Here is a 72,089-nt window from a genome sequence, read left to right as displayed (position 1 = left end):
GCAAGGGAAATTAAAAAAGAAAAAGGAAGGATCTCAGGATCCAAAAGCTTGGAAAACATGCCATGGTATTTTTTTGTTTGTTTGTTTTTGTTTTTGTTTGTGTGTGTGTGTGTGTGCGCGTGTGTGTTTGTATTGGGGGGGGGGGGATAGAAGGGGAGTTGGAGATTCTTAGACACATCAAGAATCTGAAAAGTTCTGAGAAAAAAATCCAGTTTATCTTTGATTAACATGGACTCTACACTTTTTGAGAAGTCTGGAATGGAACTGGGGTAAACCCTAGGAGAGTGGAAATTCGGCTGGCCTTTAGAGGACAACATCTGACTCAGCTACATGCAGCCATGGAACCTGGTGGACCCACAGCCTCGGTTTTCTTCTTTGAATGCCAATGTCACGGGGTCAGCAGCCATAGTTACACACTTCGCTTAGTGCTTTCATCCACGTACAATCTCTCATACCTGGGATGTTGATAATGACCAATCTTACATGAAAAAAAAAAAAGTAACTGATTTTTGTGAAAGCATTTTGAAAAGGGAAATATTCTATAGACTTATTTACTACTTGATTTTTCTAATTTATTGTTGCTGTGTAAGGAAGTTAAGAGACTTTCTATTTATGGACAATACACATTTTAAAAACCAATCCTCACCTCCATTCCAGTTCAGTGTAAACATGGTGTCATTCATTAGGGCACCATTCTTGCCATGCACGTGATGCTTACAGATGTAGGGATGCTTGCAATGTTCTTCTTTGTTGCCATGCATCCTCCAAAGCATAGAAGGAGGGACGTATTTCCATTGTGCCTCTTTTCACCTCCCTCCACATTTCTTTTGTACTTTGTACTTCATCAAGGGCCATCTATTTAGTTAGATTAGAAATAATGGCTACATATCTACATGTGAAATTTATTAGTGACACTATTAATTTACTGGAAAAAATGAGGAAATAAACATATATGAATAAGATATTAGAACTATTTGTTTTTCTATCAGACCCTGTAGTAAAAGTACTCCTTAAATACCAACAGCCTACCATTGGTCTATGAAAAGAGATACTTCATCACCTCTTCAACTGAGTATTATCTTATTTTTTTTATTTTATTTTTAATATATTGATTTTTTTTTTTAACAGAGAGGAAGAGAGAGGGAGAGTTAGAAATATCGGTGAGAGAGAATCATCAATCAGCTGCCTCTTACACACCCTCTACTGGGAAATTCGTCCTCTAAGGGCCTGCCGAATTTCCATTCTCCTAGGATTTACCCCAGAATATTTTAAATACAGAATGTCATCCAATGTGCCCGCAACCAAGGTACATGCCCTTGACTGGAATCAAACCTGGGACCTTTCAGTTCTCAGGTCGACACTCTAGCTATTGAGCCAAACTGGTTTCAACCTGAGTGTTATTTTTTTTTTTAAACTATCTTATTCATGAAATATCTGACATAACAAGTGGACTATAATTAAAAGAGGGAATATTGCTAAAGATTTGACACACCAACCAAGTTTCAGAGATTAAACACACACAAAAAGACACACCACCAGGCATTTGCATCTATAACCAACTGATTTAAGAGATGTATAATTTTGTTTGTTGAAGAGATTTTTTTCCCCATCAAGTATAAGTCTCCACTTCTTTTGAAAATATGGAGCTACTTATTAAACCTCACACACACTACACGCATATATTTAAAAAGTCTAAACAATGTGATTCCAAAGAAAAGATTTTTCCATTTCAAAGGCAGGATCAATGGCCTACACAATTCAGATTTTCCAGTTAATTTTTTTTTTTAATTCTGCGGTTTCCTTTGTTCATTTGGAAGTGACTTTTTAACTAAAAAATGTTCTGAATATTTACTGTAGTTCTACACAGATTCAACTGACATGCACACACATCAGAACAACAGTATCCAGTTTCTAATGGTCTTTTTCATAATGTATGCAAGGGAATGACTTATTACTTGTCACTTAAAAAAAACACACACTTCCTCTAATGTTGGGCATTTCATAAAACTGTCTCTCTCACACACTGCATGTCCATATGTAGGCAATGTGTAAAATAGACTTTGGCTATTTTGCCATGGTTTGCAGTATATGTGTTGGCGGTCCGCGCCAACTTTCCATTCTCTTGACCGAAGACGTTGTCTAAATTGTTAATGCAGAATATTTTAAACACAGAATGTCATCCAAACCGATTTTTCCCCTCATATACTTTTTAAAGGGGAAAAGGTCAGAATATTCCAACCGATGGGCGGCGCTCGATCTAACGTGAGCCCAGCGGGGTTCAACACTGTGCGTCATTGGACTGTTTTCCATATGTTTCTAGTGAGATTAGCAAGAGGATTCTGGCTGCATTTAGAATCCAAATTGGAGGAAAGAGAGAAAATATAATAGATAATGGAAGAACCGGAAGCCATTGTAGTGTTTTGTTGGTTAAGGAGCAACTTGGGTCAAACTGGAGAGACTCTCAAAGGAAACAGAGTCCAATTGTTAGCCCTTCCGTCTCCGAAGATTCAGCAGGAACCTGAGATTGGTTCACCCACGACTGCAGGAGCACTCTAAGGAAGAGGGACTACTTTTTGAGGACATGGCCACGATAGGCTACTGGCCTTGCTGAAACAATGGGCAGAGGCTGAAAATGGATTTTCACCACTTGCTGCCATTCCAAGGGAGAGGCTGTGTTTCCAAAGAGTCTTCCATGGAAAGAAAAAGTAAGTTAGTGGAAACGAGAATTTCCATGTGCTTATGAAAGGACTGCATGTTCTTGCCAGTAGAACTGCAAAAACGCCCCCTCCTCACCCAAAATAAAAAAGGAACAACAACAACAACCATTTTTTAAATGGATGAAAAGTGAAGGAGAAAGAAAGAAAAAGAAGGCAAGGAAAACAACCAACACTGTAAACCCCATTGGAAATCAGAACCTCAGGCTCAGTTCTGTCTGAAAATCTAAATAAATCCAGGCCCTTTTCAGATGCATTTAAGGTTCTGTGTTTGTTTTTCTGGGTTTTTGTTTTGTGGCTGTTGCCTACAATAAGAGAAACAATGACAAACTTCGAAAACAACCAATTCTTTCTACATAAATGGAGTATGCCGTAATTTTTAAATCTTGTAAGAGTGTTTGTGCTGCCCCGTTTAAAAAACCCAAGGTTTAGCCCTAACTGGTTTGACTCAGTGGATAGAGCATCAGCTTGCGGACTCAAGGGTCCCAGGTTCGATTCCAGTCCAGGACATGGTTGCAGGCACATACTCAGGAGGGAATGTGCAGGAGGTAGCTGATCGATGTTCTCTCTCATCGATGTTTCTAACTCTATCCCTCTCCCTTCCTCTCTGTAAAAAGTCAATAAAATATATTTTAAAAAAAATAAAAACCCAAGGTTTAGTCTTTAGTTCCTCAAAGGAACATGGATTCAAATCATCCCACCTCTGCCATGTATGACTGTTGGTCATCTATCACTGTGAATACGGGAAGAACATATAGACATTCATAGAAAGACGTAATTCCACCTTCTCTTACTCCATCACCTTTAAATAGTCCGGTTGCTTCTACTAGATACTTGGGAAACCTTGGCAGAGGCAGTGTTCCTAAAGATTCCGTATCTGCCCACATATGTAAGTCACTGGGTGGGACTAATTGGTCTCCACCTAGTTGGCTTCCCTCCAGTTTTAGTTTCTGATCTAAGACATCCTCTGGGAGACAGGAATAAATTCTGTAAAGACACAATAGTTAAGTTCTCCCTTCTTGATACCGCGGCTACTCAGTTCTACTTCCAGAACTGTGTGCCTTTAAGATTGCAGGTTCCACAGAGCTAGGCCCCAGAGAAGTGACATAGATAAGAGAATCGGGTAAGAAATCACATGACTAAGGCTTGGATTCTGGTTTTTGCTACTTTTAGCTCTGTCTCCATTTTCTCATGGTAAAATGGAGAGTGTCCACTTCTTAGTAACATTAGGGTTAGGAATAATGTGTTCACATTTGCAGGGTCCATTCAGGAAGTGCCTGGTGAGAAATAAGTGTGATCATAAGTTCTCTGTTATAGTCATTCTCTCTTTGCAACAGAACTCAAGAAAGATCCTGATGATAAAAATTTAACACTGTCCCTTAAAGTGCTTATCAATTTATTGGAACTTAACCTTTCATCAAAGATTAAAGGATGAAAGAATGGTGATACAATTATCATAATTTGCAGAAGAGTTGACTATTTTGAAAACACAATAGATTGAAGTGTTGAGCTCTTTCAAACATGAACACAATTGGAAAAGCAATAACTATCCTGCAAACATTAAAACGAGAAGTCCATAAATACTTCTATAAATTCAACATTTAAAAAATAGCATATGTAATGGAGCATTAAATGAAAATGTTATTACATCAAGACCAATAGGGTTCAAATTTTTGAGCTTATGATCTCAAACTAGAACAAAAAATTGAATTTTAAGCATGATAAAGACCTTAATAAAAAGTTTACTAACGAAACATTTAAAATATTTTAATTTTAATATGTAACAAAACAAGAATGTACATTTTTATTTAACATTCTAGTTGGGGTTCTAACAAAGCCACTAATGAAAATAAAAATATAAATGGTATAAACATGGAAAGAATGAAATAAATCTGCCACATATATAGCTGCTGCCTTTGACTATAAAGAAAATAAAATGTAGGGAAATTATGAGAAGAGACATGAGCAATTTTATTAAATATAGAAGCAAACAGAGAAATCAATTGTACTTCCATAACCAGAGATAAGCAGATAGGAAAATAACAAAAGATACAATTTGGCAAAGCAATGGATGTGAAAGCACAGATTTTACACACACAAAAAACCCACACCTTTATAGAGAAATTTGTAAAATTTATTAACAGATATAGACATGGACCTAAATAAGAAGAAGCAAACTTCACTGATGGGAAGAATCATGATTCTAATAATGTTCACTCGACTTGGATTGATCTATAGATTCAATGTAATTCCAATATCCCTATCAGCAGAATATTGGGTTTTGTGGTATGTTGAGGAGATTAACATATATATGTTTGAGTGTCAGAGAAAATAAACCTGTGAATCATTCTTTTGATGTTGCACTGTTATAAGAAAGACATCAGGATTCTGGAACATAAATAACAGGTGGCTGTCCCTTTAAAAAAGGTGAAGGGGATTAAGAGGTACCAACATCCAGTTATAAAATAGTCACGGGATGTAATGCACAGTGTAGGGAAGAGAGTCCATAATACCATAGTGATATGCATGGTGACAGATGGTCACTAGACTCAGTGTGGTGGCCACTTCATAGGGTGCATACATGTGTGATCACTTTGCTGTACTCCTAAACTAATATAATGTTGTATGTCAACTATGATTTTTAATTTAACCATCGTTTTCTTTACCTAAAAACTAACATACTCTCATAGGTCAACTATATCTCAACACTACACCACAGTAAAAAATAATGCTATAAAATGACCAGTTTTGAAAATGACTGTAACACTGAAAAGCAAGTGTTCATAGATTTAGAAGTTATGTAAGTTCTCTGAGGCTCATAGCTAAGTGCCAGACAAGTGGCTTCAATGACAGAAATGTTTTCTCTATTATTCTGGAGCCAGAGTCCAGGATTAAGGAGTTATCAGGGTGGCTTCTCTTTGGTCCTCTCTCCTTGGCTTGGAGACGGCTGTTTCTCCCCATATCTTCCTATCATCTTTCCTCTGTATGAGCCTTTATCATCTGTGGACACCAGTCATATGGGATTAGACCATTTATAGGACCGCGCTTCACCTACATCATCTCTTTGAAAGCCCTATTTCCAAATACAGTCACCTTCTGGGTACAGGGAGCTAGGACTTCGACATGTCACTTTGGGTTGTGGAGTTGGTGATAGTTTAGCCCATACTAAAAATCAAATTTAAAGATTGTCACAATCAACTCATAAGTGTTTTGGAAGAATTTGGTGAATCGATTATGAACAGAAAATTTTTTAATGGTTATTCTCTGATAATTGAAGATGTGGTGACAGCATAAATAAGAATTCTGAATCATGTACAAATCGTGAAGGCACTGTCAGTTTGTTATAAAACCTTACCAGGTGACAGGTGAGCAGAGGAACTATGACATGGTCATTGTATAAATTCACTTGAAAATTAAATTGGAGCTGACAGGAGAGGGATGGTTTGCTCAGCCTATTACATACTCCTAAGAGCACCAGTTGTATCAGTGAAACGATCCTTCCCCCAGATTCACATTTTTCAAGAAAGATTTGCACACTTGCGTTTCTCTAGGACTGTAGTCAGCAAACTGCAGCTCATGAGCTCCATACGGCTCTTCCACAAAATACCGTGGCATGGGTGAGTCTGTTTTGAAGAAGTTTCCTTAGAAGAAGTTTAAGTTTAAAAAATGTGGCTCTCAAAAGTAATTTCAATCGTTGTACTGTTGATATTTGCTCTGTTGACTAATGAGTTTGCTGACCACTGGTTTAAGGCAAGTGATGCTACTTTCAATTGGACCCATTGAAAATGGAGCCGCAAAAGGACACAGCTGAATAAGCTAGTAAATACATCTGCAGAAGGGTGAGCCAGGCCTCACCTTTTTGTACTCAAGGTATCACACTACTAAAACACTATCATTTATAGAAAATGATGACATCAAAATATAAATTTTATGGAATTCATCAGTTGATGTTATTTATCTATCACCATTATCCCTACTTTGTTTTATAAGAAGACATACATTTTAAAGGGTAAAGCTTTATATTTTAGTACCATCAATGAGACTTTCAGAGCTTTTTCAAAAGGCACCCCGTGCTTGCATTTTGTTCTGGGTCAAGTGCATTATGTAGCTAGTCCTCCCTGGCAGACTTGGGGATCTCTCTTTAAGGACCCTTGGGAGGCAGGTAAATTAACATGACAAGGAGATTTAGACTTCCACAGAATAGAAAGGGGCAGAGATATTTCAGTCACAACAGCTCCATGGGCAGTAAGGCTAACCTGATTTAAAATATTGAGATATGAAAAAATACAGCCATCAAAAAAAAAAAAGGGATCTGAACCATGAAAACACTGAAGAAATCGAATCCTATGAATACACCTGGGCAGGGATCATCCCCAGCCATTTCATTCTGGAGAGAAGTCAAAGGACTTTGTGCTCATTGTGGTTTTATTCAACAGGCCGAGCAGCTCTCTCATTGCCCACGGAGTTACACGCTGGGACACAATCTGTCAAGCGTACTTTAAAGAATATTCTCTTTCATTGTTTCTTTTACAAGAAACAAAAAGAGAGCCAAGACTGGTGTGACGAGTTGAATAACATCGTGGCCTTAACGACATACATTTTAAACTCACTTCTACCCCCGACATTATGTAAAGCAAAGAATGGATATCAAATGATGAGACCAACCAGGAGGAGAATTGTAACTAAGATAACGTGTGTCCACACTAATCCTCTCCTTGACCTGAATGTAGGAAGGAATCTCAGCGGGGAGGCATGGGTTTTGGTCGCTGAGTTTCATATATCCATCTTTTTAAAAAGCACAAGATAGGTGCACGCTTGGTGTGAAAGAATCTAAAATCACTTGCGAATCTAGTTATGGGTTGATTCCCCTCATGCCCTCAATCTCTTCTCAGCAGTCAGCCTCTTATATTCTGAGGGGGTTAGAAAAATGAGTGTCCAAACGACAGACGAAAAGAGAATGCATTGCCTCCTCTATCTTTATGGTTGTCAGGATGATGATTCTCCTCCAATATGGATCGCCTGTGATTTGAGACTACTGTTTACACATGATAAACAAATTTATCGTGCCCATTTTCTCCTAACTCCCCGTGGCACAAAGTAGCACATCATCTCGTCTTATAAATCGGGTGTCTTTAGCTAGTCCTGTAATAAACTTCCTGGATCACAGTGCTAACATGACTCATGCCAGACAGAGTGTTTTATGGATGTGTTGGGAAATCTGAGAGCTAGAAAAATCAATGATTGCTGGAAGGAGGAGACCCGTTGATAAAAACTGGGGCACGGTGTGTGGTTGCTTTGACGAGGCTCAGGCAGTAGCAGATCACAAATGGAAGTGTATAAAATGCCATTCTAGCTTTCCAAATCTAAAAGGAGGGAACCCTCATATGGTTTTGGAAGTAGTTCTGAACACTAGATGGAAATAAACACATTTTCTTTCCTGGGACATTTTTTACGGTCATCTCAGACAGACAATGTCAGCCGGACTCCTCTCAGGCCAGCATGTAAAATGACATCTTTTAGGATTCTCCAGGGTTTTAATGGAATGGACTAAAATGGAAATAGCTGGGTTAGACATAAAAATCAAAGTTTGGTTCATGTTGGTTTAGAATTTTTTCCCTCCACTTTAAGCAGCCTTCCCATGTTAGTTGCTTAAGATTATAGAGAAAGAGTATTTAGCAGAATGTTTTGTCTCTGCAGTAAATGAAAAGGTAATAACATAAAATATCACTATTATATAAAATTCCCACCATGGGTTTCTACCTCAAGGAGTTTAAATGAGCCCTGGCTGGGCCTCTCGATGGTTAGAGCATCGGCTCATGGTCTGAAGGGTTGTGGGTTTGACTTCAGATCAAGGGCACATACTGGGTTGCAGGTTTGATCCCTGGCCCAGGTGAGGTATGTGCAGGAGGCAACCAATCAATGTGTCCTTCTCACATCAATGTTTCTCTCTCTCTTCCCTTCCCTCCCTTCCACTCTCTCTAAATATCAATGGAAAATATATCCTCAGGTGAGAGTTAAAATACACATACATTCACACATAAAAAAAAAAAGGAAAGAAAAATGAAGCTTAAATGAGTGTGCATTGGTCTGCATTTCCCTCATTCTTCTACATGAGGTGGGTGTGGAAGAGGTGTATTTGGGACAATGGCCAGGGACAGAGCGCCCTTGCCCTTCCCTCTGCATTAGTGCATCTACTTCTTTCTCGTAGGATTCTGTCCACATCCGAAATTTCCAGTCCCCCTGTGAGCTGTCACATCCTAGACTTTCTCCAGCCCTCACCCCCACTCAGAGTGTCTTCCTTTCTTCAAAGAAAGAAGCCCCAGTTAGAGGTGACCTTTCAGCTCATCCTCTGTGCTTATTTTCATTTTATTTAGGTAAAAATAAAGTCCAGTGCCTTGGTGGACAGAAGAAAAGGGCAGACCTTGGTGTTCAAAATCAGGCCTGACCTTTAGAAATAAACCAGGACACGCCTGGGCCCGGTGGGCAGGCTGAGGGATCGCCACGTGGCGGCAGGGCCAGAAGCAGAGCATCTACCAGGAGAGTTATTTTAAAGGACTTTCGTCTTGAGAGCAGGTTTAACTTCACAGAAAGCCTAAGAGGAAGGTATTTTCCATTTACTGCCCTGTCTCCACACATGGACCGTCTTTCCCCCCTAAACAATATGCCCTCCAGGTGGTACATTTGTTACAACTGCCAGCACTATCTTGAGTTAAAGCATGTTTTTATACCCTGTATTTTTGTTTTGTTTTGTTTTTAAATTTAATTAATTAATTTATTTTTACATATTTTATTGATTTTCCCCCTCCCTCCCTCCCACATATCCCCTCCCTCCCCAGAGCTTTATGTCCATTGGTTGTACTTATATGCATGTATACAAGTCCTTCAGTTGATCTATTATCTCCCCCAGTTCCTCCTCCCCTCCCTGCTGAAATTTGACAATCTGCTTGTTGCTTTACTGTCTCTGTATCTATCTTTTGGTTCATCAGTCTATAATGATCTTTATTATCCACAAATGAGTGAGGTCATGTTATACCCTGGTTTTTAAAGTTAAAAGGGATCTATTTAAGGTGTATAGCATGGTGTTTTGATAATACACATAATGAAATGACTTAGCATATCTATCAGCTCTCATAGTTATCTGTGGGTGGTGGGGTGCAGGGGGAGGGGTGAAAGCATCTGAAATTCACTCTCAGCGAATTTCTAGTATTCAGTCCAATGTTATTAATTACAGTCATCATGCCATATGTTAGATCCTAGTGTACTTATCTCTTTTGGGCTTCTCTCACTGAGCTTTATGTCCTACAGCTTCGTCCATGATGTCTCAAGTGGCAGTTTCCTTTCTTAAGACTGAATAATATTTCATTTTCTATATATATATATATATATCACATATATTCCACACATAGGGGGCCCAAAAAGTATCTATCTAAACACTTTGAATAATTATAAAGGCAATGTTTATTAAAATACATTTCATTTTCAAAATTGAGCTGTCAGCTGTTAAAGTATGCATACATTTTGGGGTAATATATACACTGAGTGGCCAGATTATTATGATCTCTGAATGCATAATAATCTGGCCACTCTGTGTGTGTGTGTGTGTGTGTATTAGAGGTCTAGTGCATGAATTCCAGTGCATGAATTTGTGCATGGGTGGGGGGATCCAGCCAGCCTGGCCAGGGGGAGAGGACATGGGTGGTTGGCTGGCTGGCCTAACTCCTGATTGAGGAGACAATTTGCATATTAGCCTTTTATTATATAGGATATACACTGAGTTGCCAGATTATTATGCATTCAGCGATCATAATAATCTGGCCACTCAGTGTATATATGTGTGTGTGTGTGTGTGTGTGTGTGTGTGTGTGTGTGTATATATATATATATATATATATATATATATATATGAACATAGGGGTGCAGATATCTCCAAGATACTAATTTCATTTCCCTTGACTTATGTAGTTTTTTATTTATTTGTGTTTAAGAAAAGTGCCATTTTTTTTCTTAGAATAAATCCCTTCTTGTATACAAATCACTGTGTCTAAATGAACATTAAGCAAGTCAATGCATTTGAGGCTTTAAGGCAGGTGTTTCTGTGAATCCCTAATACAATCAGTTTGCTTTGGCTTACAACTCTGTGGCTATGTGCATCTAATGCTGAGGGTAGGGCTATGACTGCAAAATTCTGGCCTTGTGCATACAGTAATGTGTTGCTTTTATTATAGGCTTACTAACATCTTATGACATTTCCTCTAACATGAAACTTTCATGTACTTAGGCATGCATTTCTTTGGTGATTATTTATTGCAACCTTAACATAATGGCATCGTTGCTTACTATTAAAAATTTTACAAAACCCAATAACAGAAACCCCTATTAAAAGCCAAAGAGCATATCTATGGATCATCCAGTCACCTTAGGTGACACCTTTGCCAAAGCACAAAGGTGAAAAGTGACAGTAAAGGCAAGATTGTCTCCTGGGGACTCCCCGTTCTTATCCTTATCTACATCCCACTCCGCTCTCCTAAACACTCACAACCCCTAGGCTTTTGTTCATCCGAACACTTTTTAAAAATATATATTTTTTTTTGATTTTTTTACAGAGAGAAAGGGAGAGGGATAGAGAGTTAGAAACATCATTGAGAGAGAAACATTGATCAGCTGCCTCCTGCACATTCCCCACTGGGGATGTGCCCACAACCAAGGTACATGCCCTTGACCAGAATCGAACCTGGGACCCTTCAGTCCATAGGCCAATGCTCTACTCACTGAGCTAAACCGGTTAGGGTCATCCAGACACTTCTGACATCATGTCTTGAAGATGATCATTGGTGATTCTCTTTCCAGGTGACTGAAAAGTTGGCTTACCCGGTCAGAGCAGATGTCTTACTGTTTTCTGTTTCCTTGACAGCAATTTATTTTTTGTTCTAATAATAAGAGTAGGACAAAAACATGTTAACTCTATTATGCTAATATTTATTTTAAACAGAAGTGTTGTTTTGGGACAATCGTATTAGGACAGCCGCTCTCCCCCAAACTCTGTGTACACTCGTCTTCATGGGGAACAAGGGACCTCAAAGGCGTAGTTAGAGCCAGACAATTGTGTGGCTCTGCTTTTGTCTGACTCCATCCCAACCTGTTGACTTTTAACATTGAATGAGAAGCATTGTTTCCTGATAGGAAAGGGGAGCATGAAAGGCTGGGCGTACAAAACGGGACATCAGCATTACTCACCTGGGATCACACAACCGCCAGGTGCTCGCTGCCTGGTTGTTCTTGCCATAATACCCAGTCCAGCTGCCGGTAACCCTGATTCCTAACACTAATGTCAGATGAAGCTGAGAGGAGGAAAAACTGAAAGAGGGGAGAGCAGTGGATTAGGGAAGGGAAATAAATAGAAAGGTGCATGAAAATTGACAGAAAACAAATAAGGCAAGTTTACATTAAAAATAGAGACTTATAAGGCACCCTTAAAAAAATGATACCCATGTAAAACACTTAGGCTAAAAGTTGTTGTGGATGATGATCATTCAGACTTCACAGGGCCATTGGTTTAGGACCGTGGTCAGCAAACTGTAGCTTGAGAGCCACATGCTGCTCTCTGGCCCCTTGAGTGTGGCTCTTCCACAAAATACCTGGGCGAGTCTGTTTTGAAGAAGTGGCATTAGGAGAAGTTTAAGTTTAAAAAATTTGGCTCTCAAAAGAAATTTCAATCGTTGTACTGTTGACATTTGGCTCTGTTGACTAGTGAGTTTGCCGACCACTGCTTTAGGGGATGTAGGGCTTTGGCATTTCGTTAACCATGCAGATTCTGTTGTGAGTAGCATTTGGGAAAACAAATCGAAAATTTGCTAAACTTCCTCACTAGCCCCTCGTGTGAAGCAGGTGATGGGCAACTTCAGAACAAGCTGTCAACCCCTGAATAGGTTTTGGGGGGACCTCCTGGCCTGTACTCCCTTAGTTACTCTGCCCCGGACAACATCAAGGAGCTGTAACTACAGTTCCATGTCTGCCTGTTCTTGCTGCTGTCAGTGCTAATGTGAGAAGACTGATTTTCTATAGCAGCCGCTCTGTCCAATAGTCCACAGCTTCTCACTCCACTGCAGTCACTCCGTGCTTCCAAAGTACCGAGTACCTAAGGCTAACACACCTCATGCGTGGTCCACGGGGCTGTATCCCCCAATGCCATCACTGTGGATTGAATATTATACTTATGGACATACAATACATCCCTTCAAGGTAGGAATGGAATCCTAAGATAAGGTAAAGGAAATATTGAGATCCAGATGGTTTAAGTTTTTCTTTTAAAGCTTCTGTCACTCACACTAGCCATCTAGGCAGTTGCCTAGAGAACAGAGAGGGTCAAAGAGGTAAAAGCAGAATTTCTGCAGTTAATATTCTTGGATGGAAGCTTGCTTCACAATATACTGGCTGAGAGATTTCACAAGTGACTTTATCTATAAAATGGAAATAATAATTGTAACTGCCTCAAGGGATTGCTTTGAGTCCATCATTGGAATAATGCAGATATGTAGTGATGGCAATGGGCAGACCAGACCAAGCACAGCAGGCAGGGTGCTGGGAGGGAACAGATAAAACACAATTAACTCAAAGGATTAATTGACGAGAACTCGAGGAGGCATTTGCTGATACAAAGGAAGGATTAACAGGGATGGCCAAGTGCCCAGATGAGAGGCTCCCACCAGTAGGGAGGGCAGCTCTAAACACTCCACACCTGGAGAGGAGAGAGTTGAAAGCTGTGTCACAGAGCCCAGGAAGAGGAGGGCACATGGGAGGGGGCCAGCCCAGCAGGCAAGTGGCACAGGGCAATGTCACCCCAGAGCCAGAGGGCAGGATCTGAGAGGCCTGGCCATCCCGAGAGTGCAAGTCCTCCAGAGGAAATCAATTGGGCAGAGAAGGGATCTGAGAGAGCAAGCAGAGAACACTGGGGCTCAGGCACCCAGAGTTTGGATGATTCTCTGTAAGCCCTTGCCAGTGTCAGTAAAGCAGGGTTTGACGCGTGTTATTTAAGGAGCCTCTGGAGTTGCTCTGTGGGGCCCTGGAACTTTGTAGATGGCAGCTTGGATCTTTGACTTTCAGCTCTGCCTGGGGACTGACGTTTCAGACTCCTGGGGACTTAAGGGCTTAAGCTTTGCTTTTGAATAATAAAAAGCCCCGTTTCCTGTTCAACAGAACATCACTAATCCACATGGAATTCCTAACTATATCTTTATGGATATTTGACAAGTGTTTTTAATCGACTTTGGCTGCTTGGACTTCCATGTTGGCATCCGATGGTGGCATTAATTTTGGACGAATGCTGACTAGTATTTAGGATTTGCATTTGAATACACTGCGGACCAGTAGTTTTTTTGCTAGCTTCACACAGTGGCCAGATAAGTTTCTATTGAATGAGAACAAAAAATGTTTTACGTAAATGTTAAAGGCACGCTTGAAAATTAAATACCCATGGCATTTTGAAATTATTACATGTTCTTACAAGCTAACACATTTTTAAAGAATTCTCGTGATTGGCCACAAGCCTGAGAACAGAAAACACGAGAATTCTCGTGATCTCTCTGCAATGTGTTGTGGCCTCTATCATTTTAAATCACTGCAAATTGACATTTAAAAAGATTCAAGTTAGTATATTCGTGATACTGAACAATTCATTGACAAGATTCCAATATATTGGAACATTTTTTTTTCCTAAAAACTGAATTTGAAATTTCTTGGAATGAAGCACTATTCCTCAGTGACAAAGCAAGAGTAGAGAGGAGTCTTTAGCTAGGGCAGGTTTTGAACACAAATACAAGAAACTAGAGGCCCGTGGCACAAATTCACACAGGACACAGACCCCGTGCACCACTGGACCCAGCGTCAAGTCCCTGTCCACCCGCACATGCGCAGCTCACGCAGCCCCGCCCACTTTGAAGACTGTTGTGGGCGGGGATAAGAATAGTTTCCTGCCTTCACCTTTCCTTCTCAGGAGCTCTTACATTGACCTTCATTGGGAGATAAGAATTGAATAGGGCAACACTTACTTGTTCCCATGAAGAAATCATATGATGTTCAGGAGGGGCCTTTTGACATTTGGTCGTGACCCTGTGATGATGTCACAGCCATGAGATTTTTATGATATAGATAATTGTCCACTCAACAGACTTTAGGGTTGATACAGAGTGCAAATAATATTAATACTGGTTTCTCTTAATAGCTCTAATACATTAGAAGTAATGTTCTCTACTGCAACCTGCAGGAAAAAAAAAAAAAAGCAAAGGAACAAAACATGATTAAACTGATGTGTAAAATATTCCAAATAGCCTGTCAACATCCGAAAATGTCTTTCATTTCACACACTCGGACCTAATGATGTTCCACTGAAAAACAAAGAAATAACCAGTTCAAAGAGAAGATCGGGAAGCACTTGGTATAATGATTGGGCCTCAATGAAATATTTATGGTCCTCTCTCATTCAGGAAACTGCTTGAAGCCATCATGAAGTGAATTAAGTAAAAAGCAGGAGACAGAGCGTCGACATCAACATGTATTGTGTTCATGAAATGAGTACTGAGAGAGTGTTTAGAGAATCCGATGACAATGAAACAAGTGCACATTACATTTGAACTATCACACTAGGAATATTTGACAGTTTTATATTACATTGATGCATTAATATATATATATATATATATATATATATATATATATATATATATATACACACACACACACAAACATATATACACACATATAAACATATGTATATACACACAAACATATATACACACACATATAAATATATTCTAGTAGGTATACATATATATGTAGCTGATATTAGGAAATCATGGTTTTATTGGAAAAGTATTCCATTTAAAATTTTGTATTTATTGACTTGTGTGTGAGAAAGAGAGGAGAAAAATATTGACTTGTTGTTCTACCTATTCATGCATTGCTTGGTTGGTTTTCGTATGTGCCCTGACCGGAGGTCAAACCCACAACCCTAATGCAGTTGGACTGATGTTCCAACCAGCTGAGCTACCTGGCCAGGCCTGGGAAAGTATTCATAAATGCTATTGCTCAATAAAAATAAAAAAAAAGCCATATATTCCAAGTTCTCTAACCACCCCACCCACAGTTTAGAATTGTCTCTCCTAGAAACACCGATTTTAGCCAATGTTATTAGATGTCCTGTTTCATTTGTCTACTTATGGTTGAGTGATGGAGGCCAATACCACTATCAACATTACCAGGAGGAACAGTGCAAAGGTGCTAGTGCTCAGAGGAAACGTTGCCTCCTTTGTTTTTGAGCTAGCAGGGGCAAAAAAGGAATAAGTTGATGAATTAAAAATTTAAAAACCGTGAAAGAGAACAGAAAATCTGGCATTCTGTGACTCTAGGTAGATACTAGCGAGATCCAGACTTTCTCATTTAATTCTACTCGGTGTACTGATTCCCACGGGGCTTCCTGGGAACCAGCGGTGGTTATCTCGGCCTGCAGCTGTCGGGAGCCCGGGCTGTTGCCACCCTCCCGTTTCCTGCTTTCGGGGCCTGGATGAAACAGCAGCAACCCCCAAAGAGGGGAGGGCTGGAAAGCCATTTTCTCTTGTTGACCTTTCATAGCAAGATGCAGCATGTACTTCAATTGATACAAACTTTTACGTGAGAATCAAAATGGTTTCCAAACTCTTCTGAATTTCCCTGGACTGTGATGGAAGAAGCAATAGTCTCCAAGACCAGGGCTCTCTTCCTTGGCTGCAACATACAGAAGAAAGAAAAAAAAAATGTCTTGTAAGAAACAAGCAAAATGCTCACGCCTGATGTCTGAATCCCACCATTGGAAATGTGTGCTTTTGGATTACTTAAATACAACAGTTGTATAGCTTCCCCGCCCCCCTCCCCCCTTCCCCCCCATAAATCTGCCTTTTGGAAAAAGTTTCTACAGAATCTTGATAAGAAAAAGAGAAGAAGAGCTGGGCAAAATTCAGAGCCGGGCAGACTAGAAAGACACCCTCGGGCAAATTGACCATCACTTCGCGACACCTACCAGCATACACCCTCCCCAGCCATCCTTCCAGTGGTCACCCAGACAGTGTTTTGTGTCCTCCCCCAAGTTCATTGTCGTCTTCTTGGGCAGGTTTTGTCAGTAAACAAGTTTTTCTCATTCTAACCTAAATTCTCTCTTCCTATCTACCACTTCTCCCCAGCCTGACCTAGTTTTAATCATTGGGAGATAGGGGGAACAGGCCTAATCCTTCTCCTACGTGACAACTCGAGCAGCAAAAGACGAGGGCCGGAAGCTGGGGAAGCCTGAAGGACACTTCACACATTTCACAAGGTGGCCGCAGCCCAGGGCTGGCCCTACACGGTGGGTAGAAGCAAACAGTGACAGTAAGAGGAAGGACTTGGCCATGGGGGAAGTGTAGTGGGAATGTATGCTTATCAGTAATATGAAAGGAAACCTGCATCCCCCGTTGGGCAATCTTATAAAATCACAGTGAAGTAACCCATGGAAGGTATTGAGAAATGCCAGGCCCAGTGGGCAGCTAACGGCAGCTCCGGGGAAGAGCGATTGAGAAATCCAGTCTGAAGAGGACTTAACACCCTCTTGGTGGTTTCCAAGTGGACAGCCTCTGTTACAAGAATTATTTTTAGAAATGTTGCCTTACATTTTCTATGCTTATATTAGTTAGTCTTTTTCTAATTTTACACCTGACTGTCCTGAGTAGGGGTGTGTGAGTGCCTGAGGGGGTGGGGGTTAAAGCAGGAAGTGGTAGTCTGAAAACACAAAGGAATACAGATTTCAGAGGCTCAAGCAGCAAAAGGCCAACACTCTCTCTTCCCACTGAATCATGCCGCGGCCATTCAATGGACTTGATGCAACTCCAGCCACAAACGGAAAAGCACTCACCAAACTGCAAACTGTTATGGAAGTGTTAGTTAAAAGTGAAGGAATATTACATTTATAAGGAAATAAAGGGAGGGGAGGTGCATTGATCATGCCTGATAAGAATCCAGAAGTGTGGGAGACAGAGAAGAAAGCCATAAGAATGCCATGCCCTTACCCACAGCCTTGATCCTCATAGATGGCTCGCCACCCCACAAGCCAACTGAATCCTGTCATCTTGGGAATGCTCTTAGAGTAAGACATTTGATGAAGAACACATATATTTTATTAGTTCGTGTAAGGGGTGCAACTGAAGGTATATTGAATAAACGCTGTTTTTCTCTTCTCCAAAAGTCTCTTGCAGAAAAAAACACATGCACACACAGGATACACATGATCAAACCTGCAAGTGCAAACGGTTAAGTCACAAATGCTGCTGGAAGGCAGAGGGATCAGAACAACATCAAGGTCACCGGGAGGGACACTGCAGGAGCAGTCAGGCTGCAAATGCAGAATGTACCCATTTCCCAAGGATGACGAATCTTAACGAAAAAAAAAAAAATGTTTTCTCTGAGAGAGGCTGAAGCCCAGCAGAAACATGAACAAAAAGTCTAATATGCTTTGGAGACAAATATTATAATAATAACCGCAACCACTACCTTAATATTGGTTAAGCTCTTTCTAATTTCTAGGAATAGTGCTGAGAATTTGATGTCCTTTAAGTAAATTAATTTAATCAACCAACCATTCTAATTTGTCAGAGATTATAATGGTTATTAGAAAAAGACCTGGACTTGAATAGGTTTGCTTATTTCTACCATTCAAGCTTTTAATATAGCAGTCTCCAAATCGGCTGCCACATCTCTCTAGGTATAGAAAATGACCTATTGGGGTGTGAAAAAAATATATATGAAAGAGGTTTGTTTCTATTTTTGTGCTTTTTTTCTTTAATAATGTTTTTTGGTCTAGCCAGTGTAGCTCAATGGTTGAGCATTGACATATGGACCAGGAGATCAAGGTGTCGGCTCGATCACCAGTGTAGGGCATGCAGGAAGCAGTTGATCACTTATTTTCTCTCTCTTTCTCCCTTCCTCTCTGAAATCAATTAAAAATATTTTTTAAAATAAAAATATTTGTGTATATGATACACAAACATATGATACACGATATAATATAGAACATTATATCAAAAATACAAAAATCTCTCTATATAAAAGCCTAAGCAACTATTCAACTGGTAGCTATGATGCACATTGACCACCAGAAGTCAGATGCTCAACACACAGGAAACATGGAATAGCTTGAGGAATCTCGGAGGGGAAGGGAGAGGAGGGAAGGCAAGATTAACCAAAGATCTTCTATGTATACTAGAGGCCCAGTGCATGCATTTGTGCACTGGTGGGGTCCCTTGGCCTGACCTGCAGGGGATCAGGCTGAAACCAGCAGTCTGACATCCCCTGAGGGGTCCTGGATTGTGAGAGGGATTCAAGTTTACATATAAAAGTTTACATATACTGTGGGTTGTGCTTAAAATATGTAATGCTAAGAAAAAGCTATCTAAAATGCATGGAAAAGAATGTTTAAACTATTTAAGCCACAGGGCCTCAAAATCAGACCAACCAAAAAAGCCATTTTCTGAATGACCTATGATGGTTAAATACCATCCGCACATTTTCATTGCTTTTATTGAAATATCCACCTGCTGGCCCTGGCTGGTGTAGCTCAGTTGGTTAGAGGGCAACCCAATACATCAAGGTTGTGGGTTCAATCCCTGACCAAGACATGTACGAGAATCAACCAATGAATGCATAAATAAGTGGAACAACAAATTGATGTGTTTCTTGCTCCCTCCCTCTCATCCTCTCTTTAAAATCAATCAATAAATAAAAGACTTAAGGAAAAAAAGAAATACCTGATAGGTAAGATGTCAGACCTCATGAATTGACTGGAGAAAAAGATAGTGGACTTAGGAAAGTTTTGTGATAGAAATTCATATGTCTATGAAAACTTTTTGACCCGTAAGTGCCGATAATCAGCTTGAACAAAAAGGGAGGTTTATTACAATATCTAACTAAAATATTTATTCCAATTATTCAATCCCTCTGGTTTATTTATAGGGAAAATACAACTGTTGGTTTGTCAACTTGGGGAGTTTAAAAAGCTCAATAAAAATATGATATATTAAGAAAAAAACAAAAAAGGAAACTTTTGGAGTTATATTTATTACTTGCCTCCTCAGGAAGAAAAATTGTTTAAAACAGTGAATTTTGACATAAACCAACCCAGGAGTCATCTCAGAACTATTTCCTTGGAAACTGTCTGGAAATAGAAGTTTTATCACTTGTTTTTTTAAAATGTCACCCAACTAGGAAGAACACTGTAGTCTATAGTTCAGAATCCTTACAACATAATTCGTTGTCCATTTTTTCAACCCAATTTGTAAGCTGTCAGAAAGTGAGGATGTTAACTTACTTGTATATCTATAAATGTGTGCTGTGCCAGGGACCTCAAACAGTCATCATTTTTGTAGATCCTGAAACAAGAGTTGCGAATTAAAATGTGTGATATCCTTTCTTTTTAAAAAATAATTTTTAGAGTAGTTTTAGGTTCATAACAAAATTGAGAGGGAGGCACAGAGATTTCCCATATGCCCCTTGCCCACACATGGTCATAGTTTACCCCATCATGCACATCATTTACCAAAATGGTACCTACACTGAGACATAACCATCCAAAGTGCATGTATTAGCTTAGGGCTGACTCTTGGTGGTTTACAAAAGTATAATGACTTGTATTCATCACTACAATATCATACAAGTATTTTCATTGTCCTAAATTCCTTTGTGTCCCACTATTCTGCTACCTACCCTACCCTCACTGCTGACAATCACTGATCTTTTTACTGGCTCCATAGTTTTGCCTCTTCCAGAATGTCATCTAATTAGAATCCTGTTGTACATAGCCTTTTCAAATTAACTTCTTTCACTTGTAATATGCATATAAATTTCCCTCATGTCTTTTCATGGCTTCACAGCTCATTTCTTCTGAGCACTAAATAATACTGTACATTCAATGTCAGAGTTTATCTATTCATGCACCAACTCAAGGACATCTTGGTTGATCCCAAGTTTTGGCAATCATGAACAAAGCTGTTGTACACACCCATACGCAGGGTTTTGTGTGCACATAAGTATGTGGCTCTTTCGGGTAAATGTCAAGTACATACATGACTGCTGGAACATACAGTAAAAGCATGATCATTTTGTAATAAATCAATAAACTGTTTCTAAAGTGGCTGAATCATTTTGCATTCCCCACCAGCAATGTTGCTCCACCTCTTCAGGAACATGGATGTTATCAGCATGCCAAATTTTGACCATTCTAATAGGTATGCAGTGGTATGTCATTGTTATTAGCATTTCCCTAACAGCTTATGACATAAAACATCTTTTCATATGCTTAATACCATCTGAATATCTTCTTTGGTGAGGTGTCTGTTGTTCATATCCTTTGCCTAATTTTTAAATTAAGTTTTTATTGTTGAATTTTAAGGGATCTTTGCATATTTTTGAATAACAATCTTGTATCAGATGTGACTTGTCTTCTAATTGTTTTGACAGTGTCCTTTGCAGAGCAGTTTTCAGTTTTGAGTCCAAGTTATCAATTATTTCTTTCATGTATTGTGTCTTTAGTGTATCTAAAATGACATCGTCATACTCAAAGTTATCTAGATTCTCTCCTATGATATTTTCTAGGAGTTTTACAGTGTTGTGTTTTGCAATAAGATCTATGACATGCTTTGAGGGGATTTTTGTAAAGGGTGTCAGGTCTGTGTCAAAATTCATTTTTTTGTGTGGAATCAGTATGCCCACTTTTTCACCTCCACCTTCACTTCTCCTTAAAAAGTACCCTGGACTCTAAGTTGGCTATTTTGTCCCAATGGGCACCCCAAGTTCTGAAGAAAACACTGCTTGGCTCAACCCTGCCTCTTCTCTATTTTTCTTTCCTGGATGAAGATCCCATCCTGGCATAATAATTGGGGTTACTACAGCTACCTGCTAGGCTAAGGTAGAAATTATTTCTTACAATTTTTTTTTTTTTTTTTTTTTTTTTTTTTTTTTTTTTACCAATTTCCAATTCCAGACGTAGAGAACTCATGACTTCTATTTTCCTAGAGGACATGAAGTCCACCTCAGCCAATCACTCTGGACCATATCCCTCTCCATTTATTTCAGCGAAGTTAGAGTTCCATGGAACTTTAGGGCCTCCTGTTAAGTTCCTATTATAGCCATATTCATCAAAAGAACACATCAACAATGAAAAGAAATCCTTTATCACTTTTTAATATCTAATGTCCTATGAGTCCCAGAATTTTTGGAAGACTAGGATTTCATGCCTAGGAGACACCTCATGGTCCTCTCTACCAAAGAATGCTTGCAAGATCATTTCTTTCTGCTACACAATTATTTTTAATGTTCGCACTGTTCAGCCCTAGAAAACATCTATTCCCTTTCCGAGCTGACATGTGTACAGGCAGTTATAGACTGTTTCCTATTCAGCTCAAGAAAACACACACTGCATTTGTGAGCTAAATGACAGCCATTACTAATTGTTTATTTTCACTTATTTTTATCTTCCTCTCGTGGGTTGAGTTGCTGCCAATGTATTTAGCTCAATAAATGTTCCTCATCTTCTCCTCCCAGCTTCCTAATCGGCTTGTAGCTTCGAGTTGCATCTCAAGTAAATATTGGCAAAGTAATTCAAATCCTTAAAATGGCTCAGTGGATTGATACAGTCTGAGCTAGAGAAAAACATAAAGACAGAATTCTCAACATGCATCATGGTTGTCAGCCTCTATCATTGGTTTCCCTGACTACTGGATTCAAGGAGTCCAATAACCTTCCCCATGTTTCAATGAGACTATGACATCTTAGGCTAATAAAAGGGATGTGTAATACCTTACAAGTACATTTGTCTTTGATGGCAGTTTCCTGTGAAAGGTAAGGGAATTGGGGATAAATGAGCTTATGTATTGGATCTGATAGAACACTGGATGGTAAGTGGGAAAGAAGCTGGGTGGCAAACATAGCTGCTGAACTGGCACATTGCCATGGTCAAGAAGGTGTTCTGGGAATTATACTCAAGAAGAAAAAAGAATGTCAAGTTAATGAACTACTCCCAACCTGGGTTTCCATCTTTTGAGGAAATATAGTACATATAGTTACTATTAAGGAAAACAGTACATATAGTTACTATTAAGATTCTTTTGAGGACTTGACTGTCCATGTCATCTGTTGACATCCAACCCAAGAACCTCTTTTACTTTTGTCCTTATGAGGGTCTTCATTTCCTGAACAAAGTCAGATAAGTCATCTTGCTTTGTCATGAAGTAAGGTCAGAAAGAATTAAAGCTAGAATGCTAGGGTTTGGGCTAAACTGGAGCATGTATTGCCTCACCATCATGGTAGCTGTGTAGATACATACAGTTAAGATTCCTGTTGACTTGCCTCCACTTCCCCCCACCTCCCCGCACCCCTTGGTTGGCTGAAGTTCTTTCCAAATACAGCTTCTCGGGGACAATAAAGGATGTTCATTTAGAGACCAAAGACACAGCTGTCTCTCCTGTTTCCTGCCCATCTTGTGCTTCTTTCTTTCCTAAGCTCTACTTTCTATGTCTGCCTCTCAATCTGAAATGCAATTGCCTTCAAGTCCATAGAAAAGCGTCAGATGCCCAGTCCCTGTTTCAGTTACGTGAGAGGATAATGAGGAAGTTGCTTGTGTCTGGTAGTGGGGGCGTCAAACACTATACAAGGCTGCTGTGTGTTGCCAGGTCAGGATACTCTCCCTGGTAACTTGGCAGTTGGAGAATCTAACCAATCTCTTTTCGGGGGTTATAACATCCCAGCAGTTTATATGTATTGTGTTGGAAAGTCATAAAAATTAAAATATTTCAACATTTCTTAATAAAACTCTCCTTAGATCAGGGAAAGGGGAGGCTACAGACCATAATTTCTGCTGATCAAAATGGCAGGTAGAAGGCAATGTGTCAAGTTACCTACTTTCATTTTCTCAGCGGAGAAATAAAATCTCTTAATTGAGATGACTCGAGGTTGACATTTCACTTTGCCTTTCTTGGTGGTAAAAAGCTAGGATGTCTTTCTGGGAAATATGATGCATTGAGAAAAGAATCTAAGCACCTTTTGTGAATTGAAGAAATCAAATACAGACAATATTCCTTCAGGACACAAGCATGACTTCAAAGTTTGCAAACATTTGGGTTCAATTCTATTTCTGATTTTAGTGAGCAAATATGTCAAGCTAGATTAATCCATGTATGGGCATGACATCTGAATTACTTGATACTGAGAATGATGGACTTGCACTTCAGATAAGAAGGAGGAGGAGGAGGAGAACGAGAAGGAGAAAGTGAAAGAGAGAAGAGATATTTGTCTTTAAATGTCTTTATTTCTCAGAGCTTCCTGATCTTGGCAGGATGAGCAAGACAGAGGATTGCAGTAACTATTCTTATCACACATGTGGGAGTTCTCCCTGTGCACTTCCTCTACCAGTAGCTCCAACCACATCTTGAGAAATTTTTTACAAAATGTGTTCGATCTGACACATTGCCTGGCAAATGCACAGGAGAATCTGGGGTTGAGCTCAGAAACACCATCACCCTTTTCCTTCACCTCAGAACACTTCTTTGAAGACACTGAAGTCTCTGAAAAGAGGAGGTGAGAACAGTTTACTTGAAGAATTTGTGTGAGATTATGGTCCATGCGGTCATTTGTATAATACTGGGCACAGTGTTTCATTGGTTAAAAAACAAACAAACAGCTTTAGGAACTTGTCCTGAATTTATGTTCTTGGTAATTCTTTTTCTCCATTTGGACGCCCAGAATGAGCACAAATGGATGCCTGATTTATGGAGATATATGCAAAAGCTCCGCCAACAGGTACAAGTAGGCGAATCAAAGTCTGCTGTCTCCATGCATCCCTCTCCCCTCCATCTCCACCTCCACTTCTCCTTTTCAAGTATCTTGTGCTCCGAGTTGCTGCTTTTCTACTATGTGGCTCACTTTGCTTTTGTCCCTCCGTCCATATTATCACCCCCTTTGAAGTGCCTGTCCCTTACTTCTCCTTGTAACCAAAGCAAGTGTCAATAAGTTCCAGATGAAGTCCATGGGCTACCAGAAGCTTTTTTTTTTTTTTTCGGTCTGGACACATTATATTGATATAATCTCATCCCTGGAGCATTTAGGATACCTGTTACAATTTATATGTGTTGTGTGTGTGTGTGTCTTCATTGCACTAATTTTTCTCATTACAAGTATCTCAAGCTTCTTGAACAAAAAGTGAGTACTATTGAAATACGGTCCTATCAACTGAGTGCTCACTACATGAAAGTAGCAAAAAGTGTTAAAGCAAACATTGAAAAGTGATGCAAGAATTAAACGGAACTTTCTTATCTGGCAATTTCTGTGCGTGTGTATGTTGAATTGACATCTAGCCCATTCCCGTGCCTAATGCTACCTGTTGTGGTAGCGGAAAATGCTCGGTTCCATGGTATTGTCTTTGCTTCATTTATACCTAGAGAATCACTTCCTTGTAGCTCCATGTGGTATTATAATTAGTTCTGACTAAGGAGATGTAAGCAGGAGAGCTATGTGCAATTCCTGTGCTATGTCTTTAAAGGAAGCAGGCAAGGTGATCATTCTTTCCAATGTAAACACGATGGCTGGTGCACAAGCAACCATTTTGGGCCAGGAAGGTGCCTGGGGACCTACTATGATGTATCCACATTATCAGCCAAGGACAGCAATATGTAAGGGTGGGTATATGAAAAATTAGAGAAAAGCAGACAAATTTTTCTTCCATTTTTTAAGGTGCTGTAAGGTCTGTTTCTAGCATTCACATGTAAACCTCGGAGGACCACTCTCTTAGTCTACCCTGGGCAGTCCTGGGTTACCACATGCCTCAGTGTAATTTTTCTACTACTACCCGTCATTCTCAAAAGTACCTGGCTTAGGTGATGTGTTATACGAAGGTGCTACATAATCCTTTAGGTTCCACATGTTTCTAGCTGCAGGAACATTTATGGAAATGACATTTTCCCTAGGAGTTTAAATGTAAAACAGCTAAAAATGGAATTATTCTGGTTTAAAGAGGGTTGGAATGGCTACAGTTTTGCCTCATAACTGCAAATTACAGAGATTACAGAGCAGGCCTGACAGGGTGTACTAGTATGTGTGTGTTGGGGGAAGTATTCATACATCTACTTGTGTGTGTTGTTTTTTTCTTCATTATTGATGGGAATTTCTATCAACTAAAATATAATATTGTCCTTAGAGACAAATGTAATGATAAATAAAAGGAGAAAATAAGGAAGATGCACTGGACATTGTGTTTTTCGGAGTTCAGGCAATTTATTGAATTTACCTAATCCTTCACACTCAGGGATATGGACTTGGTTATCCCAATTTTACAAGAGAAAAAAACTGAAGTTGAAAGTGACTCAGTGAGTTTTTATGGTCACATAAACATCTAGCTAAATGGCTGAAACAAAATCCAAATTTACTCAAGCTCCTCTAAGACTGATTAAGACTGGGGTTTTCCCTCTTTTTCTACGAAGCATTCTTTTTGTTTTGGCTCTTGTCCATATTCCCTCCTATTTACCCAATGACTACTGTGCTTCAGTTATTGCATCCTCCTTCCAGAGAAAAGAAAAGAGGAAGTGAGAGGAAATGAAAAGTCATGTTAAATGAGTCTATCCCTTTCATGAGAAAAACAAAAGCATTCCAGAAGCAGCAGTGTCTAGTGGCTATCATCAGTTAATCCTCAGCAAAGGTGAGGTTATGGTGACCTGTCATTGCCAACTCTAACAGCTGCCCATCAGAGAATCCTGCTTTTTTTCTCCCCCATGGTCTAGTATGCTTGCTAAGGGGGCATTGCCTAGATAAGGACCACCTTCCCAAACCTCTCTTGGGTCCAGGTGAAGCCACATGATTAGATCCTGACAACAGAATGTGCCTGTTAGTGATCTTGTCTCCTCCATGAGGAAGTGGAAGGACTGCATTCCTAGACCCCTCCTCCTCCTCCTTCTTCTCCTCCTCCTTCTCTCTTTCTCTCTCTCTCTGTGTGTGTGTGTGTGTGTGTGTGTGTGTGTGTGTGTGTGTGTGTGTGTATATACACGTGCGTACGTACCTGGGACCTAGGTACTCAAAGATCAAGATGACAGAATGCAAGACATCTATGAATTACCAAATAGAATGTTGCCTGTGTGAATGAGGAATTAATTTTCCTTGGTTAATTCATGAAGGGTTGGAGTCTGACTGCTATGGAAGCTACTCTTATCCTAATGGTTACATTGGTTTAGGCCGATCATAACTCATCCTGTGAGTGACCAGCATTTGGGACTCTTATGTTTGAGTCCTAGATGTCTCGCTGCTCTTGACCAATTAATTGAGCTCTAGTTCTCGGGGAAGAATGCAGGTATAGATGCTGTAACAGCAATCAGAGGTGTCTGCCACACCAAACCACCACAACTTGTGGATGTTTATGGGAAATGCCAAGCCCTGAAACCCGCGGAGGCTCTAGAGAGAGAGGAGGTCTGATGAAGGGACTGTGCTCAGCATGGAAGGGCACCTCGGGGAGACGCAGAGAAGCTGCATTGCATAACCACGCATTTCCACCTTGCTCTTGGCTTGGGGTGATTGCTTTAGTGCCTGGGATCCTACTTTCAGCACTTTGAAATGCAATGTCTTCCGCCCTCTGCTGGTTACAATTCTGCTTTTCAATTTTAAGTCAGAAAATGGAAGGAGGAATTCACAGAATGCCCCACACAGGAATAACTGGATCAAAAGTCTCACCCTCCGGAGCGGCATTCACGATGCCCCGCTTAGTTGAGAGAGTCAGCTCCGCCAGGAAGAAAAGCCTCCCCGGGCTTTGCGGCTGGGAAGCCTGCAGCCCCCAGCTCCGCCAGCTCTCTCCGGGAATGCCCCACCGAGCTTCTGTCCACAGAGGTCTTCAGCGAGTCCTCAAAGGCTAGCTTTGCTCGGGATGGCTCTGAAGTCCTGGTGGTCTCCATATATATATATATTTTTTTTTATAGAAAAGCCTTTGTTCCTTGAAGGGAAATGTCTAAAAGAATCTTCCAACCACACAATGACTTTGAAAGGCCAGTCATCATTTAAATGCTGCCTGGCCAGGACTTCATCAGCTGTCTCTTTCCCTCTCTGGTGTATCTGGGAGAGAGCGAGAGCCTGCTCATTATCACAGGAAACTGTTATTAAGTTATGTCAAGTGCAATAGCTGTGACCGACACTTGCTAATAAAGAATGGGTGTCCAGGAATAAAATGGCGCTTCAGTTATGATTAGATGTTCACTTAGATTTTTAAGGATCTAGATGCCATAGAATTGGAATTCCATCTATATGCTATTAAAACTCCAGTGTGTGTGTGTGTGTGTGTGTGTGTGTGTGTGTGTATGTGTGAGAGAGAGAGAGAGTATGCATGGGACAACACCCACCAACTGAGCCACACCAGCCAGGGCGTGTGTACATTTTTTTGTTTTGTTTTTTAATTTTAGTCTGAGCTGTCATCCATCGTGTGAATATACTTCACCTGTTGATAGATATTTAGGTAATTTCCAGCATTGGGTTATTGTGAATAAAACGGCTATAAATATTTTTTGCACAAGTGTTTTGGTTTCTCTAGGAGAAATATCTGAGAGTGGAATTGCTGGCCACAGACATAATACATTTCTCAAATAAAATGTTGTATGTTAAAGCAACAAGAATCTACAAAAGAATTCTCCCTGAATTCCCTGCGTGCTGTCTGTTTTTCTCTTGGCCGGAGACTTGCCTGACTTATGGGAATTTGGAATCGCCCTTGGCATTGCATGTGGCAGCACAACTGTATAGAAGCTTCTGTGAAAGTTTTTGTTTCCATGAACGTTGGGAACTGTCAGGAGTAAGAATTATGTATCCGGTGTGAACTTTCACATAGCTGAAGCTGCTGTCAGCAGGTGACGAGCCCAGGGCTTAACCAAATAAGTCAAGACAAGAATTCGTGTGTTTTTTTGTTTTTTGGATTTTTCCAAAAAGTATCCAAGGCCCTCCCTGCAAAATCACCTGGGTACCCAATTATACACACTAATAAAAATAGCTTGGGCACCCTTTTATCAAGTAGCTTGGGGATCCTTATGACCAGAGATATTTAAGAATCGCTAGATCGCTCTGGCTGGTTTGGTTAGTGGGTAGAGAATCGGTGTGCAAACTAAATGGTCCCAGGTTCGATTCCGGTCAAGGGCACATGCCAAGGTTGTGGGCTCGATCCCCAATAGGGGGTGTGCAGAAGGCAGTCGATCAATGATTCTCTCTCATCATTGATATTTCTCTCTCTCTTGCTCCTCCTCCCTTCCTCTCTGAAACCAACAAAAAGGTGTTTTTTTTTTAAATCGCTGGGTGGATCTGGACTCAACGATTCTCAACTGTGACTGCACAATACAGTTACTTAAGAGGGTTTTCAGAACTTCCATGCCTACAACACACCAAAGACCAAGACAGTCAAACTCTCCAGGCATGGACATCAGGCGTCCATAGGTGGCAGTGAGTGGCCAAGGATGAGAAGGACTTGTCTGCCCTGTGCCATGGCTAGCGATGGTGAGGGCCCCACCAGCCGCGTCTCTGACATTCTGTTGTCCATCCATAACTCCTGACAGTATTGGAAAGGACTGGGGAAAGGACTTCTTAATGTCCTTTGCGCCAAGATGCCTGGACTCTCAGTAAGCAGAACTCTCCGCAGGGGCATTGTCATAATGGGTTGCCTAAGTCTTGTGGAAAGCCACACATCTTTTGGACATTAACCTGTGCTCTGAATGGCAGAATTAAGTCATGAAAATTGCCTTTACCTAACAAAGTAATATTTCACATAAAATCATATAGTAGGCCCCTCACTTAGCAGTTTTGACCATGCATGTTATTGGTGGTGGTGTTGTACCAAAGAAATAGTCTGAAGACAGTGCCCCGGGCAGGCCTGGTTAGTTTTCTGCAGCTTCAGTGCAGGTGGCCAGGCTCCTGGGGTCATGACTGTGCCTTTTACATTATGAACTCTCCTAATGCCCATTGGGCAATGGCTGGATCGATGAAAAGTTATTAAGTAGCTCAATTCTTAGGAACACATATATTTCAGAAATGAAATTCTCTTTTGGGGGGTGAACTTGCTTGAATACTCCATTAGAATTTACTTGATAAAAATTCCTTGATTGACTGCATTTCTGTGATACATGATTGGATGTCTACTTCAGTGCCAACCTTGCATTTCCCCCCCCAATTTGCTAACATTGGCCTTGTACTAATTCACCTAAAAAGCAACTCAGAGAATTTTCCTATTTTCTATTTGCAAATGCAACATTCTCTACTGGTATTTCGCATTCCACCCTACAACTGCCTCCCAAGTTAAGTGGATTTTATTTTGTAATGAAATATAATTGCTGGATACAGTAACCTAAGTAATTACATGAGTCCTTTTAAACTCCCTAATCCCAGCATGCCAGCTGAAGGGGAGAAGAACTTCGTCACCCCCAAATAGGCCTCTTTGGCATAAGCATTACTTTAGGCTGATTGTTTCTAAAATATGATTTTTACTCTAGAGCAGTGGTCAGCAAACTGTGACTCTCGAGCCGCATGCAGCTCTTTGGCCCCTTGAGTGTGGCTCTTCCACAAAATACCACCTGTGGGCGCACATGTCTAGTGTGATTGAAACTTCGTGGCCCATGCACAAAAGTCAATTTTCAGCTCTCAAAAGAAATTTCAATTGTTGTACTGTTGATATTTGGCTCTGTTGTCTAATGAGTTTGCCGACCACTGCTCTAGAGGAGCTCTGAAAATCAAGTGGACGTCTTCCTCCTATGAGAGCAATCTACATCTGTAAGGGAAATGACTCAATCTGTAGGAACTCTTATCAAGGGCAAAGACACAGACTTGTGTGTGCATGACAACCATCTTGTTTTCTGTGCTTTACCTGACAACCTGGCTCTCTCCCACCCAACACACTTTGTCTTTAGCTGGAGGTGGTGTTTCAGGTGATGGCTTGGGCCTTTTTGAGGAGTAACTCCAATTCCACGATGCATGGAGGCTTTGAAGTAGAAATGAAAAGAACAGTTTGGTTGGCACAGAGAACAAGCAATCTTTGTGGGAGCCTGGTCATACTCTCGATCTGTGTCACCATGCCAATTGTGTCACTTTGGAATTTCACAGGCCCCAGCCTTCACTCAGTGCCCTTTAAGCAACCTCTGTCCATCCACCAACCCTTTGGCCTCCAGCCATCCTTCTTAGCCCGCTTCAACTGTAATTTGCATCTGCCTGGCTGGGAGGCAGTTGATTTTCTTACTACCTTTCCAGTTGCCTTAGCCATTCCCTGTCTTGAGTGTTGACAATGGGAGAGGGCAGTTCTGATATGTCACCCCGAGTCTGCTGGATGAATATTTTCCTTTAGGAAAGAGTGAAAGTGAAATCCCATCCTGACCCACCCTCTTTCCAAAACAATAAACATTTCCTGGCTGTCAAGATTCCCCACATTGCTGAGGGCGGAGCAGTTGTTGAGGAATAGGCAGCTGAGCTTTATACTTGTCTGGACCATCTGTTCTCATAGTTAGTTTTAAAGAAAACTACTAAAGTGATTGCGATTCATTGCAAAGAATCATGGAAAATGTTAGGAGTCTGTGGCACAGAAAAACTTAGGCCTACTGGACATCCATGCAAGAAGTAAGGCGTTTCCTAAATTAGTTACTACAAACTGGTGTTCACACAACAAACTATATTTCCCAACCTCACTTGCAGATGGAGGTGATTGTGTGATTAAGCTTTAGCCAGTGTTGTGTAAACAGAAGTCCCTTCAATGGGGACTCCTAGGAAGCTCTGGAGGGGGCTAAATCCAGATGACAATTCTGTGTTTCCTCCTCTCTTTTTGAGGATATAAAAGCCAATTGGAAAGGGCAAGCAATGGTGCAGTGGGAACTAGGAGATTGACTTTTTAACAGCACGTGTGCTGGCTGCTCTGGCCCTGGGCAGCCTTCTGCTTGACGTCTTTTACACAAGATAAAAACAAGCTTCTACTCCATGGAAGCCACTATTTTTCAGTATCTGCTTCCATCAGATGAAGGTGATCTCTGATAAAGTGCACAAAACTTCTATCGAAGTTTTTGTTATTTTCCTGTGTGTGAGGAGAGGATCATTTACATTTGCTTTGTCTACAAGCTGTTCTTTCTGTGTTAGGGAGAGAACTTCTCTCTTTTTTAATTTTAAGTGTTGATTTCAGAGAGGAAGGAAGAGGGAGAGAGGGATAGAAATATCCATGATGAGAGAGAATCATGGACTGGCTGTATCCTACACGCCTCTTATTTGGGATTGAGCCGGCAACTGGAGCATGTGCCCTGATGATAATAATTTAGTGACCGCTTACTGCTTAGTGAGGGCTTGACATATGCTATAGTAAGTATATGCATCACCCATTTGACAACAGACAGGAATGATACCACTGTATCCTGTGCCTGTCAGTCACAAGCCAGTGACTAATATGCATTAGGAGGTGGTCATTTTAAAAGTCCAAAGAGCCTACTTCGCAGGGAAGAAGGACTGGTATGAGGAGAGGTCAGAAATAATGACACGTTAGGTCATGTGAATGGGAGGAGTGCCTTCAGAACGTTCACAATTAGTGTATCCAGATCAGAACCCAAAGCCACTTAATCCAATAAGAGCAGCTGATCTTTAAGTAACCACAGACCCCATCAACTTCAAATATCTCTGGGACGTGCAAATCTCTGTGGTCATTTTATTTTGGAAAGTGTTACCTTGACACTGGCCCAACTGACCATAGTGATTTTCTAAAAATTGCACCAATAGCTCTCTATAAGTAGTTCCAGGCAAAATATATAACATAAACTTTTCAAAACAGACCATAGAAGATCCCCTTAGACTTTCTGGCTTGGGCTGGGACTAGGAATGATTGAGTTAAAAAAAAAAAAAAAGCATATTGACTTTTTTGATTCATTGGAAAAATTGCTCCCCATGAATATAGTTACAAGGATTCAGATTAAGACCATTTGTCTTGGTTCCACCTGTTGACATTGATCAATAAGCTGTTGAACATTGGACTACATAAAAGATTTACACTTTTCTTTCCATTGGAAAACATTCTTTGAAATCCACAAGGTCATTTTAGGGTCTGCTATAAAGACTCGTGTGAGTATGTGTGCCATTTATAGAAACATAAACCCAAGCATTGCATATTTTAGGCATGAAATAACAATAGGAGAAAAATTATTTTAACCCAGCCATTAACACTTATAATTGTTCAGTCAGTTGGATTAGTAACCGATAGCACAGACTGTTTTCCGAATCTCAGAATTCATCTGTAAATAATAACAGCTCTGATAGCCTGACAAACATATAGATTAAATTTCAAAGTTTTAGCAAGAAGAGACTTCATAATAGTTTAGTCAAGAATATTATTTAGTTCTTACTACATATGTAAGTACATCTACTGTGCATATGTTTGTCAATAGATATGCAATCAATTTAATTGTGGGGAATAATTTAGTTCCATATGGAGGTCACATAGCCAAGGTTGATGAGTAAGTAGAGTATGGAGTTAAGTTGTATCATTTTGGCAAAAGAGCAAAACAGAAAAGTCTATAGAATAATAATACCTATAAACTAGGATTCTTTGCTAAAATGGCTCTAGAGACTAATAAAAAAAAGAATTACAAATAAAAGGTAGAGCTAAAGTATATTTACAGTTGTAAGTATGCAAGACACAGCACTTATTCTTGTGTTGTTATCTATGAATTACTGCATTGTTTTCCATACAACAATTATAAACCTACTTTCACCCTAGCTAGTATTGTTTGAATAAGAGATCCATTGGGTGAGTGGGAACATTCAGAAGACCTCAATTTAAGACCCTATTATTCTGAATAAGAGCAAGTCACCTTAGTTTCCTGAGACTTATTATTCCCATTAGTAACATAATGGTGTAAGCATGTCTAATTTAATCAATATGCTTTTGAGATGTCTTCAGGTAATTGACCTACAATCATTTAGAGACATATTCTGAGTGTTAGACTAGTAAATATTGTACTGAGAATCATTCCAAGTCCTAGCCCAAGCCAGAAATATAACGTTACTTTTTGTGTTGGAATAATTCTCACAGCACTGTGCATGCATGTGCATGCATGTGCTTATATGTGTTAACGTGAGCCTTGTCAAAAGATGACCACAACTACCTTCCTCCATTTCAACTCCCTGCTAGGAAATACTCGCATGTTAAACAATCAGAGGAAGGTGGATTTCAAAGCTGTGGGTGCCTCACTATGGTTAAGATATCTAGTCCAGTGGTCGGCAAACTCACTAGTCAACAGAGCCAAATATCAACAGACAACCATTGAAATTTCTTTTGAGAGCCAAATTTTTTAAACTTAAATGTCTTCTAAATCCACTTCTTCAAAATAGATTTGCCCAAGCCATGGTAGTTTGTGGAAGAGCCACACTCAAGGGGCCAAAGAGCCACATGTGGCTCTCGAGTTGCAGTTTGCCGACCATGGATCTAGTCTATTAAAGTAGAAAACATGTTTAAAAGGCTTGCAATGGAAGGGAAAGGAACAGAAAAATCACCAATTCCTAGCTCATTCATCACCACTAAGCCCATCTTTGCAGTCTATGTTTTCCAAGGATGTTTATTTATCATCTTTGTCTGCTTAGTGTACAGGATTGAATGGTACAAAAGAGAGAGATTGATCCATATTATTAGTCATACTTTGGGGAGGGAATATTTTCCAGAGCAGCAACTCAGACACTGCAGTAAACAACATAAATCAAAGACATCAGGATGCTCACAGCTGTACTTAAGCCCTGTTGATAGGTTAACCCTGGTTGGGTGGATTAATTTCTTCCACCCCCCTTCTGTGTTCAAATAGACTCTCTCATGTAGCTCAAACAGGAGCAGGGAAAATACACTGCAGACTTGCTCGGTCCATGAAAAGGTTGAAAATAATATAGCAGAGTTTCCTTTTTAGTGATACAATTTTATTGGACTGCCATGAGCACCCAATGAGATGAACGCTTGTTTGATGAAATAAATATCAAACTTCTGGAAAGTTGTCTTTCAATTAACATAATTTAATGTAGCTGATATTTTAAAGATGAGGAGTTTATCTAGTTTGTGGAAAAATAGACACTTGATTAAACCATCAAATTAATAGCATTTTACTAAGTGGCATTATCAAGATAATTTTATACGAAAGATAGGAACTATTCATTTCATTAAGCAAATATTACTTTTTCTATTTCAAATAGGTATTTGTTTACTGAGTTACTCATCTTCTCTGACATTATTTTAGTTTTAATAATTTTTGAGCCCTACCATTTCTATTTCATGGCTCAGAATGACAGCAAGTTTGCCCTTCAGTGATAAATTATTAACACAGTTAATATTTCAGGTTTAATTTACAAGCAGAGTAGGAAACAGAACATTTTGATATTTTTTTCTAATTGATTTCCTAAGGTGGAATATTTAGATTTCTTTTAAGTGGCATGATTGGGAAAAAGACAGTTTTTGAGTTTGTGTGTTTATTTATCATCTTTAATTTTAGTAGTGGACCTTGATCCGGATAACAAATGCATCCAAAGATTTAATGCCAATTTGGATAGACATGTACACATCGCTGGCCTGTTACTGACAATTCACCTGCTCTCATAAATACCTAAGGAAAGAATACCAATTGTCATTTTCTTTCATACTTTGAAAAGTGGATGTTACATCATTCTTACTGGCCCACCCAATTGCTTGCAGAGAGACATTTATTTTATTTTTCCAATTATTTTATTTTTCCAATTAAAGTTTTCCTGTTGGTGAAATAATTCATGCATAAACCCTTTTGAATTTCTGATTGCTTTTATGCATGACAATTCTCCTCAGCCTTTAAGAATGCAAGGTCCTTGCCAAAACTGGTTTGGCTCAGTGGATAGAGCGTCGGCCTGCTGACTGAAAGGTCCTAGGTTCGATTCTGGTCAAGGGCATGTACCTTGGTTGCAGGCACATCCCCAGTGAGGGGTGTGCAAGAGGCAACTGATTGATGATTCTCTCTCATTGATGTTTCTAACTCTCTATCCCTCTCTGTAAGACATCAATAAAAATATATTTAAAAAAAAAGAAAAAGAATGCAAGGTCCAGCTGCCTTCGAAGCTCCCTGTAGAACTCACGGTGTTCCGTGTGCTCTGTACACCCCGCATCTTTTCCATCTACACAGACCTGTGTCTGTCCCGAAAAGCCAATGCAAAGAACAATGTCATCTTCCTACTGATTTTTCCATTCCAAATGCTTCATGTAACCTAACACATACAAAAATAATGCATTGTTTAGATGTATCTGAAACAAGTATTACACAGCAAGTTGAACAGAGACTAATTCAGAGCATTATTGTTAGCAGATGATGCTCACCGTGTCTCCTTTTCCCTCTTATGGGACACATTCTATTTTCAGTAGACAAGTTACAAGAGAAACTGGCAGGCAGAAATATGTGGCTGTGAATAGGAAGAGAGATATTCAGACCTCTGTGTCTGGCATCTATTTTAAGTTTGATGTGATACCATTTCTGGTTAGGCAAATCTCTTTACTCCATAAGGAAGAAAGAAATGATTCCAGTTTAGATCTTCAAAATCTAGCTTCTATAATACTATCAACAATAATACACACACACACACACACAGAGGGGCCAGATTATTATGATCGCTGAACACATAATAATCTGGCCACTCAGTGTATATCCTATATAATAAAAGGCTAATATGCAAATTGTCCCCTGGACCAGGAATTTGACCGGCAGGCAGGCTGGCCAACCGCCTATGTCACCTCCCCCTGGCCAGGCTGGCCGGACCCCACCCATGCACGAATTTATGTACCAGACCTCGGAGATCATAATAATTTGGCCACTCAGTGTATATATAACAAAATTGGTAGCAAAATAATCTAGCTTCATAAAAGATATCTAAGCTATCTTTGCTTTAGCATGAAGAAAATAATTCATAGCTTGATTTGATTTAGCATGAAGAAAGTGATTCATTTGTCTCAGATTTCACAAGCCCATTTGACCATTTATTTTCAAAGGTTTGTGGTGAAATAGTGTATTGTGATTATCTGGCTTACAAAAAAAATGATTTCCAATTCAGCTGGATCAATATGGAAGGAAAACCTAATGGCAACTTACTTTCTTATGTAGTTGGGTGAGAATTTAGTTGGGTGAGAATGTGTTCTCGTAAGAATGCAGATATATGCAGGGATAAGCAAAAGTAGGTCAACAGTTCTTATGGCATATAATACAATTAATAAATAATAATTACAATGATCTGTGTTTTGTGTACTCACAACTGTAAACTTACTTTTGCCCCACCCATGTATATTTCCTGACTTCCAGGAATACATACTCTGTCAATTATAATATAGTATCTGTCCTATTATACCTATAAAAGCAAACCTAGGAAGAGGGTTAAATGAATGGAATTCTAAGGATGAATGGGAATTCCATATGCATCAGTAGGCATTTCACAAGAAGGGAGAGCTTGAAATTCCAGGGCTTGTTCCTTAGAAAATAGTTGAAATAATAGGGCAGGAGGCTGCAATGAGGGGGCATGCCAATTGCGGAGGGCCCTGAAAGCATAGCGAGGAGTTATACCTAATCTTACTGACTTTGGAAGTTTTCTATTTTTTTAAATAATTATTTACCATGACTCGTTTTATGTAGAAAATTGAAATCCATCTATTTAACACTAATGAGTTCTTTTCCCAGGATGTAAAATGCTACCTGAAATGATGCTAAAGTCACAGTTCAAATTCGAGCATCTGGTTTATTTAAGAAATGGATCATTTGAATGGCATTATAATAACATGGAAGAGATGAGAGAGATGTGTAGTGCAGGCATATGTGTCTGTGTGTGCTAGTGGGTGTGAAAAAGTAATTAAGATGACACATTTTTTTTCATTCATTCTAATTTCTTAAACTTCCGTGTATAAATTAACACTGAGAAATAATATATTTAACATTTCAATAATATGATTATGTAAATAAAATGTTTGTACTAATTGAAACAAATCCCATAAGGACATTTTTGGGGGATTGAGGTCTAGTGTTTGAGTTATCCTGTGCTTTGAAAGTAACAAAAGTATAATTTAAAACATTTCTGATTCTAAGAAAACATTTCTATTTCTTATGACTTTCTGCTTTCTGACAGCCTTCTCTAACTCACACTAGTCTTACTTAGAGAGTTTATTCCCTCAGAGCCTTTATCAGCTGCCTCTATAAAGCTAAGCTTGTTGGTTGAAGGCTTAGCTAGTTCTTATAGTTTTCTTTACTTTCAAGATTAAAGATATATAAACCTGACTTGCTTATACTTTATCTTCTCAAAAAAAATTAGATTGGCCATGGTAGTAACAGGCACACTTGAGTTTAAGACTGTCTGGAAAACCCCAACTTGTATGGCTACTTTAGCAAGAGAGCTGTACTAATTGGTCTAATATTTCAAAATAATTAGGTAAGCAACTCTAAATATTATACTTGCTAAAAACTAGAGTCGTGCATCTTATTTTTTAGTATTGATCCTGTAGTTTCTTCCTATTACTAGCTTGTGAAGTTGAGAAAAGAAAATGTTAGAAATATAGAATTACAATGAATGCATATTTGCTGTCCTAAAATTTGGGATTTTTAGAGAAGTTAATGACTACCATTATCTCTGAAGAGCAGATGACCTCAAATATGTGACAATGGATTTATCAAATTAGTGACTGCCCCTGTAATTACAGAGTTCCAAAAATGACACACCACACATGTCATGGTCAAGTAGAATTAAAGTGGAAAATGGATGGGAATTAAAAAGCAAGTGTTTTTAACAAACAAATAAATGAGCTAGAGCTACATGGTTTCAATCCACATGCTGGCTTAGTCAAGCCCACACAGCATTGTCCTTAGTGCATGCAGATCCAGGGCAAGGCCCTGAGAACCTGAACACTTGACTCTTTTTACTCTTGTGATGGTGAAGGGAAAGGGACTACAGCTGGGTAACCTTGGTCCATCCTATTGCAGAGTGATCATTCTATAGTCAAAGCTGAGAACACTGGCTCTGCCTGGAATCCTCCCATTGTTACTCATCTCCAGGTAAAGCCCAAACACTCAAGCATAAACAAACAAGTCTCTTCCTCATTTCATTCCTACTGTCCCTAGAACATCAATCCAGCTGCTTTGCCCTCTAGATTAAAGGTGCATGGGCCTGTTTGAAGGTCCTCAAACACATCAGGAACCTTCAATTTTGCCTATGCTATGCCTTCTTGAAAAATCTTCCCCAGCCTACCAACCAGGCAAACACCAGGTCTTCCATGGGATAGTTTAGAGGAGTTCTTATTTGGAGCATCTCTCTTCACTCCTTTATCACTTCCATTAGCCTATACTACCGTGTTTCCCCGAAAATAAGGCATCCTCTGAAAATAAGACCTAGCACAACTTTGGAAGAAAAAATTAATATAAGGCACTGTCTTATTTTCGGGAAACAGGGTAGTTCATGCTTTCATTTTAGCATGGATATGGTCATCATTTATATTCAGTAATTCAGGTCTCTCTCTCTCTCTCTTTTGGTGAGATACAGAAAAATCATATACTAAATAATTGCTGATATATTTTCTCACCAATGAGAGTATGGATTTCCAGGTAAAAAGTCATTCCTTAACTCTGAATTCCCAGAGAGTCTAATTGTTGAAAAGTGAAACAATCAACTAACCGATCAAACCACTCAGTTCAAAGGTGATCCATTGACTGTTCTTGCTCTCTTAGGACACACAGTGTACCTCTAAAGAAGTCAGGGACGCAAAAAGGGGGCAGATATGTCATAGTGACCCATGGAGCCACTCTTGAGTTCCCGATAAGGATCCATGAGGATCCTTGCTAGTCAGTGTACATAGAGATCTGGGGGAATCAGCAGGTATAGAGCCTCCTGGCTCTTTTCAGAAAATGGTCCTCAAATCTCCAAATTCTCCTCTATTGTCCATCCAATACTAGCCTCTCACCAGCAGCAGCCAGTTTGTTTAGATAATTGACTCCATTTAAATGTAAAGTAATTGTTGACAGGAATGGACTCACTATTGCCCTTTGGTTTGTTGTTTTCTGGTTGCTTTGTGCTTCTTTTGCTTTCTTCCTTTGTGATTTGATGGTTTCCTATAATTGGATGCTTTCATTCTTTATCTTTTGTACATCTAATATAGGTGGCTTTTTATTATTTTTTTTTTTTGTGATTACCAGGAGGCTTACATAAATCGTTTTCTATTTATAGGTGTTCACTTTTTAATAAATTCTACCCTCTGCTTTTACCAAACATGGGCAAATACTCCAAAAATAGAAACTGCTAAAAGGAGACATTGTGTTCTCTTTTCCAAACTATTCAAACTTATGAAAATAGTTTAGATATTGAAATTGAATTTTTATATATTCTTCTATTACTTTCCAAATTGCTTGGCGTATTACATTTGCATGATCTCATTATAGCAGATGATATCTGGAGTAGTCATAGTTTTAAATTCCAAACTTTGATACTTCCTTGTTATATCACTTTGATCAAATTATATAATGACGACTCCATTTATCACCTGTAAGATATATGCTCCTCGTATAGTTATTGTGAGATATAAATATGTTACTATATGTAGAATGTACAGAATGGTACCAAGCCCAAAATAATGTTAACTGGCATTATTATAACAAGCAAATTGTAAGCTTTTTCATGCCTCTTCTGGATTTCCATGAGTTTTTAATAGAGGAGAGTTCACCTGATCCATCTATGGCAATGATTGGCAAACGCATTAGTCAACAGAGCCAAATATCAACAACACAATGATTGAAATTGCTTTTGAGAGCCAAATTTTTTAAACTTAAACTTCTTCTAATGCTACTTCTTCAAAATAGATTTGCCCAGGCTGTGGTATTTTGTAGAAGAGTCACACTCATGAGGCCAAAGAGCTGCATGTGGCTAGAGAGCCGCAGTTTGCTGACCACTGGCCTATAGCAATAGCTGTTGGGTGTACAATAGTGTGAAAAGCAAGAAATACTCGACCTGACAAGTTATACTTGGCTGTTGAGTTTCACTGGGTCTCCATGGAGCCCATAACTGTGGTTTGGAGATCTAGAAGACTGGCTGCCATTCCAAAAGACTATAAATGTACAGCTATTAAATGTGTATTTGTTAGCTAGATTGGGATAAGGACTTTGCAAGAACAGAAGGCTTCCAACTAATTAGGCTCATAGAAAAGCCATTACTTAGCTTTTAATTAAGCAAATGGAGAAGGGAGAGCACAACATCATTGTTATCTAATTAAGATGGAGTCTTAAAGCTGGCATTTCCAGAAAAGCTTGATTTAGAAGGTAACAGTCATTACTTTAAAACCTATTATTTCCTAAGGCAGGCATTGAGAATTACAGTAAAATTAAACTTGGTGGTGGTCTTGACTGAGAAAAAAACTTTTGTATTTAAAAGTGAACCAAAATGATAAAGGGCATTTTGGAGCTAGTGACTAATAGAATGTGATGGTGAAATGGCACACCTGGCTTGTTTTTTTTTTGTGTGTGTGTGTGTTTTTTTTTTTTAGGTAAAACAAGAATATAAAGAGTTCTATGAAACCTGACCTATGTGGCTGAGTGTGGACCTATGAATTAGGAGGTCATGGTTCAATTACTGGTCAGAGCATATGCCTGGGTTGTGGGCTCCATCCCCAGTGTGCTGCGTGCAGGAGAAACATCATCACTGATGTTTCTATCTCTCTCTCCATTCCTCTCTAAATCAATAAAAGTATATTTAAAATATGTAAAGAGCCCCACGAATATCACGTGCCATCGTTTTTCCTGCATTGATTTAAGACTACTTAGTCTTCTTGGGATAAGTGAGAGGATTTGCATTGCAGACAAGTCAAAACCACCTGTCCACTACCTTGTGCTTTTTCTAATGAACATGCTTTACTGAGAGAAGTTGGTTGAGTGATTCTCACACACACATTTACATGCTTAAGGAAATGACTCAGTTCTTTGGAAGGTTTTGCCTAATCCACTTAATTCTTTCCATTTTTCAAATGTCTATTAATTTCAATGAAAAAGAAATAGTCTTGTATTTGGCATTTCCAGGCTGTGCTGAGGGGAAAAGAGCTCAAAGGAAGGAAGTGATCATGTTGTTGCTTGCTGTCAGGTAACATTTTGTCATCATTCCTGTTCTTTTGCATTATCTATTCTTTCTCTTGTTAATCCTCCCCCGAAGATATTTTATCATTGATTTTTAGAGCAAGAAACATGGATGTGAGAGAGAGACACACACTAGTTTCCTCCTGAATTCACCCTGACCTGGGCTGGGGTATCGAACTTGCAACCCAGGTACATGCCCTTGACTGGAAATTGAATCCACAACTCAACTTCTAAACATTTAGCCACACCTGCAAATGTTACTGATTCTTGAGTTGACTTTCTGTTGGGTAAATAAATCTGAGTCATTTCAGCTAATGTCAAAATGAGGACGGAGCCCATGAATTCGACTCCGTTACACACTGAGTCTGTGACATATGAATGAAGCTGAGCCTTCCTGTGGTAAATCTTGTTAGTAATGAATAACATCCTTCTAATTAAATTTCACTTTATTTGTACCATTCTGGGTGTCTCAAACATTTTACCATAAGCATTTTTGGCTTTCTAGTCACTGAGATATAATTTATGAATAAGCAAATATTACTTACCTAAGGTAGGTGTAAAGGCAGTTACAATTATAGAAGTGAAACATTCTAAACGGGACACAGGGATACAGCCCAGGGGCCGAATCCCGTCGCCTGCCTCATAGCTTTTAAGTGAAGTTATTGGAACACAGCCGTGCCCATTCGTTTACTTACATATTAATTAGGGATGCTTTTCTACTACAAAGGCAACCAGAGCTGAGCAGTGGCCACTGAGAATGCTTTTCTACTACAAAGGCAACCAGAGCTGAGCAGTGGCCACTGAGAATGTGTAATCCACACAAACCAAACACATTTCCTCCCGGACCTTCACAGAAACAATTTACCATTGACCCTGGCTTAGACCACAGCCTGGTATAACTGCACCTGTTACTGATTTCTGTCAATTAGCTCTTGTTCTAAAACAATCCAGAACATCTAAGTTCATTATTGCTATTTAGGAAATTCCTTGTATAACATGCACATTTTTATGGGCTCTACATTAACCGAGCATTTTTGCATAATGCAGAATTTGCTGGTATATTTCTTTATCTATGGGTGAAAAAATTTGGTGTATCATTTTGTAATTAAAGAGTAGTCATTTTGCACAAGGGGAATAAAAATATTTTACTTTTGAATTAATGATTTATAGAGTCTAGTGAAGCTTTGTAGGTAATTTGAGTTATGAGTAGAAGATGAAAGTCTTTTCACCAATAGTCAACAATCAAGACTTACTCATATTAGATAAGGTATCACACACAGACACTATCCATTCCCTCAGAGCTGCTGTTTACAAGAACATTAAACAGCGCTTTTGTTTCATTTGAAATAATTAATGTAAGGGATTGTATTCAAGCAATGTAAGGGATTGTAGAGAGTATATATAGTATATTTGGAAAGGCGTGGGCAATTGCTGTCTACTGCACAAAGAGAGAGAAGCATATTTCCTTTTATTTGAGACTCATTTATAAAAAAAAAAAAAAAAAAAAAAAAAAAAAAAAAAAAGTGAATTAGGAGTTGATGAATGAAGCTAGCCTGACCAGAGACCTTCTTAAACCCATGGCTTCCTCCTATTATTCCTGAAAACAGCTTTTCAAAATAGTTCCCATAAAACTTTGCATCATAATCAATAAGGAACTGTCATAATTTTATGGATTCTACATTAACATTATCAATAACCTCTTCTTTATATTTGGTACTTTATATAAATGGAACTGGATAGTAAGTATACTTTTACTTAAACATTTTGGTTAGGAGATTCAAAGTCACTTTTGGATGCAGTTGTAGAGTGTAATTTATTCTACTGTGTGTATGTTGCATTCTAATGTTGGTCAGCAAGAGAGTATTAGGGCATAGTGTCCAATTTTGGCTGTTATGAATAGTGCTGCTCTTAAATTCTAAAATTTATGTCTTTATTGAACATCATTAGCCATAGAACTTGCAACATAAACCATAAATAGTATGGCACTATATTTAATAGATTCAGAAACAATGATACTAAACCATGTTTGAAGACTGTGTGTGCAAATTAGTAGGAGAAAAGCCGCAGATTAAGTATATTGGGAAAGAGCTGGGAAAATTGCATCATGTAGGGAGAAATCCAGTGGTATTGATGGTAACTTCCTGGTTTTTAAATTGGCTGGATTTCAGCTGTTCACTGTATTGTTTTGCTTGGTAACATACATATATGGAATTTAAGAGAAAACAGGATTGGATGTGTTGTCTCCTAGTGTTCTGTTTCTTATGCAAAGCTTTCATGCCAGGCATTACTGAGATCTCCTGATCAAAGCAGATTCTCCAGTGACTCAGCAAAACTGGATCACCTTCAGCAGTTTTGAAACCTCTTGTCAACTTGGCCTCTTAATCTTGAATACACATGTCCTAATCCACCCTGCACATTGTGGAAACTTTCTTTTGTTTTTCACTTTTTTTTTTTTTTGAGTAGTGATAGACTTGTTCCCACTGGTTAAACGCCTGAGCCTTCTTGACTGCCCCATAAATAATGGGAGGGAGCATCTTCCCACTCTCTGGAATAATACACTGAGAAATAACACAACTACACGCATGCATTTCCGCCTAGACCCTCGGGAGCAGTGTCACACCCCAGGAAGGACAGTGCTCCGTCTTTCCCTGTTGATCTAAGCAAGAAAGCATGCAGATGGTTCCACTGATGTTAGCAGAAAAGCTCATCTTCAAAGAAAGGCCCAAGAAATAGCTCTGTAGCCTGTTGGGTCTGATCAAATAACGGAAAGGGAACCCTTCCCTGGGAGACTGATCTTTAGACCACCTGACAATACACGTTCCCTTTTGCTTAGACCACATTCCACCTGCTAAGACCACTAATTCTACCCTCCAGACTTTCCCAGGATCTGGACCAGCCCAGAGAGTTCTCTGCCAAAAAGGCCCAACCAGAGTGCTTAAGCCTCTGCTTCCGCATCCCTATGCTTCCCCATCCCTATGTGCTGGCGCCATCTGGCATGCTGATGACCTAATACAGTGGTCGGCAAACTCCTTAGTCAACAGAGGCAAATATCAACAGTAAAATGATTGAAATTTCTTTTGAGAGCCACATTTTTTTAAACTTCAAGTTCTCCTAATGCCACTTCTTCAAAACAGACTTGTTCAGGCCATGGCATTTTGTGGAAGAGCCACATGTGGCTCACAAGCCACCGTTTGTCGACCACTGACCTAATCCATTTATAATCCCTTACCATGTCTGGCCTCATACGTTCCTCCTTTAGAGACTCTAGCAGCCCTGGTACACTTTCCATCAAACCAAACTTGAAGCCTACTACTCTCTTGGTTTCTCGGGAGTGAGTTCAAATTTTCAAGCTAGTGTAGGTTAAGAATGAATGCAATATTGAAAAATAACTGATGAAGAAAGGCATACAAATATTTCTCAGGTTTTTTCATTTTCTTTAGCAAGAGAACTAGCTTCAACTTGCAGGAAGTTCCCTGGCAAATCCTCACCGACAGAACTGAACTGAAGAGAATGCATCTGCGGGGCCTCAAAGCGTTTCTGAATTCCTTGGGGGAACTTGCAGCCACCTTGGCTCCCTCTAGCATTTCATTTCTGAAGCTTAATAGTTCTTCCTTAAAGTTATCAAACCTTTTCCCATTCTACTTCATTATTCTAACAATCATTTTTCTCCCATTATGTAGGCGTGTTTAGATTCTAATAAGACTATTTTATTTTTCAAATGCTTTCTTTCCTCAAGTTGGAAATGAAGATGGAAAATGTTGATGTGTATAATTTCAGTGCATCCAGAAATGAATCCTTTGGGGTTATGGTATGGAAGTGAGTGCAGTCATAATTGAAAATGAGTTTGAAAGCTCTCAACGAATCCTCATTTTCTTTTGAAAATGTTCACTGCAGTGGTTGGGTATGCCTGATGACCTTCCCCTCTCAAAAAGTTTGTCTTGGATATCAATATGTTTTTATAGCTCTGTTAATTTACATATACATTCCATTTCCACCCCAGCCCAAACTCTGCACCCCACATACGGTAACACTGTCTGCTTCCGGTCTCCTAGCTTCATTTCTGTCCCCAAAAGCAGAGTAAGCATTTCTGTGCTTGAGCAAATAGAGACCTCGCTACTTAAAAATCTTTATTTTGCACATTTCCTATATTCCTTTCATCTCGTTCTCCCACATACATCTTGAGAAGAAATAACGCATCTCACGGATTCAACTTTAAGTACTGCCTTTGCCAATAAGACTTGGAAAACAACAAAATACTCTCAAACTGCGGGATATTTTATAGTCATCCATTTGCTCATTCCCATCATCCCCAAGGGGATCAAGCACATGTTATTATTCCATTAAGGAAGTGAAGACTCTCCGAGCCAAGCAATTCTCTTTAGTTCCCTCCCTCCCATTTCCATGTTCTAGAACTGTCTCTGCATACGCTGGTCTCAAACTGTTGTCATCCATACCTTGTGGCCTGCAGGAGATCCTTAAGGCAAACTCACCACAGGGACCAACAGGGAAGCCGTGGAGATAGGGCTGTAGGTCTGCAATGCTGCTCCACCGTGAGTTGTACCCAGTTCTTGTGTCTCCAATTATACCTGCGGGGAAAAGACTCTGTGTTAACAATGGCTGAAAGTAACTCTCCTAGTGAAAGTTTCTTTACCCATGTAGCACTTCTGGTATCCCCCCTCCCCTTCCCCCCACCAACTAGCCAAATCAACCCAAAACAAAACCACCACAGATAAAAATAAAGTCAGAGCAACACTTAACACAGAGACATTTTCGAATATAATGTAATGTAGAAGAGAAAACTTTTTAGATGATTTGAATTTTTATGAGTTTTTAAAAATGTGTTACCTTTATTGTTCAGTGTGTTACAGATGTTCTCCCTGTTTTCCCTTCTTGCCCCGCTCCACCCAGCTCCTGCCCCACCGAAGCCCAGAGAGGTCTGCTCTGCAGATGCTCAAGGAAAGGTTCTTCCTGGATCAGCAAAGCTTGAGAAAAACCACACACTGTGTCTGATACTGCGAGAATCCCCATGTATGTTAGCAGATTAAAGAATCTTGTAAGTCCTGCAAAGTACATTTATCTTTTTAAGTCAAGTCTTTCCTAGTTGTATTGGGACCATGAGACCACTCCCTCACCAAACATTTATTAACAGCTGAGCAAACTATTAGCACACTTGGCTTTTATAAATAAATGGTTTTGAAAGTCTTTATCAATTTAGAGTGTTATAATTTATGTTAATATAGAAATTACCAAAACTTATGCTTGGTTTTACGCTTTAAAAAGAGGAAGGGAGAGGAATAGAGAGAACAACCGCTGAGAAAAATCCATCAGCTGCCTCCTGCACACTCCCGTTTGGGTATGTGCCTACACCAAGGTACATGCCCTTGATCGAAATTGAACCTGGGACCTTTCAGTCCACAGGCTGATGCTCTGTCCACTGAGCCAAACCAGTTAGAACAGTTTTAAGCTTTAAAGAGCACATTTTTATTCTATGAGTAGCACAAAAATATTTCTGTAAGATAAAAGGCGTCATAGAAAATAACAATTAAACATGAACGTAAACACACTGGTTCCCTTTAACTGTGCCGCTTTGTTTTTAGGAACAAGTGCACTGTTTCTTACTCTTGTAGCACAAGTTAAACTAAAGCAAGAAGTAGCACAAGTTAAACTAAAGCAAGAAGCAGCCCCTCACGGTGGGGGTTGGGTGGGAGGGACAAATCATACTAGGGAAGTAGAATTTTAAATCTGCAAATGGCTACTGCCTTTCTATATTTGTGCAAAAAGAACTTGGTATTAAGCTCAATACGCCCCAAGTTAATTTACTTGAAGTACAATTATTCTGAATTTGGAATGGTTTAACGTGCTAAAGGAGTCTGGCGAAATTAACTTTTGCAATATCAATGAAAAGATAACACATAAATCAAATTAATATCGTGGAAGCGACAGATGCTCAGTGAATCTGTATTTTTTCCCTTTGTGATTATTTAATATCCTAATGAAAAAGCTCTCCTATATACTTGCAGAAACATTTATAAAGCCGCACTGGGTCCAAGGAGCCTTTCCCGGCCAGCCTGCAGGAGTGGAAGGATCTCTGCGGGCAGCTGCTTTGAAAGTTACTTCTTTAAGGACAAGAACAAGATGTTGCTTTTCATTTCTTTTAAAACGCTTGTTCGTACCTGGCTCAGTGGCTGAGCATTAAGCACATGCCTGGGTTGTGGGCTCGATCCCCAATAGGGGGCAGCCAATCAATGATTCTATCTCAGCATTGATGTTTCCATCTCTCTCCCTTTCTCTCTGAAATCAATAAAAAATACATTAAAAAAATAAAATGCTTGTTCAATCAGAGTTCTTTCTAAGTCTTAGAATTCTTCATCACCTCTTCTGACTTCAGGAAAAAATGTGCAATAAATATAAGTCTAGAGTCCAGTGGTCGGCAAACTCAGTCAACAGAGCCAAATATGAACAGTACAACGATTGACATTTCTTTTGAGAGTCAAATTTTTTAAACTTAAACTTCTCCTAAAGCCACTTCTTCAAAATAGACTCTCCCAGGCCTTGGTATTTTGTGGAAGAGCCACACTCAAGGGGCCAAAGAGCCACATTTGGCTCACAAGCCGCAGTTTGCAGACCTCAGGTCTAGATCAATACGTTATTAGCACCCTGTTAACAATTCCATATGCCTTTTACACTTTCCAACAAACCAAACAACAATCCATTTCTCAGATGAGCAAATGCTGAGACAGGTCACTGAGCCAATAAGTGTTTGACTTGGACACAAGTGCTTCACTTGGACATAAACACAAACTTATCTCCTGGAAGCAGGGAACAGACTGTGAATCTCAGAGGGAAGGGGGGTGGGGGAGGAAAGAGATCAAAGAGCTTGTATGCCTCTGTGCATAACCAGGGACACAGACAAGGTAGTAAGGGCAGAGGTGGGTTAAAAGGAGTTGGAGGGGTAGGGGTGGGGTGGGGATGGAGCAGGGAGTGACATAAGTAACACCTTCAACAATAAAGATCTAAAAGAATAAAATAAAAACCATGCTGTTTTCCACCATATCACACATGTAAATTTCTCATTTTTTAAAAGTGTAGTTCCACATCTCTAGAAAGACAGTGTTTCCAAGAACACTTGACATATCCTGTTCTCCTGCCAGAGGAGTAACATGGGGGCCCTTCACTCCACTCCTATAAGCTCCCTCCGCACACTCTTCCACAGGACACCCTTCCTTAGAAGTCAGTTCCGCTGGAACCCAATTCCTCCCTGAAACTGGATCAGCAACTAGAGCTTATTTCACTGGGATACAAGCCTCAGGCTACCTCTGGAAGAAACCCATTGTCATTGGGGCCATGTGAGGCCCTAAGAAACAGGCTGAGCGATGCCACCTGGGCTCCATTGTCCATAGTTACTAATTGTTTCTGAGCACTGAACCCAATAGAATGAAGGATGCTGGGCATAAATATAGGACCGGAACAAGTGAACATGAAAATCACCACATGGCACAAGGCTCACCTGATACCCTAAGACAGTGGTCGGCAAACTCATTAGTCAACAGAGCCAAATATCAACAGGAAAACGATTGAAATTTCTTTTAAGAGCCAATTTTTTTAAAACGGAAACTTCTTCTAACACCACTTCTTCAAAATAGACTCACCCAGGCCATGGTATTTTGGGGAAGAGCCACACTCAAGGGGCCGAAGAGCCGCATGTGGCTCGCAAGCCGCGGTTTGCCGACCACGGCCCTAAGAGGGTCTGCCAAGGCAATGGGGACATTAAAAACAACAAAACAAAACCCCGGGCCCCTCAGACATTGTTTCCTTGACTGCACAGTCAGCATGCATAGGCGTGTTCCCATTGTGAGCCTATGTTATCTTTTTTCTTCCTGAGCCTGCACGATATTATGATAAATTGAGATGTTCCCATCTTTTGCTAGGCTAGCCTAACACATATTTCTGGTTCCTTTAAAAAACAGCAAACCAACAGCTGAGAACAATACGGTATTGTACTTTGATTCTCTAGGGAGGGAATATAAAGCACTCTCTTTCGTAATGAATAGATGAATGATAATGGACTCCTCAATGGGACACTGTTTCAAGATCTATTTTATCTCTGCGCTTGGGGTTTTCTTTGTGCCTCAGCAGGTTGATCCCACTAGGGGCCAGGGCAGGGGCTGGGCTTGCCTAAGAGCAGAGCTCAGAACCATGACACAGTGCTCAGCCTAGATGAAACACACAGGAATGGACCTACAATAAATCATTACCTACCCCTTTAAAATCATCCAGAGCAATACCATTTCTCTATTTATTCTCATGGTCAGGGTTTCAAAGTCCAGATCATATTGAAAAAGTCTTATATTTTCTCCATGGTGTCCAACTGCGAATCAATGTGGGGTTTTTTTAGCCAAAACTGCTCACGCTTACTGAACACACATTTTAATCTAGACTAAAATAGGTAATTAAGCTAAAAGAAAACACATTTTTTAAAAAATCAATAAGGTGGCTAAAGTTCAGGCTACAGAGATGCCAGACTTTGCCTCAAATATTGGATTCTTTTTCTTCTTAATGATATGAACCAAACTCAGTCTGCCCCTCTCCCCACCCCGGCACCCCCAAGAAATCTCAGTCTTCTTAGCTGCAAATTGAAAACCATGAGAGTTGTTTGGGACTTTGATGGGCTTCATACCTAGCACCTGTCTTCCCCACCCAAATTTTGAGAAAATATTAAGAAGTGGCCGATGGAGTCCAAATCATCCTCTGGACTAAAGATGGATCTTAAGGAAGAGGGTGTAGCTTAGAGTCAGAGCCAGGTGGACCTACTCAGAGAATCTCAGGATACAACGTATAACCATGCTGTACGTGTCAGACTCAGATGGCGCCTGGGAAGCAAAGGCCCCCAAGGTTAGATCTGGGGTGTGGGGGGCTTCACTGCCTGGGGGCCAGAGAAGAGAAAGAATAAAAGGAAAGAGTAGAAACTGCAGCCATAGGCCTAATTCATTGTCCTCAAGTTATTGACCCAATAAATCGTTTCCTTTCTTCCGATAGAAGAGAGATTACAGGTTGCAAAGGGTCAGGCATGTCCATATCAGGGGCACCATCAGAAGCCAGTTCTTTCCAGAAACAAAGAGGCATGAAGGCCTCCCATGGGTTAGATGTGGGTCCCAGGCAGAGCCAATGAGAACTACCTAGTCCAGTGGTCGGCAAACTCATCAGCCAACAGAGCCAAATATCAACATGCAATGACTGAAATTTCTTTTGAGAGTCACATTCTTTGAACTTAAACTTCTTCTAATGCTACTTCTTCAAAATAGACTCTCCCAGGCCATAGTATTTTGTGGAAGAGCCACACTCAAGGGGCCAAAGAGCCGCAGTTTGCCAACCACGGGCCTAGTCCAAGAGAGTACCAGTCAGGGATGGTGCAGAGGGAAGGCTGGGTGGGGAGGAACCTGAAGGAGCACGGGGCACAGAACCCTGAGTGGTGACTAGTGGAAGTTTCACATGGATGGTGGTTTCACTCCCGTGGCGGGTTGGATCAAGAGTGGGCAAAAACCATGCACCCTACATAGCAACTCGAACCTCATACCTCTGCCATGAGGATTCACGTGGTAATGCATATCAAAGGCTCAGCACAGTGGGCTCAGCACCATCCATGGAACATGTAGGTGTCAGAATGACCTTGCTTCCCACGATCGCACATGCCCGGCTTCACTCCTTGCCCGTTTGCATAGAAGCAACCGTGTCTGCTCTAGTGTGATACATGTATTCCCCCAAATCGCCCGTCTGTGACATCAGGCAAAATGATGCACAAAGGGTGGGGCATATGCCCCTTAGCCCACAGTCTTAATGATCAAAAACAAGCCTCTATATTCTTGGCCGTTTAGGTGTGTTAGGTGAAGAGTATGTCATTACAAACGTCATCAACGACATCTTCAAAAATGATTGGAACCGAAGAAACATGGTAAATGGTTATGAAATACTACAATCAATATGGCACCTGCTGCTGCTTAGGGAAGGGGGAGGGCTGTGTGTGAGTTACTGTGGGGAAGAGGGCTCTCTGAGCTGAAACAGAAAGTGCCAGCAGGTGTGGAGGGGTGTGGCTCCCCTCCAGGTGAGTTGAGGTGTTGGTGGGAATTTCCTACCCCCAGAGGGCTCCCTTCATCAGTGTGTGACCCTCCTGTTCCCCGCTGATGAAAAGCACATAAGTTGCTGAAACCTGTTTGGCTCAGTGGATAGAGCATCGGCCTGTAGACGGAAAGGTCCCAGATTCGATCCCTGTCAAGGGCATGTACCTTGGTTGCGGGCACATCCCAAGTAGGGGGTGTGCAAGAGGCAGCTGATCGATGATTCTCTCTCATCGATGTTTCTAACTTTCTATCCCTCTCTCTTCCTCTGTAAAAAAGAAATTAATAAAATATATTTTTTTTAAAAAAGAAAAGCATATAAGTAAATGCAAAATGTGTGTTCTCCTCACACTGGTCCTCACATCCCAGTGATATGAGAACAGATTTACCTTTTCAAAACAAGGAAAACTGACCATAAGGACTTACAAACCAGGGGCCACGCGTCTGGCCTGCCCTGACCTGGGGTGACATATGGGAATGTGATCGCTCAAGTGCAATGGCTCAACCTTGGGTTTTGGCCACGGTGTTGGCCCAAAGAAGCATACAACCAGGAAGAGAATTCTAAAGGCCCTTGTTAGGAGAGCCGTGGCCTCCTGGGAGGTTGCTCAACTCTCTGGCTGGCTGGTCTGGGAGGCACTGATGACACCTGACGCTTGGGTGTGAGGTTTAAAGCAAGAAGAGGAAGGAATGAGGAGAAAAACATGGAGCTGACCAATTCTTAGAAATGACAAAGGAGCTATGCCTCACCCACAGTATCATGCGATGGATTTGAAAGGTAACTTTTTTTTTTTTTGCAATAAACAAAGACCTTTGATCCTGGAAAAAGATCAATATGCTTACTAAATCTATTAGTTAAAGCCACCAATCAAACACTAATTTCTCTTATTCCAAGACTGATAGAGAAGAAATTTTGACTTTTCTTTTTTTGGGGGGAGAGGGGGTGGGGTGTGACGGTGGTGAGAAATAACACATCCAACCTTCCAAGAATATAAAGGCTTGTTTTTGATGATTAAAATTTTGAAAAATATTGTAACATACATAAGTTAGATGTAAAAGCAAATTATCAGTCACTCAAATCACCCGCCAAGAAAAACCTTATCAATGTAATAAAAACACTTAGAGACTTGAAATCTCAAAACAATACCACCAATAACAAGAAATTTGTAAATTTTCACAACTTTGTAAAAGTTCGATGTGTGTGTGTTTCTGTAATCTTGAATTTTCTCTTTAAAAATCAGCCATTGTGGCAGCCATTGCTTTAGATCAGAGCCCTTAAGAAGCCCGAACTCTGTTGGCTTCCTAGTTATGTTCACACACTCCTGAGACGCCAGCAGTTAGTCATTTCAGTGAAATAGATGTTAAGCAATGAGTTGTTGGGCATAACGCTGCAAAGCAACTGGTGGCTTGACTTTTTATTTTCAGTAGCGTGTCCGTAGTTATTTTTAGAACCAACTCTAACTGATGTTTCTTAGAAGCAGCTCTAAATAACGATGTTTAGCAAGGGTCATGTGATAGGCATTTCAGAAACATCCAGGGAGAAGATACTAGCTCTCATGAGAGAGTCCCGCATTGGTCCTCTGCGCTCTTAGTGGCTTCTCATCCTACATCAGCGTTTCTGTGTCTTATATCCTTCCCTAATCTATGGGTTCTGGCATGGAATACTCTGATCTAAGCCTCTCTGGTTTCTCAAGACTTAGCACAGCACTGAGTACAAAGCTCTCTCTCTATACCAGTGGTCAGCAAACTCATTAGTCAACAGAGCCAAATATCAACAGGACAACGATTGAAATTTCTTTTGAGAGCCACATTTTTTAAACTTAAACTTCTTCTAATGCCACTCTTTCAAAATAGATTCGTCCAGACCGTGGTATTTTGGGGAAGAGCCACGCTCAAGGGGCCAAAGAGCTGCCATGTGGCTCGCGAACCGCAGTTTGCTGACCACTATTCTACACCAATAATGTGGAATGAATATGTGACAAAGAAGACTAGTGCCTCGTTTGCTTTTTTTACATTGGAAGAATCAGATCGCTGTTGGTACGATTATAGGGTCCCAGGGCAGGAGGAATAGGGAAACTGAGGCAGGAAAGTTAAAACAAGGCCCAACAGTGTTGGCAACAGGCAGCCAGCTGGTAACTAAGGAGCCATTATCTACCTCAGCCAGGGACCTGAGAACAAATGGTTAAAAAAACCTCCCTAACAAGAAAAAGCAGAAGGGGAGGAGGAAGAGGAAAAGGAAAAAAAGAGCAGTCTTACTCCCAAACAGGCCAGCAGCTCAATCTGGGCTTGGCCAGATCAAGTTGCCAGGTGCTTCTCCTGAATTCTGGGAAGGCCACAGCCAAGCCAACAGTGACCTTGAGAATGAATCTGCACCAAAACAGTCAGCAAAGGGCATATCTAATGCCTGGGACCCTCCCCCAACCTGCTCTTCAGAGTAGCCCAGACCAGTCAGAGCCAAATATCAACAGGACAACAATTAACATTTCTTTGGAGAGCCAAATTTTTTAAACTTAAACTTCTTCTAACGCCACTTCTTCAAAACAGATTCGTCCAGGCCGTGGTATTTTGTGGAAGAGCCACACTCACGAGGCCAAAGAGCCTCACGTGGCTCGCGAGCTGCAGTTTGCCGACCACGGGCCCAGACCCATCTGTGCTTCCTAAGCCACATATACAGGTTTGTTTGCTTTGCGTTTTCCATAAAGGTGCATGCATTAATTGCTTTAATAAATTAGCTTTTCCCAACACAGTCAAGGCCTCTTGAATAAACTCATTTCTCTGAGAAGACAAGGACGGAAGGTGGGGACAGCCCTCTCCCCACTGACTCGGGGGGCTGCTGAGAGGTGCCTCTAACAGTTGGACCCACCACTCAGGCTCACCTTTATAATAAGTTTGGCTCGGGAAGCATCCTGCATTTGATTTCTTCCTCATTTTTAAGGGACCCATGCCATTCAGGTCACCGTGGATGTGCAGATGAGGCCGAGGACCACAATTCCGTGCTACTATTTGTATTATTTCAACTCTCTCGGTCCCTTTCAGCTGCACTTCTGTACATTCAAACCAGTACAAACTAGTGTGGAAGTTGTCTCCCGGGCTTCCTGCTCTGTCACCCTCACTCCCTCCAAAGTTAAACTCTGTCTTTTTGTTTCGTGTCACATCCAAACTGGACAGCATCCCTGGTTTCCTAGGAAACCCTGAGAAAAACCTCCCAGCTTTACATAACTCGCTTTGCCCACTGCTGGAATCCAGCCATTCCTGCAGAAAAGCAGAGCAGCTGTTCGCTGCCTCCTGGCACACACTTCTCCCCGGTGTGGGCGGAACAAAGAACACCGCACTCCAATTAACCTGCCCCGGGAGGGGGCACGGGCAGAGCTAATAACTCAGGAGCTGAGTGTCTAATGAGTCAGCAGACTCGCTCTGGAGGGGAAGGCGGTGCATTTTTAATGAAATCAAGAGAACCTGCCTTTGGTTTCATCTCTCCTTGAAAGGCAGGGAGAAACATTTAAAAAGCTATTAGTTAGAGTCTTTCTGTTTCAGGTGTACCCAAAGATGCATTCTTTTTTAATTTGATAATTTTCATTTCAAAACAGCATAGCCCAAAGGATACTGTCAGAAAAAAACAACAACAAAACGAGTCAAATACGTTCTGTGCTGGCTTAGAGTTCTCTTTATCTCAAGGATCTCTCTTTCTCTCTCTCTCTCTCTCTTTTTTTCTTCCCTTGGTACCTCAGAAAGTAGTCCTTGCATAATTTATCAGAGGTGGTAACGTCAGCGCAGAAGTGACAGGCAGGGAGAATGACCCGAACAAAGCAGGTTTTGATCAAGCTGGCCAACACCAGAATCATTGGTTGTTGGATCCTAGGCCTAGTCCAGTGGTCGGCAAACTCACTAGTCAACAGAGACAAATATCAACAGGACAACGATTGAAATTTCTTTTTGAGAGCTAAATTTTTTCAACTTAAACTTCTTCTAAAGCCATTTCTTCAAAACAGACTCGCCCAGGCCGTGGTATTTTGTAGAAGAGCCACACTCAAGGGGCCGAAGAGCCATATGTGGCTTGTGAGCTGCAGTTTGCCGACCACAGACGGGCCTAGGGGACCTTCGGAGAAGCTGTATGGCATGAGCCTTGGCGTCCAACGTTCAGCGGAGGGAGGAGAAGCATCTATCTGTTGGCTTCTGCCCACTTTTGTTCAAAGGCCCAACCCCTGGGAACTCTGACTTCCCTAAAGGTCAAGGGTGAGCATGGATGAGCCCCAAATGAGCAAGAGAAGTGAGGGAGCAGACCAGAGGAATGCTGCCCGGGCTACAGGCGAGGGGGAGCCAGGATGCACCTGCAGGAAACCATTCGGAGCCCATACCGAACTCGTCCCTGAAGTTGTGGCCAAGATCGGGGAACAATGGGACCGGGAGGCCCTGTTTGGCTGCATGAGAAAGCTCCCCAGGTTCTCTGGAGGAGCGTTAGTTAGCTCGGCCTCTCCATCTCGGCTCTGGGCACAGGCAATGCTGTCCCTCCACAGTGTTCCCCCTTCAAGACCCTGTCCTTGGAAAGGTCACTCCGTACCCCCTACCCTGTTTCCCCGAAAATAAGACAGTGTCTTATATTAATTTTTTCTCCCAAAGTTGCACTAGGTCTTATTTTCAGTGGATGTCTTATCTTTCCATGTGCTAGGTCTTATTTTCGGAGGATGTTTTATTTTCGGGGAAACACGGTACCACCTCTGAAATGCTGGGGTTCCATCTCCCCTTCCTGATGGACCTTTGGGAAGGACTCAGAAGACTCCAGGCCTGCTCGCTATCCCACAAAAGCCCACATCTGACTCCTAGAAAAGTAGTCACATATCTAGGAAGTGCAATTATTTTTGAAACAACGAAGCAATTCACCTCTTCTCCACCGGCCACAGCTTCATACCCTCCATATTTCCTTGGGTAGAAGGTAGACCCCACTCCACCATATCTTCAAATAATAGGCGCATGTCAACCATCCGAGTGGCTTTGTTGGGACCTACGGTCTCTGGGCGGGGCGACTGAGTTATCCCTCACCTTCATGATAATAGCTTTCTCCAAAGAATTCTCTCTTCCCTCACCCCCATTTTTATAACCACTAAGTGGATGAGAGAGTACAGAGGAACAGAATAGACTCCTGTCTCCCCATGACAATTTCTCCAGGGTCTATGTCACACGCACGTCACACGCACAAGGATCCATTTTCTCTTGGCATCTATGTGGGAGTTTAGTTTTAGCAATCTCATATATTCACACAAGTAGCGGTGTGATAAGCGTTTACAATTGAGTGCATCTCACTTTAAATCCTCTATTCTTTTTTTTTAAAAAGTTTATACCAATTTGAGAAGAGAGAGGGAGGGAGAGATGAGAGAAACATCAATATCAATCACCTGCCTCCTATACGCCCCCTGCTGGGGACTGAGCCCAAAACCCAGGCATGTGCCCTGACCAGGAATCCAACCAGTGACCTCTTGGTGCCATGGGTCAATGCTCAACAGCTGAGCCACACAAACAGGGCAAAACACTCTATTCTTTTCAGTAAAAACAAAACAAAACAAAAAAAACAAATAGCAACAACAACAAAAACCCAAACACACACTTTCTTTGGTGGTTAACTTTATGGTGATAAATGTACTTAAAATAATCTAATGCAAAATGAGAAACACACCTTTTCTAAGTGGAGCAAGGTTTGAGGGATGTTCTCCAGGACCATGAAACCCTTAGCATGTATGGCGATGAGCCTTCCTCCTCTCACACTGAGGACTGGTCCTTCCATATGCCTGGCAGAGGTTCCAACCCCAACAGTCTCAGAAAGCAATTGAAAATCACCATGTATTTTACACTAGAAAATTCCCATACATTTAAATTTATGTAAAGAAAATGTATATATATATAAAATTTGATTTTTTACAGAGAAAAAGGAAGAGGGATACAGAGTTAGAAACATCGATGAGTTTGTGGGGATGTGCCCACAACCAAAGTACATGCCCTTGACCGGAATTAAACCTGGGAACCCTTGAGTCTGCAGGCCAATGCTCTATCCACTGAGCCAAACCCGTTAGGCCAGTGGTCAGCAAACTCATTAGTCAACAGAGCCAAAATATCAACAGTACAATGATTGACATTTCTTTTGAGAGCCACATTTTTTAAACTTAAACTTCTTCTAACGCCACTTCTTCAAAACAGACTCGCCCAGGCCTCGGTACTTTGTGGAAGAGCCACAGTCAAGGGGCCAAAGAGCCGCATGTGGCTTGCGAGCCGCAGTTTGCTGACCACGGGGTTAGGGCTATATATATTTTTAAATTCCTAGGCATGAAATGACTTCACTAATTTTAGCAATATGAAACACAACATAGAGTTGAGGGTTTGTTTTTAGCCTCACTATGGTCTCTAGCGAAATTGCATATCATTATGCAAAATATATTATAATGACTCTCTGGAAGGAAAAAAAGAAGAATCTGCAATTTGCCCCAAAGTTCCCTGGTTTTACAAAATAAAAGTAAGGGTACCTCTGAAGACTTTCTCAGTTACTGCTGTCCGGACCAGTGGAACCACACGTTCCAAGACACTCAGAAATCCAAGCACAGAAACACACTGAGCGCAGCTGAAGAGCATTCTGGGATCAGTCAGAACCAAAGAGCAATGCAGAGGAGGAGACATTCAGGACCGATATTCTAACATGTCCACGTCATCCTTCTGTGAATTGCTTTCACCACTGGATCAAGCTAAATGAGGGCATTTTAATGGAAAAAGACTCGGGTAGAATTTAGAAGGCGCTGTCCGCAATCACAGTGGAGTCGGACAAGTTCCTCCACCAGCTCTGGGCCCTGCTGGAATGGGCTTGATTGGGGGAATTTGGTTTGTCCTGCACTTAACTCCTTCCCGATCCCGTTGGGGCTACGAATGGGAAAACCAAAGGTCATTCCTGGGGCCAGTTTTGTCTACAATTGTCCTGGGTCCATCAGAGCTGCTTGGTTATTCCAGGAGGAAGCTAACAGCTAACAAAATTACTTCTCTCTCCATCACGCGGGGAGTTATCCAAAACCCTTTACTCCACCAGTGATCACATTCAGCTTGCTGGCTAAAATGGCTGCAAATGTGCTGTTTGCCCGAAAATCGTGTTTTCATTCCCGAAAACCTTGTATTCATCACTCTTAACCGGCAGCTTTTGTGAGCCTCAGACAGTTAAAGACACATCACCAGAGGATAATTTGAATTTTGTTTTGTCTTTTAAAATGCACTCTCTGCGATGCTAATGATCTGGAACAAAGCTTCACTCTTCCTCTCCTCTACAGCCTTACCTTAGCTGGCATCCCAGCAGCGGGTCCGGATCGGGGTCCGGGTCCCCGTTTGGGAAGAGGTGGTGAGCTGGTGGCACCGCACAGCCATCCTTGCGAGGAGTAACTCTTGCAGAGGAAGGAGTATTGCTTCTGGAAACAGTCAGCATCCCCTTCCCACCGGAACTTCCAGCAAGGATAAATCCGAGTTTAAAAAGATGCGCTACCTTCCTCCTCCGGCCGCCACGGCCACGGGCTCAGTTACTCCGCCTGGACCACAGGCTGGTCTACCCGAGCGCATGCGCAGTGGGCTTTGGTTCCCCCAGTTCCCGGAGAGCAGGGGCTGTTGAGGTGCCTGCCCACGTCCCTCCCGCTGACCAGGGGTGGGAAGGCTTCACCAGCCTGCACCCTGGGTGCACAGCTATCAAGAATGAGCAAGAAGGACATGGGTTCTGTGTCCCCACTTTGGGAAGAGGTGGCGGGGCGGGGCGGCTCCCCCTGTACCTGGCGCTCCCCCTGTACCTGGCCCTCCCCCGCAGCACACCTGCAAGGGCGCTGGCCCAGCCCCACGGGCAGCAGGAGGACCAGCGTCAATCCCACACTCAGTGGGAACAGCTGATGCTAGATTGCAGACAGCTGCTCCTAAACCACCTGCTTTCTGCTCTCTGTGTGGAGGAAAAAACACCCTTGCAACTTAATCTGCTACTTGGAAAATGTATCTCATTATAAGGTTCTGAGAATTAGAGGATCAATTAAGGTGTGTGTGTGTGTGTGTTTTGTTTTTTAAGATTCAATGTTGGTAATCTAATATTATTTCCCTGAGAGAGAAAAAAAAAAGCCCACAATGATAATTTCTAGCCCATGCAACATCTTATTTTAATGATCATTTGTAGCTCAGTCAGTCACTTTTTATTAGATCTATAATGCATGCACTAAAATGAGAGAAGTGTTATTAGACACTCCTGAAAATGTAAAAAGGCAAGTTTCTGTTATTCAGTAAATACATTTCTCAGTGAATATGTGTTTCCTTTCCCCCCTGACTGATGAAGCAACATTTTAGTTTAATGTTTTAGTAGAGAATACATCACTGCAAATATTAATCCTCTAATTCACCCTGGGTTGACTTTGCATGTCTGTCTGAGTTGGTTAGCATGCACTGATGATTGCTTGAACCATCAACAGCCAGATGAGCTAAATCGGGGTGCGCCATGAAGGTAGATTTCATCTTTCTGCTCCAAGACACCTGGCTTATCCTAAAGAACAGGAGCCCTGCCGACAGTTTTGTGTTAAGTAAAGATGGTTGTGCCGGCACTGGACATGACCTTCTGCAGGCACTTGCTGCCACATAAGTCCATCTTACTACCCAGAGTCATAAAAGTAACGCTCTCAGTTTCATTGCTATCTACCTAATATGTGCTTTCTTTCTTCCAGACATACAAGTCCTGGAGACTTGGAGAATGTCCTGGAGACTTGGAAAATGACCTACAGTGAGAGAGAGATGGTGGCATCCGGCATCTCAGGTTTCTACATTACTCTTGACTGGCTGCTCCAAAGCTGTTAAAACCAGTCATCATCCTTAAACACTTTTTCCCCCCGCCCAAAATTCTACTACACCTATTGTATGGAATATCAGGGTAGCAAACAGTAAATGTGTGTGTGTGTGTGTGTGTGGAGAGAGAGAGAGAGAGAAAGAAAGAGAGAGAGAGAGAGAGAGAGAGAGGAGAATTTTTTCTAAATTCACCATGTCTACTTTTAAAGTAATTTTTATATATTTTTTTTACCTTTACTGATCTTAACTATTCAGTGTTATCAGCATCACCCCCTCCTGGCCTGACAGCCAGATGGGCCCTGGCATAGCCCAGCCTGGAGAGTTTGGGGAACCTGCCCGGGCTGGAATGCCCCGGAGAGGGAAAGTCCAATGCAAAGTTTTGATGGGAGAAAAATGTAGTGGGTGGGCCACGTTATCTTTCCAAAGCAGACAGCGTTAGGGAGATAGGACCGCACGCGACAAAGCACATACACAGGGCTGTGGAGGCAGGACAGCCTCATAACAAATGAGTCAGCTTAAATTCAGAAGCTTTAGAGGCCTGGGTTCACATTTAGCTCAGAATGTTAGTAGCAGATGAGGTGGCTAATATTTCCCCTTAGGAAATCATAATTGTTTTCCATGGTCAGGGTGACCTCTCCCTCCTAGCAGCCGTGCAGCTACTGACGTGCTAAGAAGGAAAAAAAACAAACAACAAGGAGGCTAGTGCTGACACCTGGGGTCTTAGCGGACTCAAAAACAGGCATAAAAGTTCGGGCCAAAGTCTCCTCTGCATAATTTATTTGGAACAAGATCCACTTATTAGTGATTTATTTTACAATGATAGGAATGACTTATTCAGAAAGAACATATTCGATATATAAAATGCAATGCCTATGCAGGGCGGCAAGCACAGTACTACCCTGCCCTCTAGTGGTAGCATGGGGCTTGACAGTCATTATTTTCTCAAGCATAATGTTTTATTTTCTCCAAATAAATAAAGCAAAAGTAAATTAATATCTCCATGCTTCTGGTTTTATTTTGTTTGTCAATTCATTAGATTCCACAAATAAGTGAAATCATGTCATATTTGTCTTTCTCAGATTGGCTTATTTCACTTAGCATATTATTTTCCAAGTGGGGTTGAGGGGTGGGGTAGGGAGGAGAAGAGATAAACATGATAACTTACATACTTACATACATAGTCCATGGACATGGGCAATAGGGTAGTGAAGATCTGGGGAGAGGTAGGGGCTGGGAGAAAGGGAATAAGAGATGGGGAAGGGAGATATCTGTAATAGTATTAACAATAAAAAGAAGAGTTGTTGTTGTTTTTTATCAGCATACACATTCAGCAACCTTAATGCATTTTTCTTGGAAATGAACAAATAAAATTATTTTCTTAAATATAAACCCATTGATTCCTTCAATAACATTGTATACATTAGGCCACTGCATTAGACCCTGGCTTAAAAGAGCAGGTGTCTGTCCTCAAACAGCTCAATGACTAATTGAAGGTGAATGCTGTTACTATGTGAAGGTCATGGTGAGGGAGGTTATAAAAATCCCCAGGTGACCCACCCAGTTATCAATGGTGCCCTCAAATGAGCCTTAGAAAAAGAGTAAGCATTGGAGCTGAATCTGAAAACCTGGAAATTAATCTACATTCATGAATCTAGAAATTCACCAGAGTAAAAGGGGTAGTGAGAGTAGAAACTGCAACTAGCATCAGATCTAATGGTGAAAAACAATATTTTTGTCCCTGAGATAACAAATGTGGCAACAGTGTCCACCACCATCAATCCTATTGGGCATGTTAGAATAGTGATGGTAATGATGAGAGAGAGAGAAGGAGAGAGAGAGAGAGAGAGAGAGAGAGAGAGAGAGAGAGAGAGAGGTATTTCACACTGTATACAAAATTAAAAGTGGATCATACACCTAACACATAGAATTATTAAAAATTTTATGAGCAAACATCGAAGAAAGTCTTTCTGATGTTGGGTTAGGCAAAGAGATCATAAGATATAATATCCTAATCACAGTCCATAAAACTAAATGAAACTGTCAAAACAAAACATGTTTGCTCTGTGAAAGAAATTCCAGAGGGAATAGGAAGTCTTCTTATATTACATTTGCAGCTGCTTTATACAAATAAAATTGTTCCAAAAATATGTTGCTTACTAAAAATTAAATATGTAACCACATTTCAGTAAGTATATTGGAGGTTTTAAAAAATACGTTTTTATTGATTTTTTTTTTTAAGAGAGGGAGAGGGAGAGAGATAGACATCAACGTGAGAGAGAAATCTTGAAGGCTTGCCTTCCGACTGCATCCCAACCAAACCAGCAACATGGTCACGTGTCCTGACCACGAATCGAAGAACCTGTAGCCTTTTAGCCTTTTGCTGCGCGAGACAACGCTCCAGCCAATTGAGCCACACTGGCCAGGGCTTAGGGAGTGTTGTTAAATAAAGTATCTTGTTGTTCCTTCTAAAATAAGACAATTGTATGTATAGGTTTAGTTCACTGTGCTTAGCACACGGAAGGTACTCAAGAAATATTTGCCAAGTGACCGAATTATAGAAGATGCAGGCAGGCCTTTCCTAAGAAAATTGTATTTTTCACTTTAGCCACTAGGTGGCAGTATCAGCACTTCAGTTAAAAGTCTTCATCAGAAGTAAAAACAATCCTTTGAAAAAGAACAAGGTTTGAAAGAAGTTATGACATGACATTCTGATATACCTATAGTAGCAGGAAAGCATTCCATAGTCGTGTGATGAGGATCAGAAAAGATATGAAGTGGCTGTGGACAGGAATCCAGGGTCCTGAGATATCTAGAAATAAAGTGGAAAAAAATCCAGCCATTTATTTAAACATTTCCAGACGCGGCTAGAAGTGCCCTTGGACAGAGAGCCCATCTGGAGAATTAAGGGACATCTATCTTCCCCCAGACATGAGTGCGGCGTGCACTGTCTGAAGCTGCCAAGGCCTGAAAGGGGGGTGATCCGATGGAACTGTGGGTGCTTCAGCATGGGGGTGTCTGAGTGCCCAAGGACCATTTCAACCGGATGCTACCACTCATGAGACCAAGCCGCTTGCTGCCTGCCACTATCTCTACGTGCACCTTGTATCACTCAGGAAATAAAAGCACTTTCTAATTTTGGCCAATGCAAAGTGTAACTAGGAAGGCAAATTCTAAAACCAATGGAGAAATTAGAATGGATTTGTATCTCAAAAAACAACAACAATACTACTAACAACAACAACAACAACAACAAAACTACAAAAAACAAACACGAAAAAAACATAACCCCAACCCATTGGAATAGAGCACATGTGTCAAACACAAGGCCCGAGGGCCAAATCCGTCCCGCCAGGCCTTGCAATGTGGCCCGCACCGCGCTGTCATCACTGCACTCCGCTGCGTTTCCATCACAATGACAGTTTATGACTGTTCAGTAAACCATTCGGCCCGCGATTTAGGCTGGATTTTAGATTTTGGCCCCTTCTCTGATTGAGTTCGACACCCCTAGAATAGAGCATCATTCAGCAGATTGAAGGGTTGGTCCCTGGTTCAATTCTGGTCAAGGGCATGTACCTGGGTTGCAAGCTTGGCCCTGGTCAGGGAGGCAACCAATAGATGTGTCTCTCACATCCACGTTTCTCTCTCTCTGTCTCTCCCCCTCCTACTCGCTCTCTTAGAAAAAAAAAAATCAATGGAAAAATATCCTTGGGTGAGAATTAACAAAACAAAACAAAAGGGAAAAAACCCACAAGAAAACCTCATCTTAAGAAAGAATTGTTAACACTGAAACTTTTACTACTGAGGGAGTAACTGTTTCTAACCACAGATTCTACTTGTTTTTATTTATTTGTACACATAGTCTCTGTGGTTGAAATTTAGACAACTTTCAAGCAATGGTTTCCATGGTGACTGCCAACCACAAACACGATGATGAGACAGATCTCTAAAAGAGTCATTTGGTTAGGGATCTCAAACTATTATACATCAGGCCCTTCTCTATTCTTCTTTAAAAAAATATTGATATATATTTTTATTGATTTCAGAGAGGAACGGAGAGACAATCATTGATCGGCTGCCTCCTGCACATCCCACACTGGGGATCAAGCCCACAACCAGGGCATGCGTCCTGATCAGGAATCAAACCTCGACCTCCTGGTTAATAGGCCGACGCCCAACCACCAAACCACGCCGGTCGGTCGGGCAATTCCCCTTTCCTTTATGTCCATATCCACCTACTTAATCTTGATTTAGGTTATTTGGAGCAGAGATTCCAATAAGTGGCATTTCCAGGGATTACACGCAATAGATCAAGGCCTTTCGTGTTTGCCGTCTTAGATGTGGAGGCAGAAAGCACTTTATCAGACACACAGGCCACTCTGAATCAGTCCTTCCCGTTCAGAGGGGCATTCCGCTGCCTTCCAGTTTCCAGATAATTAATCTATATCTACTGTCAGAAGCAACTTTTTTTTTTTTTTTTTTTTTTTTGCCAGCCTCTGGATAGTTGCAAGACAGCATTTAAATTATATATATAATTTATATATATATATATAAGTATATATACATTTTTTTTTCAGAGAGGAAAGGAGAAGAGAAAGAGAAACATCAATGATGATCAGCTGCCTCCTGTACACCTCACACTGAGGATCAAGCCTGCAACTGGGGCATGTGCCCTGAAGGGGAATTGAATCATAACCTCCTATCCTGTTTCCCCGAAAATAAGACAGTGTCTTATATTAATTTTTTCTCCCCAAGTTGCGCTAGGTCTTATTTTCAGGGGATGTCATATCTTTCCATGCGCTAGGTCTTATTTTCGGAGGATGTCTTAAGTTCCATGGTTGGCAAACTGAGGCTCTTTGGCCCCTTGAGTGTGGCTCTTCCACAAAATTCCACGGCCTGGGCGAGTCTGTTTTGAAGAAGTGGCGTTAGAAGTTTAAGTTTAATAAAGTTGGCTCTGGAAAGAAATCTCAATCGTTGTACTGTTGATATTTGGCTCTGTTGACTAATGAGTTTGCCGCCCACCTAGTTCATAAGGTCAATAATCAACCATTGAGCCATGCCTGCTGGGCAAGATAGCATTTTTGGTCAAAGGATACCTGCGTAACGTCTGCAGACACTGATCATCCAGAAAGATCCAGTACAGGAGAGACTCTGGACAATTTCTGCTGGGCATGACTCTGTGGATAAGAGGCAGTGATGTCTGTGACTACCATCTGAGCAAGACAACTGCTGACCTCCTCAGCTGAGACAGAGCTGCTGGGGGTGTGGCTAGGGCTGCTGAGGGCGTGGCTAGATCTGCAGGGGGCAGGACTAGAGCTTCTGGGGGTGTGGCTAGTGCTGTTGGGGGCGTGGCTAGAGCCCCAGGTGCTGGGACTCCTCCCCAGGACTCTGGGTTCTCCCTCAGATGCATGTTCCTTGGGATTTTACAGAAGAGGGAAGAAAGTTTAGGTCTAGGTTGCTGTTGCTTTGTTCTATTTTTATTTTGATTGTTTATTTTAATCCGCTAGAAAACGTTAGTGACTTGGTAATATACTTAAAGGTGTGGATATCAGGTATAGAAGAAAAAAAATGACATTTCACTCTATCATTTGTATTTAGAAATATGTCAAGCTTGTTTGGGGATAGACAAAATACTCCCATAAGTAAAAATCTTACTCTCTCACTTGTTTTTCTACGTCTTGTCCTTACAATGGTAGCGTTTCCACAGAAATGTGGGTGGGTTTTGTTTTGGTTTTGTTTTAAAGAAAAGAAGAAATAAAACAGGATTTGCATGTCCATCTTTTCTTTCTTAAGGGTCATTGTTTTTATCAGATCTGAGTCTGGGCTAGGAAATCACTCAACTACCGCTAATGGGTTTGGGAACAACTGAAATAAAAGAAACTGACAAAGCCAGAGAGTGGCTCTCACCCTGGACACTCCAGTCCTTGTTCTCGCCCACGCCAGCGTGCCCATCTCCTCCTCACACGCTCACACCTGTCTTCTTTCTGGGACACGGATGCTCAGCCATCATCTGTGACTCTCTCAGAGTCTGCTCTCCTGCTCGGCTCTTTCTTCCAGATGGCAGATGCTTTTTTGAAGAGAAGCCACCTGGGCCGCCCTGGAGCTAAGCCAGGAAGTTGTATTGGGGGCATCCGAGCCAGAAGTTTCTGCATCCAAGGGCCTGTGTTGGGGGCACGCCAACTGCACCAAAGGGCCTGTTGCCTTGACCCCATCTCCCCCCGCCCCACACCCCCAAGCCTTCCCCTAACACCTTTTATACCTGCTGGGGCGGGAGTAAACAGGAGAAATGAGGATGGATGCGTACCTGCCGCCACAGAAGCCCACTCCTGGGAGGAGCACTAACAAGCACAGGGGCGAGCTGGACATGCAGGGGCCCTCACCTGGGACCAGGTGAGCTTACAGATGCCTCCCTCCCTGCTTCCCTCCCCTGGCTGCCCACAGAGCAGGCTGGGCCATCCCCCCAATCGCAGCCGGGTGGTCGTCTGTGTGCAGAACGGAAAGCAAACACTGCCGAGCTGCAGCCAGATGTGGGGGCTTTCAGGTTCACTGGCGGCTCCTGGGGTCCTCGGAGTCAAAGCGGCTCCAGCAGGGTCCCGCTCTCCACCGGGAAACATGAACACAGAGGCCTGGGCCCCCCCCAAATCTCCTGCCCTTTCTCAGACTGTACACAGGCCACTCTCTGAATCAGTTCTTCCTGCTCTGAGGGGCATAGGACTGCCCCATCATATCCCTCAGCCGAAGTGGGCCTTAAACACACACACACACACACACACACACACACACACACAGAGTGTCCAGATTATTATGCTCTCTGAACGCATAATAATCTGGCTACTCAGTATATATTAGAGGCCCGGTGCATGAATTCATGCATGGATGGGGTCCGGGCAGCCTGGCCAGGGGGAACTCCTGGTTGAGGAACAATTTGCATATTAGCCTTTTATTATATAGGATATACACTGGATGGCCAGATTATTATGCGTTCAGAGAGCATAACAATCTGGCCACTCAGTGTGTGTGTGTGTGTGTATAAATTTAAGAGAGGAAGGGAGAGAGAGAGAGAGAAAGAGAGAGAGAGTCATCAATGATAAGAGAGAATCATTGATCAGTTGTCTCCTGCACGCCCCCTATTGGGGGTGGAGTCCACAATCAGGGAATGTGCCCTAACCTCTTGGTTTATAGGTCGAGGCTAAGACATTGGGGCCGGGCTAGAGTTGGCCTTTTATGCTGTCAGAGGCCTCCCGTTTGCTCCTTCCCCACAGTGCATCAGGAGATTCCAATGCCTTGGGAAACTGTTGCAGCCACTTGCTTAAGGCCATGGCTCTGCTGTCTGGCCCCACAGCAGCAATAGATGTCCTATGAGATCAAGTCTATGCCCTCCAGAGTGGAGGGGGGTGTGTGTTCTGAAGTAGAATATTTCTTATTACATCTTTGGTAACAGATTTTTTATTTTTTTATTTTGTGCCGTGGCATCTGATTTTCCTTCTCTCTCTCTCTCTCTCTCCTCCACATACCCAGCTCCAACACCCATCCTTTTATTTGTCCTCCTGATTTCCCAGCGCTTCTTTTGTTTCCACTTCCTGTGGCACTCACCTCACACCCAGCCTATAAGCAAGGCCCGGCGGTTTTAAAAAGCCCACTCAGGAACGCGGTTTGGTTGAGGGAAATCCATCTCGCCCATGCATTGCTGGTCCCTCGCTCGCTGGGGTTCGGGGAAGTCCGTTCTGTTCATTTCCGAGGCTTCAGCTCCACCTTTGGTTTCTTCAGAGCTCAGGGGTTGGGGGTCATTTTGAAATTTTTAAAGTGGACTGGGTAATTTCATCTCTGGTTCCCCATTTCTAAAAGTGCATCCTGGGTCGGGGGACACACACATCTATAATTATTATCGAACATAACAATGCACCAACTTTGCACAAAGGATTCCCTTGAACTTCTCGGGGAGCACTGAGCACTTTACTGATGTCCTCCGCACGCTGGCCAACAGGACACCCAGTTCCATGGTGCCTCTCTGAGAGTCTGTTTACTAAAGTCACTAAATCACCCCGTTTCTGACCTCAGCTGGGAGTTCAGACCCCGTTTCACAGCCATTAACTTCGTCAGCGCGGCCCCGAGCAGATGTGTGTTTCGGTGGCTTAATCTCTTCCATACGGGACGGTACCACCGGCCCCCACCTGACGTGGGCTTCGCGACAGCATGGAAATCCCATCCATCACATCCAATTTGCCCTGTGGCATTTACATAGGATGAATTAAAAAAAAATATATATATATATATATATATATATATATATATATATATATATATATATACAATATATATATATATTTTTTTTTTTCACAGCACAGAGTCCTGAGTTTGCTCCATAATTACAATAAGAGGTGCCGGGATTGGAATGGTGTAGTCACAGCCCGACCCTTTCCAAGGCAGTCACTGATGTCCCGCATCCGGTGATGACTTCAGGCACTTGTGACATTCACTCACGTGAGTCAGCTTCACGGAGTAGAGTCAAATGTCCTCAACTGTATCCAAATATGCCAATTTCTCGCCACTGAAAATCACTTTTCCCAGGGCTGTGCTTGTATACTTAAAGGGAAAGGGAAAGCAAGCAACAAACTACAGAATTGGAGACAGACGTGTGTATGTTTGCATATGACTGGGGAGGCAAATTACATTTCGGTGCTTTGAGTGGACACAGCAATCATTATCGCGTGTCTTTTTAAAAGGAACAGTCCTAGCTGGTTTGTCTCAGGGGATAGATCATCAGCCCTTGGGCTAAAGGGTGCAGGGTTCGATTCTTGACAAGGGCATGCATGTACCTTGGTTGCACGCTTCATACCCTGCTAGGCTGATATGTCCCTCTCACATCGATGCTTTTCTCTGTCTCTCCCCCTCCCTTCCAGTCTCTCTAAAAATCAACGGAAAAAATCCTCGGTGAGGATTAACCAAAAACACAAAACAAAATAATACTAGTAGAAAAGGCTAATGTTACTGCTTACTGCCAGATCTTATGCACAAAGGAATTCCATTTACATTGTCTGATTTGCTGCCCCCAAAAATTATGAGAGACAAGGATTATTGTCTCCTAAGGCAGATGAGAAAATGGACACACAGATGTCTTAGAAAAATAAATTTGCTTCCTCTCCTATTCTATTAGGCCCTTATATTATACCAGTAGCCCTGTGCATGAATCTGTGTGGTGCCAATAGGTCGCTGGCCCTCCTGTAGCTCTCCACCCACTGCCCCCCCTCCTGCAGTGCCTTCCCCTCCCTGCCCCCTCTCCCCCCATCCTCGATCCCCCCTCATAGCTTGATGCCCTGCCACTCCTGTAGCTCTCCTGCTGCCTGCTGGTAGTTAGCTGCCCCATCCTCCTGCAGATCTGTGATCTGGTCTTTATGTGGTTGGTTGTTATGCCTCAGGGAGTAACGGATAATTAGCATATTCCCCTCTTAGTATATAGGATTTTGTAATCTTTGTGCTGATAGAAAATTACAACACTAGAAAACCCAGAAGGCATGGAGTATCTATTTTGCATTTCTTGAGGGGGAAATACTTACTCCAACCTTAATGCTTTGAGGCCTGAGTGATTTCTTTCGGACTCTGGATGGTTAGTTATCCCCGTCCAAAGGGTTGCTACATCTCTCCGAGAGCCCACAAAAGGCACATTTTCATCCTCTCAGCCTCCCTCCCTCAGCTTGTCCTCTAGAACAGTGGTCAGCAAACTCATCAGTCAACAGAGCCAAATATCAACAGGACAATGATTGAAATTTCTTTTGAGAGCCACATTTTTTTTTAAAACTTTAACTTCTTCTAATGCCACTTCTTCAAAATAGACTCGCCCAGGCTGTGGTATTTTGTGGGAGAGCCACACTCAAGAGGCCAAAGAGCTGCACGTGGCTAGAGAGCCACAGTTTGCCGACCATAGCTCTTGGAAGAACTACCTGCAACTAGTGTGACATTGCGGGTGACTTTTGGATTCCCTAAATAAAACATAGCTGTTCCTGATACTCCGCAGACCGATTCAAAAATTAAATTCCTCCAAATTTCCTCTCTCTCTAATTGGCAGTCCCAGCTGCCCTGGGATTGAGTTTTCCTCTTGTTTACTTGTCCCCAAAGTCTCTCTGTAAGAGGTTTTATTTCTCTAGGCAACCAGCTGGTTTTTCACATAGATAAGGTCAATTAATTTGACCTCGGTTTCAATATGAAATGCATAATAAAAGCTGGTGCCCCAAAGACCGGATGTGGCCTTTCCAAAAAAAAAAAAAAAGCTACTTTGCAGGACAGGGAACAATAATTTATGACCTCATAAACCCCAGTCGAAATGCCTGTTGCCCAGCATGGCAATGACAAGGAGCCTGTGTGTCTTTACTTATTTATTTTGTTCTGGGCGATGGGGAGATGGGAACAGGACGGAGCACCTGCACTATTGAAGGATGGGAAGCGGCAAAGGCAAAAAAAAAAAAAAAAAAAAAAAAAATAGGGCTGTTGTTTCTTTAAGGATCCGCTGGATGCTATTTGAATTTATTTTTTCCATTACTGACAAAAAACATCCTTAAAGCCACGCTAAGGGACTTTATTCTTGACTTCTGACTAGAAGATCGGCTAGTGAAATATTTTACAACTCAGGTTTTGAGAACTGAGCAAATGGGTGGTGAAGCAAAAAAGAAAAGAGAAGAAGAAGAAGAAAAAGAAGAAGAAGAAGAAGAAGAAGAAGAAGAAGAAGAAGAAGAAGAAGAAGAACAAGAAGGAGGAGGAGGAGGAGGAGGAGGAGGAGGAGGAGGAGGAGGAGGAGGAGGAGGAGAAGAAGAAGAGGAAACGTTAAATTGCCACTTCTAGTCCTTTCCCAAATGACTCTATCTGCAATCGGATGGGTAGGCCAATATGTGAGTCCAATTTCAACCAATGCAGGCAGATGCGAATGGTTATATTTTAGGCTTCCTTCAATACCGTGTCTCCATCCATCTGCCTGCCCTCAGCATCCTTTGTGTTGGTACATTTCTGAGGGCGTGTTCAATCATATGAGCGTGCTATAGTTACTTGTTGTGTCTATGTTTATCACATGTTTTAAACAACCATGGATGAAACCCTTTTACCTAAGTCTTTGATCACATCCCTGATTGCATCTTAAAAATGGGCTAAATCAAAACAGACAAGTATCACTGAGGCCATCAATATTGATTTTCCCAGTGTGATTCCTCTTTAGCCACCTTCTCTTTAGAAATCCATTCTTTTAACTGCTCTTTGGAAATAGGCCCCTTTGGACACCCCAAATTGTGGATAAGACACACTGTAGAAAA

At 41.3% G+C, this 72,089-nt stretch overlaps 1 long non-coding RNA gene across 1 annotated transcript; it reads left to right on the top strand.

Annotated features, from left to right (window-relative positions):
* Window positions 1-24,036: 24,036 nt before the first annotated feature.
* On the top strand, window positions 24,037-48,073 carry LOC123651104. The gene is made up of 3 exons (XR_006739586.1): window positions 24,037-24,335; window positions 46,772-46,916; window positions 47,884-48,073. It is a non-coding gene; the product is annotated as an uncharacterized LOC123651104 (long non-coding RNA).
* Window positions 48,074-72,089: the final 24,016 nt, after the last annotated feature.

The sequence above is a fragment of the Pipistrellus kuhlii genome, unplaced genomic scaffold, assembly GCF_014108245.1.
Source record: "Pipistrellus kuhlii isolate mPipKuh1 unplaced genomic scaffold, mPipKuh1.p scaffold_m20_p_37, whole genome shotgun sequence".
NCBI lineage: Eukaryota > Metazoa > Chordata > Mammalia > Chiroptera > Vespertilionidae > Pipistrellus > Pipistrellus kuhlii.
Note: the sequence above shows the minus strand (reverse complement) of the source record. Positions and strands in the feature narration are given on the sequence as shown.